The following is a 72,089-nucleotide window of genomic DNA, read 5'->3' as shown; positions in this document are numbered from 1 at the left end:
ATACCTAAATATGCATGTGTACTCACTTAATATTCACACTATAACCTATACACTGTTTGGGTCCTCAAGTGCAGGACAATACTCCAGGCTTGCTTAGAGTTCGACCTGTCTCCCAAACTAATCAAAATATGTCTTGTGCACGATAAGAAGACTAGCACTATCCCTTAGGGAGAGACCACATGAGAGCTTTTTCAATTGCACATATTGAAGACTCCAACAAAGGTGTCCTTCACTCTTCATCAACACTCAACTCTAAATTCCTATCCTTATCACCCTGTAAGCCTGCCAAGAATCATCATGTACACAATCCCCAACAAACCGCCACTTGTACTCCATCAGTGCAATCCCCCCAAAAGAACAGCCCTACCACCAACTCCCATTGCCCTACCACCTACCACTTAACCCATCGACATGCCCCCAATGACCTTCCTCCCCACCACTACCAACACTCCGCCATGGCAACCACAAACGCCCTTGCCACCCACGTCTTCGGTGCATGCTAACGCCTGCTACCTACGACGGTGGGTGCTCTCCATCTTCTCCTCTCGTCTAGGAGGGGGGTAATGTTAACCCCAACACGAAGAAGCAAAAGGAAATAAGAAAGACGTAGGGTAAAGGCAGAAAAAAGGTAGCCCGATTGAAGAAAGAATAGGAGAAAAGGCCAAAAGCGCAAGGGCAACCTTAAAAGTCCAAGGCAAATGCAAAAGGGGAAAGGCGCATTTTAAAATAAAAAGGCACACCCTGAAATCTTGTAAAAGAGCGCCGGGCTCTCACCCGTGCAATTTGTAAATGTAGATGGGCGGTGGAAAGGAAGCTAGGAAGATAGAAGGACAATGGGAAAAAGGGCCTAGGCTACGGCCGGCCATGTTAAAAGGGAAAAAGGGGATGACCGCCCAAAAGGGATTTAGGGTTTTGTATATAAAGTTGAAAAGTGAATGAGAAGCTCATTCTTGTGTGTGGCCAAAAGTAGGTCTCCTCTTCTTCTTCTTCTTCTTGATCTTGCTTGCTTGAGCTTGTGCTCGAGAGAGGGAGTGTGAGAGTGTGAGGGAGTGAGTGTGTGAGGGTGAGGGACCGTGGGGTGGAGAAGCTCTCCATCTTCTCCTCTCTTCTTCTCTTCTCTTCTCTTCTCTTCTCTTGCTCGCGGCAATGGAGCTTGGAGCTTGGAGCAGGAGGATCGAGCTTGCTTGAAGCTTGCACTTGGATCGTGGAGCTACTGGAGTGCGAGGGAGAGGAGGTAACTCGAACGGCACAGAGGTAAGCTCACTACACCTGTGGATATAGATGGCGCGTCGGTTATGTGAGAGGTAGCCATTAGTGCTTGGCTTGGAACGCTTGAAACAATAAGCGGTCCGTGGGTCTTGGCGGTTGAGTGAAAGCTCTCACAGAAGAGTTCCCATACCTTTTAGAAGCAGATTTGGCTGAAATCTAGCAAACCATGGCCCTGTTTTTCCCCAGACAGACTGCAAACAGCACTCTGTTTTAAAGCAAATTTTATTTTGCACTACAGATAGCAATGCACACCATACATGTCTGAAAGTAATTCTCAAGAGCTGTGTTTTGATGTATAGCACACCCTGTTCGGAGTCTCCCACAGAAAGTTATGACAAATTTACTATAGCAGGGTCCTGTAGTAAACAACATGCTATCCACTGCCTGTAGCTTGCATTTACTCCATATATTTGGGTCTAAAACTCATGTTTATAACTCCCCAATAAGGCCCATGTATCATACATATCCCATGGCCCATCATACACAATAATACCTCTTCATTCATTAGTATACCCTTGTAATAATGCCACAGAGTAGTACTCTAATCGGCCCCTCCCAGTTACCACACGTGCCCAAATTGTTTTTGGGGGCAAAAACATTCGGGTGGGGATGGAATGTAAGAGAGGGGGATTTAATAATGGGGAAATACTAGCTACACTGGGGCTGGTATATAAGGTGAGAGAGACTTAATTTTTCACTATCAAATAAATATACAAGTCTTCTTTCTCCTTCACCTTGCTCTCCAAGCTTCCATGTCTTCCTTCCCTCTCTTCTAGTCTTTCTCTCTCTATTTCTAGTATTTCTCTCTCCTCGTAACTGTCTTTCTCTCTCTTTTGCTCTTCTTCTTCTTCTTCTCTGCAGTCTTCTCTCTCCTCTTTCTCTCTCCCAGTTCCTCTCTTTGACAGCTTGCAAAGATGCTAATCTCAGGCACTTAATATGCACACCTATTTGTTTCTCAACCAAACTTTTAAAATCTTAAAAGTGAGAGAATGCCTCACTTTTCTCCTTCATGAAGCACATCCATACCTTCTTGTATTGATGCCAGGAGGCATATTCCACGGTGGATTCCGTGAGGTTTTACGGTGGATTCCGTAAACTTAGATGACCGGGGCTCATACGCAAAGAGGATTCTTTGTGCGAGAAGTTGATGGGGACGCCTGTCCTTTTCGGGCGTTTCATTAATTTAGTGTGTACATGGGTGATTCCATAGCGGGTGATTCCGCAAAATGCACACTAAATTAATGAAACGCCCGAAAAGGACAGGCGTCCCCATCAACTTCTCGCACAAAGAATCCTCTTTGCGTATGAGCCCCGGTCATCTAAGTTTACGGAATCCACCGTAAAACCTGCTATCCCACCCCGGGGGTATGATGCCAGGAGGCATATTCCACGGTGGATTCCGTGAGGTTTTACGGTGGATTCGTAAACTTAGATGACCGGGGCTCATACGCAAAGAGGATTCTTTGTGCGAGAAGTTGATGGGGACGCCTGTCCTTTTCGGGCATTTCATTAATTTAGTGTGTACATGGGTGATTCCATAGCGGGTGATTCCGCAAAATGCATATTAAATTAATAAACGTTTATGAGTTTAGAGTGCGCACTCGTAATAAATTAAGGTTAGGATTTATTTCTAACCAGTTGATTTATTTATGTAGCTGAAGACTGCTAGGTATTCACTTTTGTCGGTTTAATTGTGTTATTTTACTAACGATTGTGAATGCTTCAGTTGATGTGTAGAGATAGCAGCAGTGGCGGAGGAAAGCATTGGAGTCTAGCGGGGTTTTCGACCTTTGCACTATATTTTGATAGGCGCCACGCCTATATTTTGTTATGTCTATAGAGACATCGATTATTTATTTATTATTATTTTGTATGCGCTTATGCGCCTGGATATGTTATTTCTATTTGGACATTGAGATTAGGCGTGCCAGACACTATGGGCACCGTCCATTAGCTTTATTTTCCTATTTTTGGTAGAAAGCAAACTCAAAAGCTAAAAGCTTGTCATATTTTTGTAATTGGGCTATTTTTGAGCATAAAGATTAGAAATATACATTAAATACATGCTTTGTGAAGCGCTCACACAAGGCATGGGGGAGGTTGAACCCAATTTGTCTCTTGTCTCATGTCGTGCTTGCTTTTACATGGGTTTTTGTGCTAAAAAGTAGAGTACTTTGTTCTTGGGGACCTTCCGGGATTCACCACGTGAGCTATCTGCGTCCGATCTGCGCACCATGTATGATCATTAATAGAGGTTACATAATACTTAAATCCAGCTATTGATGTTGTATTTATAGGACCCCATACATCTTAATATACAACATCAAGTAAATGACTACTTGCATGTTTATCATGAGGGAATGCATGCCTTGCCTATTTTTCAAATTAGCATGCTTCACACACTTTTTGCATATCAGCCACTTTGAACTTAGGTAAGCTCATCACAATTTCAGGTGACTGTGTATTTTTTAAATGTTGCAAATTTATGTAGCTAATAAGTTTATGCCAAATGTCAATATCAACCACCACAAAAGTCCTTTGTAGCCTCCTAGATATAGTCAAGAGTTATTCTTGTCCATCTAGAACTATTGAGATAATGCTTATATCAGAGATCTTCCTACAAATTTTCTAAACAAGAAGCTTTGGAATTGCATTGCTGAGAGCCCTCATTGCCTTTCAATCTCTCTCGACTATCTCACACTTCATGAAAACATGCTTCCTTGCAATAGCCTTTATTATTACCATATTTATTCAAACTTATGCTTCCTTGCAATTGCTTGATCTTTCGATGTATTTTTCTAAGATCAAACTTACGCTTCTTTGCAATTTCCTTTATTCTTGCCATATTGATGATAATTTTCACCTCTACAATCATTAAAATTTCCATCTATAAACATCAAATGAGGAAAAAAAGCATCCAAAGCCACCAAAATTTATCACCTCAAGGCTTCTAGACTATCTTATGAGACACGAAATAACAAGGCCTAGCTTGTACACAAAAAGAAAATATCACATTTCATAATACAAAAAGTTCAAATGCAAAAAGACATTGAATGACTTTACTGTATTGCATGAAACATGAAATGAGCAAGAGGGAATGTTGATACAACATCGTCCTCATGTTTCACAAGATATATATTTTGGTGAATTACAATTATCAAAGTAAGAAAGGAATAAACACAAACTACTGCTCAATAACTAGTCTACTTATTAAATGCAAGGTACAAAGGTTGAGATAATGGAAAACAACTTAAATCACATTGCTTAAGACACAAACCTTATGGAAGATGAGTAAAATCATAGAAAATGGCTAATATTAGACTTGGCAACAAAAATATCATTTAGCAAGCTTTGTGGTAGGGGTTCAATGACATATCTTTCTCCTATTGACAACCAAGTTAGAGGATGGATATAAAGCTTGCGTTAGCAATCCTCAAGCATTGTGTGCTCTTGTGCATGAGTTGTAGTCGATCCAATGGATCTCGAAAGAGGAGACAACAAAGCTTGAATGGATCTTTAGAGTGACATTGCAGAGGGAGATAAATTTGTATTAAAAAATCCCTATGGACTTATCAAAATAATGTAAACTTAAAAATTTGTTGTAAATTTTCAGGTATTCATTATGTGGTAAGGCATTTACAATAAAGGATAAGACACTTACTTTTAAATGATAATTACATGCACGATTTTTGTGGTTGTTAATTGGTTGCATAACTTAAAAGAAAGGAATTTCAAAAAAGAAAAAAGAAAAAGAGAGGCCCTTTTTTAGCATGATTTTCTTTAATTATGGAAAGGGGCATAGGTCCCACAGACAATGGTCACTTTTAGGGTTTGTTTTCTAAACCTCTCTTTTCTCTTTTGTAGTCATTTCTTCTAGCTATCTTCACTATTTTCATAGATCATAAGACTTGACTCCATCATCTCAACACGTTATCATGCCGCTACGTGGAAACATTGTTAAAAAAATCTAGAATACAATGTCATTCGGCTTTCTTATTGATCTAGAGAGCCAATGCCATGTTAGTCATTAATGTCAGTGCCCGTAGTGTGGATGGTTCAAAAATACTAGATTTTTGGACAAGTTTACCCAATTTTTGATATTTTAGATATTATCTCTTGTAAAAATCCAAAAATTATAGACAAATTCTAGAATAGGATGACATGTAAAAGCAAGCAAGTAGCTTTTAGCCATTTTGGGAGGATTTTATGTAAAAAGAAGGATTGGAAAAATTGTGCGATGCACGATCGCAGTTTTCAGGCAATGAACATCACTCCAAATTGGGAGATAAAGGAGTGATCTAGCAGAATTCTGGTCAGGTACCCTGATATTTAACCCCCCTTTGGAGTGAATGGAGGCATCAAATTGGCAGTCTAAGGCAGCATAGATGAAGTTATTGTTTTATGCACATTTTTGTCTATAAGAGATTTATCTTCTCATAATGCATAAATAAATTGACAAGCTTCATCTCTGTGAGTATTCTTTTATATCTTCTATTTCTTTGAACCCCTTCTCTTTCGTCTACTTCTCTCCCTGAATCTCCCTTCACCCTATTGTCTCTTACCCCCCTAGTTGACTTTCAACCCCAAACGTTCCAACAGTGGTTGGAGCCCCAAGAGAGACACCAAGGAAAAGGGGATTCTACTACAATAAAATCTATCTTGTAACATCAACAAGCTTTTATTTTATTCTTTTGATGACCAAAACAAGGAAAACAACAAATCTTTACACAACATCATAGTAGATATCTCCCACGGATTTGATAGAATCAACCATAATCTTCAATATCTTCATAGAATCCATCATAACAAGCAATAATACAAAGGAATAAACCAATTTTGAATGGAAATAAATCACATAGTATTCATCTTCAATTTCTTCATAGTTCTCTCTCTATCTCTCATAATAGAAACATTGTTTTCATAGATTTAACTATCTCTTGCATATGATCTCTCACACACTCATACACTCTCAATAATACATTATATTCTCACTACAATAATCAATAATGGCACTTGATAATCCCTCTTAGTTCATGGATGCACCTCCCAAGAGGTATGGGAGGTATGAAAGGGCACCAGAGCCACTACAGTGTCTCTTCATAGCTCACTACTGTCACTGTCACTTCAGTCTTCTCTTCAGTCTTCAACAGCTGCTTCTTCCATTTGTTTTAGCTCTTTTGAACTTAGATTCATCATTTCCAAAAGTTAGAAAACTTTCCCAAAGTCACACATACATTCTACAGAACACTTACAGAAGATCTACAAAATAGAACAGAACAGAAACAGAGTAGAGACAACAGAGGCTCTATAGAAGGTCTACAGAGGGTCATCAAAGAACATCAGAACCTCATAACTCATACTAAAACCATTCTAAACTATCAAAAACTATTCAATAAACCTTCAAAATATTTCAACCTTCATCAATCATCAATTCATGCTTCATACAGAAGAAATTTAGAACAAAACAGAAGTTATACAAAAAGTATCAGAACCAATCAGAACCTCAACAGAACCTATCAGAACATCATAGAGCCTCATATTTCTACTGAGAATCATCATGAGCTTCCAAAAAATAATCAATATTATCCAAAACACTCTTAAATACTTCCAAAAATAACTAAACATCACTCAAAATCCATCAAAAATCAACCATTCAGACCTCAAAAACAACAAAAATCGGTCGAAAATTCAGTCTTTTTCCACTCTCAACATATCCCCACACTTAGAAAGGAAGTGTCCTCGCAACCTGAGGAAAAGAAGAATATAAGTTCAGTAAAGAACTCAATTTGATCTTCTTTAGTATCTTCAATAATCACCCTAAACCACGACCCTAACTTATCGCTTGTATCTAGGAAAGAATACTACTAAAGGAAAACTTCGTTATTCATTAACACATCTGATAAACAATAAAAAGTCATAACAAATTTGTAAAGGATATAAGAGGTTCTTCAACTTTGCATCATAGGCTTGACATCCACCATCACCATCAGTGTCAATAGCTGAAAAGAGAGCTCTCGAACAAATTATTCAACCAGCACGAACTCATCACATACAAATTAATACATCACAAACTCAAACACAACCATCTGAATGGCACCTCCAAATATATATATATATATATATATCATTAAGAAGCATAGAAGATACATTCAGGGGTATCAGTGAAGATGATCCCTCTTGAGGGCTTGATAATTACGAAAGTGATCTAGGGATAAAGACTCATCTACAAAAGATTTTGGAGGATTTTGAAAGAATTGAAGACAGCACATCCGTTCTAGCAAAACAAGGTATCTGCTAGATAGACAAAGGGCATGAAAATATAGGACATCCAACTGTTGGGAATCAATGTTCACATTGACATTCATACAAAGCTTTGGAATGGCCTTTTGATCATTATGGGAATGCCTATGCATATATGCTAGGTACCAAGCAAAATGGGCAGTCAATCTCACTGAAGGATCTAGAGATTGTGAATATTGTTGAGAAAAATGGAGGTAATTTTGGTACACTTGACTAGCAATTGTCTAGTCCCTTGGAATTAATGGCCAATTAATCTGTGGTCCCATGAGAGAATCAATTGAGCTCCATCCTCTTCTTCTCAGAATCTGCTGATCAAATCTTTCGTACCCACTAACCAACTAAGGGGGTTGAGAAATAGAAGTGGTAGGAGATGGAAGAGGAATGAGTAAAAGAGAATGAAGAGATGGGTAGGCAAAAGCATAAAATGAGGAATGAGCTAAAGGAGTAGCTGAAAATTTAGGCGAATCAGTTAGGAAATGTGTTAATTGATAAGCAGGAAAAGTAGAAGATATATGGATAGATGGGGAAGGACAAGGCGGAGCAGGGGAAAAGACTCGATCTTCAATGAAAGAACAATAGGTAAAGATTGGAATTTGAGGAAAACCTGAGGTTGGAAAAGGAGAGGTAAGATAGCTGCTGAGTTGGATTGATAAAGGGAAAAATAAGCATCATAGCGATGGGCCATTTGTTGATAATACAATAAGCTAGGAATAGAGTGACCTAAAATATATCGTCGATGGTAGGCATCAAAGAAGGATGAATCAAATGGATGGTTCTTGGAAAGATAAGCTAGGAGATCCACCCCCAGTTGGTTAGTGCTCCGCACATGAGTAGAAGTTGTATTATGTTGTTGGTTCAGGACTACAGAATCAATTATTGAATGCCATAAAGTGTCAGAGCAAGTAGCCACTTTAGAAAAATAGCACTGGAACATTTCATCTATCCTCAACTCCAAATGGTTTGTCAAGAATCGCGTGGTGGAGGGGGTTGCTCAAGATGCTGCGCCGAACACACACAGAATGCACAAGGAGAAGCTCACTCAAGAGACAAGAAGAGAGATGGAGGCCAAAACGTTTTCTTGCTGTTTTCTTCTTCTTCTTCCACACACTTTACAATGTACACAAAGTATAGATAAGATACAACATCAAAGGAAAGTGGCCTACTAAGTCAAACAATGCATAACCGACTACACTAGTCGACTGGCGCTATAACTATGCCAGCTATAAATAGGTGTAACAACCTGAATATAATAAGTAATGAGTCAGTGGCCATGTGAGAGTCATAATGACCACCGACGTGCTAAGTGTAGACGTGTGGACCCATCTAACCAGGCGGTCCATCATCCATGTCCACATGTGTTGAGCTTGCCATCTCAACACTCCCCCTCAAGCTCAACTGCATCTCTGCAACTCCAAGTAAGCTTCGAAACTTTTGAAGCTTCTCTGTACCCAATGCCTTCGTGAAGATATCAGCTATCTGATCCTGTGTGCTGACATACACCAAGTCAATCTCACCTGCTAGTACCTTCTCTCTCACAAAGTGGTAGTGTACCTCAATATGTTTTGTCCTGGCATGGAACACAGGGTTCCTAGCCAACTGTATACTGCTCATGTTGTCACAATAAATGACAACTGGACCTTCCACCTGGACATCCAAATCAGCCAATAGCTTTTGCAGCCATACTACCTCACATGCTGCAACAGCAGCACCTCTATACTCAGCCTCTGTACTCGACAAAGCAACTGTAGATTGCTTTTTGCTGCTCCATGCAACTGCTGCACTACCAAGAGAGAACATGTATCCGCTGGTAGATCTTCTATCAGACATACTACCAGTCCAATCTGCATCTGTGTATCCAAACACCTGTACATCTGTACCTGCCTCATAGAAAAGTCCATAATGTAATGTGGACTTCACATATCTCAATATGCGTCTGACTGCATCCAAATGTGGCTTTCTAGGTACTTGCATAAACTGACTCACAAGACCAACAGCATAGCTCAAGTCTGGCCTTGTAATGGTCATGTAGATCAAACTCCCCACTATCCTCCTGAACATAGTAGGGTCTTCTATCTCATCCCCAACATCAGCACTCAGCTTTACATTCTGCTCCAACGGGACTGAAAGTGGTTTGCATGCAGTCATACCATACTTGGACAACATATCCAAGCCATACTGTCTTTGGAACAGCCATATACCATCATCACATCTGATCACCTCAATGCCAAGGAAGTACCTTAGCTCACCTAAATCCTTCATCTCAAACTTCATCTTCAAATAGCCCTTGACTTCAGCAATCCCACTATCACTATCACCTGTAATAATCAAGTCATCCACATAGATGACTATGATGACCAAACCTGCATCTCCCTTTCTCACATAAAGTGAGTGATCAGCATCAGAAACATAAAAGCCAATATTGACAAGATACTCTTTGATCTTGTCAGACCATGCTCTTGGTGCTTGCTTGAGCCCATAGAGTGCCTTCTTCAACCTGCACACATACGTGGGATGCTCTAAATCTTCATAACCTGCTGGCTGATCCATATACACTTCTTCCTGCAAATCACCATGCAAGAAGGCATTCTTTACATCCATTTGCTGCAACCTCCAACCTTTGGCTGCTGCCAAAGCAATCACACATCTGACAGTTGCCATCCTAGCAACTGGACTGAAGGTTTCATCATAATCTATGCCATATGTTTGGGCATAGCCTTTTGCAACCAGCCTAGCTTTGTACCTGCTAATAGAACCATCTGCATTGTGCTTAATCTTATAAACCCACTTACATCCAATAGCTTTCTTTCCCTTTGGCAATGATACTAGATCCCAAGTCTTATTGGCCTCTAATGCAGCCATCTCCTCATCCATTGCTGCATCCCAATGAGCATGACCAACAGCCTCCTCAAAACATGTGGGCTCAACATCCTCAACTAGTTTCACCATATAAGCATAATGGTGAGCTGCATAACCTTCAAAACCAAATCTTTTAACAGGGTATCTCACCCTGCTAGACCTGCGTACCACTGGATCACTCAATGGAGTCTTTGCATTAACGCGTGCTCTCTGCACACCTGGAGTCCTCACTGAAGGAATGCCAAGCTCATCATCCAAGCTCTCTGAGCCACTGGAGTCTCCATCAAGAACTGCATCAATGCCTTCTGACACTTTACTCTTTCCTTTGTCTTTACCTGTAGTGCTACTAGATGCACCTGAAGATGTAGAGCTACTCCTTAGTCTCCCAGACCAAGGACTACCAGATGATGTCTCTGGTCCGCTAAGAGTTCGTGATTCTTGCTTTTCAGCCTGCACATGAGTGTCATGATCATCATCATCATCCAATGCATCACCACTAGATGCATACCAACTGCTCATTTCATCAAAAATGACATCTCTGCTCACTCTGAACTTACATGTGACAGGGTTGTAACAGCGATACCCTTTCTGCTCTAAAGAGTATCCAATAAAGACACACTTTTCAGCCTTTGGATCCAGTTTCTTCCGCAACTCATCAGGCACATGAACATACGCAATGCAGCCAAACACTTTCAAGTGTGAAACATCAGGCTTCTTACCTGTAAAACATTCTTCGGGGGTCATACCATGAACTGCAGCTGTGGGAGTTCTGTTCATAATATAAACAGCAGTATGAACAGCCTCAGACCAAAAATGTTTAGGCATATTCTTTTCAGCCATCAAGGCGCGTGCAACTTCTGCAATATGCCTGTTTTTCCTTTCTGCAACCCCATTTTGCTGTGGGGTATACCTGCAGGTGAACTGTCTCTTTATCCCATGAGACCTCAGAAAATCACTGAACTCATTTGAGAGGTACTCTCCCCCTCCATCTGACCTCAGGCACTTTACTTTCAAGCCTGTTTCTCTTTCAACTGCAGCCTTGAAAGTTCTAAAGTGCTCAAAAGCTTCACTCTTTTCCTTCATAAAATATACCCACAGCTTTCTAGAACAATCATCAATGAATGTGACAAAGTATGAACTGCCTCCAAGAGATACATTTTGTGTAGGCCCCCAAATGTCTGTATGCACAACATCAAGGATATTTCTGCTTACATCTCTGTCATGTGAAAAGGGTTGTCTTGCCTGCTTACCAAACTGACATGCTTCACATACCTTCTGAAATTCTGCAACTTTAAATGTAGGCAAACCTGTAACCAACCCTTTGGACTGCATTAATTTCAGCCTTTGTACATTTGCATGTCCAATGCGTTTGTGCCAAATTTCAATGTCTGCAACAACACCTTTTCCTTTGGCATACATAGCAGCATTCATAGTAGGAATTCCAGCATCTAGAGTGAACATACGTCCAACTCTACTTCCCTTTGCTACCAACCTGCACTTGTCATTGAAGTCTTCTACAAAGCAGCCCTTTGCATTAAATCTGACTTGCAGCCCTTGCTCTACCATTTGACCGACTGACACCAAGTTCTTTGTAATAGATGGCACATGCAATACATCTGAAAGACTCTTTGTCTTACCATCATGCAAGGACAAGGGAACTTTTCCAATGTGTGAAATTGGGTGGCATGAGTCATCACCCGTCTGCACATAGCCTGCATTCTGCAAATCCTGCATCTCCCCAAACCATTCTGCATGGCTGGTCATATGATTGGATGCACCTGAATCAACATACCAAACATCTTCATGTGTTCCCTTTCCTGTAACAGCATTCAGCATATGCTGCATAACGAACAAACGTTCATTTTTATCTTCATTCTGTCGTGAAGACGATGCATAGTTTCCTTGCTGCAACTTACCACTGCGGATATCATCTCTCTTAGCATAACATTGGGCTGCAATATGACCTGTTTTGCCACAGTAGTGGCACACAATACCAGAGTTGTTAGAACCTCTGTTCTGCCATCCACCTCTTCCTCTAAAGCTCCCCCTGCCTCTAAAGTTACCACGACCTCCTGAAACCTGCATATCGCCAAATTGCTGATTCAATCTGTTTTGCTGGTTGTCACTACCACGTCCTGTACCACGGCCTCTTGAAGAGAACCTGCCACGTCCCCTTCCTGAACTGGAGTAGAAAGCTTGGACCTGTTCACCACTTCTTTCAGGTGTCTCACTCTGCATGTTGATCTCTTCAATGATCATAAGGGAGACCAACTCATCGAAATCTGGAAATGGCTTTCTGACATATACAGAAGTTACAAAAGACTTCCAAGCCTTTTCATTGTTAAGTCCACCCAAGGTAGACGACACCAAATCATCATCATCGGGCATTGCATCAATCGCTGCCAATGCATCTGCAATGCTTCTTACCTTCAGTGCATACTCATTGATAGACATCTTCCCTTTCTTCAACGTATTCAACTCTTGCTTGAGTTGAATCTTTCGTGCCTTTGTATTTACAGAAAACATACTTTCAAGTATGGTCCAAGCTGCATATGAATTCTCTGCATTTCTAATGTGTCCCAGCATATTATTGTCAATTACTGCAGACAACCAATACATGACCTTTTTATCCTTTGCATTCCATTCCTTCCGTGCCTTTGTCTCTTCTGCAGTTGGAGGATCACTCATCTCCGGTTCCTTTTCTTCACCTGAAACAAACTCGTAGAGGCCTTTTCCAATAAGGAAGTTCGTGACACGGAACTTCCATGAAGGGTAGTTGTTCTTGTCGAGCTTCTCAATGATAGGGCTTCCACTGTTCTCTGCCATTATCACAAAATTAATACCAACAGCAAGTAAATCTTCTGCAACCCTGGACCTGTAGTGCACAGCAATACACCAGACAGCCTTTTTAACTGTCTGCTCAACAATACATGCAATCTGCAACTTTTTTGCAGATAAACCTTGTGTTTACTCACTGGTAAACACCTTTGAACTTACAGATCTGAAATCTGTAACCTGCGCACCCACGTTCGGTCAATACAGTCGAAGTCACAGTGTACCCTGAAATTGCTGTCCGCAACCTTGCGGCTCTAAAACGGGCCCTGAAACGGCCTCAAATGGCCAAAATCACTGCGGGTAAGCCCTAAAGGGTTTATCTGCAGAATATACAGCGCTCTTCGCGCACACCAAATCTCACTGCAATCAGAGATTTTTGCTCTGCCCTGCTTCCGGTGCCTCCACAGGCACTATCCAAGAGAAGGAGTGGAAGAATGGGAGAGATTCTTACCCGTAGCTTGCTTGCTCGAACCTTGCTTCTTCTCCTTTGCTTCAACCTTCAAAATCAGCCTCTCTCAATGGCGCGGCTCTGATACCATGTCAAGAATCGCGTGGTGGAGGGGGTTGCTCAAGATGCTGCGCCGAACACACACAGAATGCACAAGGAGAAGCTCACTCAAGAGACAAGAAGAGAGATGGAGGCCAAAACGTTTTCTTGCTGTTTTCTTCTTCTTCTTCCACACACTTTACAATGTACACAAAGTATAGATAAGATACAACATCAAAGGAAAGTGGCCTACTAAGTCAAACAATGCATAACCGACTACACTAGTCGACTGGCGCTATAACTATGCCAGCTATAAATAGGTGTAACAACCTGAATATAATAAGTAATGAGTCAGTGGCCATGTGAGAGTCATAATGACCACCGACGTGCTAAGTGTAGACGTGTGGACCCATCTAACCAGGCGGTCCATCATCCATGTCCACATGTGTTGAGCTTGCCATCTCAACATGGTTGACATATAAGGAAGCTCGTAAGACCACATCCCTCGCATACCAAGCCAGATCGACATCATCTGAAATTAACAGATCACCTTGTAAATACATATAAGATAGCAGCATGGCATCCGTCGTCATAGAATCTTCAAAGACCATACAGACAACTTCTGTCAGCAAATCAAACCAAGTTCCACTCCAACCATCCTCTAGAAGAGGAAGATCCATCGTTGAGAGCTTAATATAGAAGGCCAACTTCTGTAGGTGATAGTGGACAAAAAAGGAATGAAGGAATGGTCGGGAGGAACATACTCCTGAAATTGCTCAAATGTAGACCATAATAAATCCATCCCGGACTGCAATCTTTCCACTTTATCTTGAAACAACAGACATAATGTGGCCTGTCTCTGGAGAATTGCCAAGTCTTGTTGAGATATAGAAGGAATCATGGGCGCTAGTTGGTCCTTCAACTGTTTAATCTGGGAAGCTTGGGATTCCAATGTATTGTGAGCAGTCTGCAAAGCGGACAATTTCGTATCCAAAGGAGTTTTAAACACTTGAGCTTCTTTAGACATTTTCTCTTTCTCTTCTGAAACTCTAGTGACCTCTGACTGAGCTTCTACTAATTGAGATTTCAAAGAATATATTTCTTCTCTCTGGGTCTCAATCATTTTTGTCTGCTGCTCCATCTACTTAAACACGTCGGCAAGAGTGTCTTTAGCAGAGGCTAGCTTTTGGTTGCCTTATGCATCTAGTCTTTGGATTGCATCAATTCTTCATAGAAAGAAGCATATAACAATTGAACACAACTTGTCTCACTGAGAGTTCAATAGAACTCTAGATGTCGTTACAAAGGAAAGGAATGGCATCCCCTAACACTAAGCTGTTCAGCGAAGGAACTGATATTTCCAAAGAACCCTCTTGATATGCCCTGAATAAGTTGTTGCATGTGAGGTAGGCAGGGAGGCCACTTTCAAAGGTGGCAGGAACTGACACTGAGGGAATGTCTGGTGGAATTTTCTCTGCTACATACTTCAAGCACTTTTGCTTAATGACCAATGGAGGAGGGGAGTCAATACCCTCTATGTCAATGGGTTCTGAAACTTCTGAAGGGCAAGGGATTGGACCAGATGGAGGAGGAGGTAGCACACCCTTCTTAAGGCCTGAATATGTCAAGAAAGCATATAAATATGAACCATAGGTTACATTGGTAACATTTCCTCTAGTCACTTTGACAAAATGTTGGTCCATCTTCGTAAGAAGGTAAGTACTCCAATCAATGGCAACCCCTTTTAAAACCATCCTGGAAGCTATGAAGAGCTCCTTGGACAAATAGTGAGATGGTGTCTTGGCAGGCATGAACCTGCCCTGAAAAATTTGATAGACTAGCTTCCAGAGAGGATCACTAATCATTGAGAAAGACACTAAGCCTTCTCTACCCCTCTAGGTGTCAAGACCATGGAAGTACCACGAACCAAGCCCAATTTCTTACTGTATGACATAAGAAACTCATCACAAAGGCCAGGATCATTTGGAATCAGAGGGAGTGACAACCCCTTTGCCACGAGGACTGGCATTCGTCTGGACATCTCATTGCCAATTTGATAAGGATAAAAGTATTAGGGTCTTAGATATGAGATGTCCAATGAGAACTTCCTTTGTGAAGGGTTTGTGCGAAAACTCGTGTGGTGCATTTGGTCTTTGGGCCAGCGTGGTGGTAGGGGGCTGGTGGGAGCCAGTTCTGGGGGCGCTTTTGTAAAGGAATTCCCTAACAATTGTTTGGAAATGTGGTCAAGGTGAAAGAAAATCCGATCGCCCTACTCAATGGGTGAAACTAGGAGTTAGGAAAAGACAAGTCCACTTGGACTGAGCACTTGTTCATCTAGAAGATTCCCTCGCGATGTGTGAAAGAAGGAAATAAATCTTGCTCGCAGTTTGCAAAAGACAATGAGAAAGGGCAAAGGAATCCAATCCAGGGTGGCAGCACTTGCAAGCTTGAAAGAATCAACCACCACGTGGGACCAAGCTGCTGTGTCATGCCATCGTTGAGCCCAATAGAAGGGCAACTTATCCCAAGTGTGTCAATAAAAGAGCGTTCACATGGAAAACCGTCCAATGTGTGGGAAATGCTTCAAAAATTAATAACCCAAGAATTGGCGGTCGGAACAAGGGTTGGTAAAAAGAAAAAGTGTACCATTCGAAGGGACAAGCAGGGCTGGAAGTTTGGATGGGGGTTTCGGTGAACGTAGGGGTTGTTCACATGGAAAAACATCACAATAAGGAAAAAGGGAAAAAAGAGAGGGAACAGCCCCAAGGGTGGGGTGAACATGGACGGGTGGGTGGGAAAGGGACCCCATCAGGGTAAAATCAGGTCATGGCATACATGCAAGATTAAAGTGAGGCATATGAGGGGGTATGTATCATAGATGCGCATGGACTCGTCCCCACACTAAAAACCTTAACGGACAGGGTTAGATGCAGCAACACAATCTAGGACTCATCAACTGACTGGACTCTAGCGTTCCCACACTTAAAACATAACGTACACTTGCAATCATAAGGATAAGGTTAGAAAGACTTGGCCAGTTTCGCGTATGATCGAAGGAACCGTCACTGCTACAGAAGGGTTGGAGCTAGCTGCAGGAGGTACCACGGCTCACTCTAGCGTTCAACTAGCATGGCAAGGACCATGCAGCAGCACCCACGGAGGTAGCTGGTTGATAAAGCCCGTCGGGGTAGGTGTCGTTGATGAAGGAGAGTCACTCAACTCACGGGCACTCAAATGGGATGAGAGAATAGTCACTCGCCCCATAACTTACATCATGTGAGCGAATATTAATGGAAACCCATATCTCACACTCGGTTTAGGAATCACAAGAGAATGGTGCAGAGGGAGTATGCTAGGGTACAGTTGATGGTGCATCAGTGTGTCCAACCCGTCTGGCATAGGTGCAAGGAGGAAGGCCAGGGAGCCTTGTAGTGCAGTGCACAGAACAGAGTGGCATGTCCTATGATGATGGCAAAGACCCATCTTGTGGGTGCATAGGAAAATAGAAACGTACCTGATGCCAATTGTAGTAACGTCGCTCAATCCTCACCTCTCAATAACTAATTGAAGAAACACCAGTCACACTCAACCCACCCTCTGTCTCACTCTCTGTTGAAAGATACAAGAGGACAACCTATTCCTGAAATCCGTTGATGTAATCTTCACTGTCACTTGTGCAGAGGTTGTATGCCTTGTGCGAATTTGATGTGCAATTGTGCATCCTGCCCCCTGTGCCAACATACAGTACAACAAGGAAGGCCAGGGAGCCTTATGGTGCAATGCACAGGAATAGATCGTGCATTGTGCATTGAGAGGCCTATCTCGTGCGTGCAACCCTCCAGTCACACATGTCACCTCTCATTTGATTTGAAGGGAAGATTGGTCACTCAGCCCACCCTCTGTCGCACGCTCACTGATAGACACAGAGGGCAGCCCATACTCACATCCCCATCCTGTTAGGATAAAAGCTCGCATCACTCAAGGGGTTGGTGATGAAGATCGTGTCGACTGTTGTTGTCATCAGGATATTGAAGACGAGGCGTACCCAGGGAGGCAACCAACAAGTCTGGTACTTCAATGATTTGTAAGAAAGGTCGTCTGTTAAGAAGGGCAGACGGACTGATATTGCAGAGATAACACACCAAGGGAGGTGGCTTCAAATTACTTACTAGAAAGGTTTTGCTAGTGAGTTAGCTATCCTGAACTACGAGGTGTTACCACCTTTTCCATAGTCAGCGTCCTGCCCAAGGGTGTTTCCACCTTTTCTTGGAATGAGGCCTACTATGACAGGGAATTTCTTCCTTTTCTCCCATAACTGTTTTTGTTTTGCTTTTTATTTTATTTTTTCTCATTCTTTTTTATTTCATTTTTTTTCCTTTTTTTATTTTCGTTAATAAAAAGAATGGTAGAAATACCATGTGTCAGGACCAACCTCGCCACTGTTGCTGGATTTGACGAGAAGAGAACAAGGTAGGGCTGAGAGGTATTTGTGAGGGACTAGCAGAATGAGATCGCCTCATGAGAAAGATCATAAGGGCTATCAGAAGCATGAAGAGAATGACAGTGTGACACCCAAAAGGGAAAGGGTGAGTCGACTGTGATTGTCAAGATCCCCAGGGAGGGAAGTACTTCTTTAGACAACAGCCATTGATAAAAAAAGGATCATCAGAGACATCAACGGTTTGCACATGAACAGAGCCATTAGGATTGACAGCAAGTACCTTGTAAGGGCCCATCCACCGTTGTTGAAGCTTTCCAAGAAACTTGCCAAATCTCGAATCATAGGCCAGGACAAGGCCACCTTCTTTCAACTCCTTGTGCTTGATGAAAATGTCATGATAGGTCTTGCATCGTGCTTGAGTGGTTTCCATACATTGTAGAGCCATCCGCCGAATCTCATCCAAGCATTCCAAGTGCAGGAGACAGCATTGCAGTGACTCATCATCTCCCAAGAGTTCTTTAACTACCACTCACAAAGAGGGCAATTCCAATTCAACATGGAAAATGGCTTCAGTACCATATACCAGCTGAAAAGGGGTATGTCCTGTAGTTGCCTTATGGGAGGTTCTGTATGCCCAGAGGGTCTCTATAAGTTGATTGTCCCAATTGCGACAATGTGTAGCAATCGTTCTTGTCAGGATCGAGCAAAAGATGTGATTGGTGACTTCAACTTGGCCATTGGCTCTGGGATAGTAAGGAGTGGACTTGTGATGGCAAATCTTACATAGCTCTGTCAGCTCCTCCATGATTTTGTTAAGGAAATGAGTACCTCTATCACTTACCAACTCGAGGGGACTGCCAAAACGAGTGATAATATTCTCGTACATGAACAGGGCTACGCTGGTACTATCATTCCACTTCAGAGCTTTAGCTTCACACCACTTTGTGACATAATCCGTACATACTAAGATGTATCTATTCTGCTTCCGTCTAATAGGTGGATCAATGGGACCCACAAAATCAATCCCCCACTTCTCGAACAGCTTTAGGGGAAGAATAGGTTGCAGTGGCATGGCACTTGTTTTGGTGGGTTTTCCCATTCGTCACGCTGACAAGCATCACATCTCTTGCAGCAGCCATATGCATCCTTGTGGAGGGTCGGCCACCAGTATCCTGCTAACAGAGCCTTCTTGGCTATTGCTTCTCCTGCAAAGTATCCACCACATGGTTCATCATGGCATGCTTTCAATACAATGCCAGTTTCGTCCCCTATGACACATCTTCTCACCACTTCATCTTTGCCTTTCTTGTACAGTGCACCACCTAGCAAGGTGTAGGGGGCTGATTCTAACAAAAGCTTCTCCTTCTCACAGCTTGAGATGCCAGGAGGATATTGTTGAGTTGCCAGGAGGTTGGCTATGTCTATATACCAGGGAGTAACTGTTTCAACTAGAAACAAGGAAGCATCAGGAAGGTCTGGATCATCCTGTTTCTCTCTTGCAGTTTGAGGGATCCGTGATAGATGATCGGCTGGGACATGAGAACGGCCATGCTTAGTGACCACTTCAAAATCAAACTCCTGGAATAGGAGAAACCATCTCATCAGTCATTCTTTGACATCTACTTTGTTCATTAGGAAGGACAGGGCTTCATGATCCACGTAGAACTTGAAATGCGTTGACAATAGATAGTGTCGAAACTTCTCTAGTGCAAGCACCATTGCCAAGCACTCAAGCTCTGTCACGGTGTAGTTTCGTGCTCTATCAATGACCTTTTGGATTGCATAATATATTAGTTGATCTAATTTAGAAGGGCCCTTTTGACATAAGACAGCACCTAACCCTTCAACTAATGCATCTGTGTGCACATGGAACTCCTTCGTCCACTCAGGAGGCTGCAAAATAGGTGCTTGGATAAGCCATTTTTTAAGGGTATTAAAGGCTTCTTTGCAATCATTAGTCCAAAGGAAATCCATATCTGTCCTTAGGAGCTTGTGCAGAGAGGTTGCCTTGATTACAAAATGTGCAATAAATCTTCTGTAGTAGCCCACATGATGGCCAAGAAATCCTCTCATTTACTTGAGGTTTGTTGGCACTGTCAAGGCGGCAATCTTCTCAATCTTCACCAAGCCTATTGCAATCCCTTGTGCAGAGACAATATGGCCCAAAAGAACTCCCGATGAGATGCCAAAGACACATTTTTCAGGGTTGAGAGAAATCCCATACTCTCGGCATCAGTCAAAACATTGCTCTAGGTGTCCACAGTGCTCACAGATTAAGCTATAGACACAGAAGTCATTAAGATACACCTCAATGAAATCATGCAAATGATTCTGGAAAGCACCCATCATTACTCATTGGAAGGTGGGAGGAGCATTACAGAGCCCAAATGGCATCACTCTATAGGCATAGGTTCCCCATTCTATGGTGAAGGTTGATTTGGATTGATCCTCTTCTGCGATTTGGACTTGGTTATATCCGCTGAATCCATCCAAGAGGGAATACAGCTCATGGCTTGCCACTATGTCCAACAGTTGGTCTGTAAAAGGGATAGGGAAATGATCCTTCTTCGTCTTCGAGTTCATCTTTCGAAAGTCTACACACATTCGAAGTTTTCCGTTCTTCTTAAGTACAACCACAATGGGCGAAACCCATTCACTGTTAGCCACGTGATAAATGAACTCGGCCTCAAGAAGCTTCAATGATTTAGCCTTCACTAAAGCAAAATAGTTAGGATTCATGCATCATTGTCTTTGTCTCACACTGGTTTGGCATCAGGCTCTAGGTCAATGTGATGCTGGCATACTGTGGGATCAATTCCCTTTAAATCTTTATACGACCAAGTAAACACGTCTAAGTTCTCCTTTAGTAAGTCTCGTAGGACCACTAGTTCTTCTTGCGAAAGATTGAGACCCACTTTCAGGTGACGTTCAGTATCTTCATTATCCAAGAACGTCATTGCCTTTCACCTTCCACTGCGCAGATAAATGTCTCACGGATTGCTTCTAGATAGAGGTCTAACTCTTTCAAGAGAGTAGTGTCATCGTCTGATGTTCCACTAGAACCAGTGTCCTCCTTCTAAACATATGACTCATTTTTCTGTTGAGATTGCTAGAAGGGTATCAGAGCTTTGTTTGCTTCTGTGTGAGTGGTGATTTCTTCTGGACTTAGGGATTCATCTTCAGAGGATGCGTCCAGCAATGTCACATAACATGGACCTTCTAGAAGCCATGGCTCTAATGGCTCTAGCTTCTGTTGACAAGGAGCATCATCATTATCTTTTCTCCAAAATGAATGGTCAAGGCGACACGAGCCACTGGTGAACTTAATTTTTATTCCCTTGATCCATTGCTTATGCAGATTCTGCATACTTTGTGGTCCATTGGTCAACCCAAATGGAACCATGGTCATTCCATCGAACACCCCGAGATCTTTGGCCTCTGAGGTCTCTATAGGGATATTAACACGATCATCCGCTATCAGAGGATCTTCTTCAATGGAACTTTCATAACCTGCTTTGTTTTCTTTCTCATCATTTTCATCCTCTTCCTTTGGAGGCTCTGTCTCTGCTTCTGTAGAGGCTCTGTAGGAGAAGAACATATCCTCCACCTCTGTGTCTATTTATGCTTCTGCTTCTGTCTCTGGCTCTGTCTCTGCTACTACTGTCTCTGCGACTGCCATGTAACAGGGAGAACAATATATCCATGCTTCTATCTCACTGTCAGAGGTGATTCCAGAATTCAATTAGAGTTGAGGCAGGAGGTATTCTCCCATGGACAAAGACTTAGATTCCTTTGGTAGTTGGCTTATAGTGCCCATTGTTAGGGACTGTGCCTCTATTTTCTTGGAAAATATTTGTTTATTAACCTCTTCGTCTCCTGATGTACCATCTATTACTTCGTTGGAGGAGTCAATTATGACTTCAATGGATGTGGATCCATTTTCTTTTTGCAATCCATACAATTTCAACACCACTTTGTTGGGTCCTCTGCCTAGGGTTAGAGTTCCTTTGAACTAGTCTGTCCTGGCTCTTGCTTCAAAAAGCCAAGGTCTTCCCAACAGCAAAGAGTATGAGGTCCCGTAAGAATTTGGTTTGACCACCAAATATGTCAATAAATAGTCTCTTCCTGTAAGGGTTTTTTTAAACGTATGGGAGGATGCCCAACGGTTTAATTCTGCTTTGGTCTGCCAATCTAATAAGCCACTGCGTAGGTTGAATTCCTTGCAAACCTAAGTCCTTCATTGTCACATCCATCATTATGTTTACTAATGAGCCTCCATCAATCAATGCATCTGAAATAAAGCATACTTCTATCCATACACTAATCTCTGGGGTTCTAGGATCTAGGAAGGGGTTAGCCACATCCACTTCATGTACAGATTCTGAGGCTCTGTTAGACTTTATTGTTATTGGGGGAGAAATCCTTAGTTTGCATCTTCTTGTCAAGATGCTTTTGAATTTCATTCGGCAGCTGGGAGACAGCATCAGCACTGTCGGAATGTTAGGTTGGGTTTAAAGGTGTCTAGGTCTTTGACCAAGTCATAATCTTTGATAGGATCCATAGGCTTCTCCAACCTGATGGGGAATGGGGCTACACCCATTTTCATATTTCCTTTTTCTTCTAGCAATGGCAGCATCGGCACTTCTTCTATTTTTCTGCATCATCTATCTCCTCGACCTCTGGTCCTATTTTTGGGACTATCTCTATGACTCTCTGTGGCACTGCAATGCTCTATACTGCATTGTTCTATCCTGTACTGCTCTGTCCCTCTGTTGGCAAGTTGAACTTCACAGTCTTGGTAGGGGAGTTATTCTCTTTCTGGGCAACTGGTTCCTTCTTCTTGGCACGCTTGATAATGGCAACTTCCAACTCCACCAAATTGAAGGCAGGCTCTTGTGCCTTCCGTTGGCTATTAGTGGCATTGGCCTTGACAGGGGCTGGACTTGGACAGTCCTTTGCAGTGTGGCCTTCTCCTTTGCATCGATGCATAAGGGCTTGTAATCCACAGATCTTCTAGGGTTTGAACAATTTGATGAGATATGATCCTTTTCTCTACATCTGTAACATTCCACCTCGGATCTCTGACCACCACCGACTGTCGTCCTCTGTAACTTTAAGAGGGAAACCTCCTTGGACCAAAAGTAGGACCAAACTCCCTAGGCTTTGGTCCAATGTCCTATGTTGTCATTTTGGATTCCAACAAGTTGAATCTTGCATTTTCATCTTTCTGTCTTCGTTCGTGCATCTCTTTCAGAGAGCAAATATCCTCTGTATGGTTCTTTTGCAAACATTAGGAACAAAAGGCTCCAGGAATGGTTGGTTTTCAGGTACATTCAATGGCTAAATGTCCCGCTTGATGATAATTTCTGCACCATGTATTAGAATGCATCACATCTCTCCCAGCTCCCGCAGAGGTGGATATATTGGCAGTATTCACCATCAGTGTCTGTAGCTGCTCTGTAATCACATCCATAAGCTCTTTCTTGATACTTGCAACAGAGTTGGATAAGTAGTCCTTCAGATTTTCACCTCCTGAAGTACTTGCAGTAGAATTTTGGGAAGCTTCTGTAATTACTACATACACTAGTTGTGTTGATCCAGAGGGTCCTCTATTCTGGTTGTGATTCAGAGCTCCTATTGAGACTTGGGGTTGTTGATTCCAGTTGATAGGGTTCCACTGTTGTTGAGTCACCATTGGAGGAACTGTTTGAGGCCACTGTTGATGTAGTTAAACCATCATTTGAGGCACTGTCATTTGTGGCGACCACAATGGATTAGGTGCAATATACTAGGCATTGTTTGCATCTGGGGATAGGGGTAGGGAACTGTCCCTGGGATTGCATTTTGTGGGTATATCATTCCTGGCATGGGAGGAGGTAAGACTCCTCTTCCTGGAGTCATTGACAACCTTGCTTCAACTTTGTCATACAATCTTGCACCTTCCAGTGCAACTTGCAGATTGACTAGTCTTCTCAATTCCATGAACTTGCGAACTTCTGGTTGTAGGCCTTTGAGAAACACTCCTTTCTGGATACCTTTGTCCAAATGATAGTTAGTCCATCTCTTCAGGATGGATTCCATTCGTGAGTCATAAGCTTCTAATCTTTCTCCAGAGGATTGACTTAGGTTCATGAACTCCTCTCGCATCCTGTCTTCAAAACCTTCACGCCTAAATTTAGTGAGGAAGGCCAATTTAAGTCATCCCATGTGCCAAAAGTTCCTGCTGCTTGTCTCTCATACCACTAAAATGCCATGCCTTTGAAAGTGGCGGGGAAGATTGCTAATCAATGCTCAGGGGTTCTGGCATTGTTAGCCACACATGCTACCATAAACTCTGCTACATGAAGATCAGGGTCTTCATTGTACTCTCCCTTAAAAATTGGCAATGGGACTACATTTGCTGGCCTATCATCAATATTTCCAAGACGAATCTGACTAGGAAGGGGACCTTGAGTCGCCATGGGGATTTCTGTAAAGAGTGCTTTTAGGGCGTCAAAGGAGGCTTCTATTGCGAGCTCATTCTCAGCCTTGATTCTTGCCTTCTCTCTTCTCATGTACCTCTAGACTCGTTATAACGCTTGCCTCTTGATTGCATCATTCATCAGGGGGTTGGCTCCAACTAGTTGGTCTATACTCAATAGAATAGAATCAGAGAGGGCTTCAGTCTCTGGAGGATTCTTTGACCAATATCTCTTCTACTTCCTTCTTTTCAACATCTCTGAATTCGGCTTTCAAACCACTACGGAGGGGGAGATATTCTGTTCTGAAAGTATCAAAACTCATTCTTCTTAGGATTGTTGTTGTGACATCATTATAATAATGCCGGCTTCTAATGGTTTCAATAGTGTATGTTGTGAAAAACACTCAGTCTACCAACTTCCAGTGGGTTGCTAATTGGACAAACAAAAGGCTATCAATACACCAAGCATCCCACATATCTTGCTGTTGAGCATCCATAAACAAATTTCAAACTCTTTTCCTTCTTGTTTTTGTGAACCTCCACAGACCACGACTCCTGAAGCTTCTTCATGATCTCCCACTTAATGATGTCTAGAAACTTCTCAATAAATGCCAAATCTTCCATGAATGGTCATTCTCTCTATTTCTACCCTTCAATTTGTTCCCAAACAATTTGCCACCAAGATGCAAGTTGTTGTTGCTTCAACAGGAAGAGAAAATAGTCCACCACATAGAGCTTGCATCATGATGGTAATATTTTTCCGCCATTGTGGGATGAACTTCTTGTTGAAAGTGGCTTTGGCAATAAGAATCTCCAACTCTTCAATGGAAGAAGGAACTTTGCAAGCATCCATTAAACTCTTCTCTTCTTGGCAATGCCACTTCCTTCATTTTCAGCCTCTTCTGATGCTTTTTTTGATGGCAAGTTTCCCCGGTTGTGCACCAAAAACATAGAGCCCCAAGAGAGATACCAAGGAAAAGGGGATTCTACTGCAATAAAATCTATCTTGTAACATCAACAAGCTTTTATTTCATTCTTTTGATGACCAAAACAAGGAAAATAGCAAATCTTCACACAACATCATAGTAGATATCTCCCACGGATTTGATAGAATCAACCATAATCTTGAATATCTTCACAGAATCCATCATAAAAAGAAAGAATACAAAGGAATAAACCACTTTTGAATGGAAATAAATCACATAGTATTCATCTTCAATTTCTTCATAGTTCTCTCTCTATCTCTCATAATAGATACATTGTTTTCATAGATTTGACTATCTCTTGCATATGATCTCTCACACACTTATACACTCTCAATAATACATCATATTCTCACTACAATACTAAATAATGGAACTTCATAATCCATCTTAGGTCGTGGATGCACCTCCCAAGAGGTATGGGAGGTATGAAAGGGCACCAGAGCCACTACAGTGTCTCTTCATAGCTCACTACTGTCACTGTCACTTCAGTCTTCTCTTCAGTATTCAACTGCTTCTTCCATTTGTTTTAGCTCTTTTGAACTTAGATTCATTCTTTCTAAAAGTTAAAAAATTTTCCCAAAGTCACACATACATTCTACAGAACACTTACAAAAGATCTACAGAACAAAACAGAACAGAGACAAAGCAGAGACAAAGGCTCTATAGAAGGTCTACAAAGGGTTATCAGAGAACATCAGAACCTCATAACTCATACTAAAACCATTCCAAACTATCAAAAACTATTCAATAAACCTTCAAAATATTTCAACCTTCATCAATCATCAATCCATGCTTCATACAGAAGAAAGTCAAAACAAAACAAAAGTTATATAGAAGGTATCAGAACAAATCAGAACCTCAACACAACCTATCAGAACATCATAGAGCCTCATATTTCTATTGAGAATCATCATGAGCTTCCAAAAAATAATCAATATTATCCAAAACACTCTCAAACACTTCCAAAAATAACTAAATATCACTCAAAATCCATAAAAAATCAACCATTTAGACCTCAAAAACAACAAAAATCAGTCAAAAATTTAGTCTTTTTTCACTCTCAACAGTGGTGAACCTGATATCATGTGTGATTTGAGAGACTAAATTTGATAGAAATCTATGCAAAGGTCAAAATTTTGGATGCTAAGCTAGAAGATAAGGCTCGGCCAACAGCCCAAACACCTTATAAAGAAGGATACAATAAGAGATGCATCAAGTGTGACAGTTTATAGCATGAAAAGCGAGACTGTATAGCCTACCATGAAACGGAAGCAAAAAGGTTAGTCTTTTGAAAATATGGCAAAATTCATGCAACAGAAATGGTCTTCCAATAGAGTCAAATTTTGGAAATGGTGGCATGTAGAAGATGTTGGACGATATGGATGCAAGGACATCATTTATTGCCATAGATGCAACCACATATGGGTTGAGAATTGAAAGGATTGATGAAGCTCGTAAAGGAGGCATGGCTGAAGTAAAATGTTGGATGCAAGCATTAGATTGCATGGAAAAAGGAAAAACAACAAAGTATGAATTGGCTGATGCAAGTCAATGTATATGACGGAGAACATGATGGAGTGCACCAATGGATTCATTTTCAGCCTATGCTTATTTGGCTGAGGTTCATAATCAAGAAGCTCTTGTGGAAGAAAAGAGAAGAAGAGATGAGGACACTGCTAGTCCTTCCTCTTCAAGCCCATTTAAACATAGAACACAAAGTAAAATGAAGCGGCAGAAAGAGGTTGAAAAAGCCATACATGAGCATGTTATGGAGGATGCATCTCAGGAGAAGAAACAAGAAGGGAAGAAAAGGGGCAAGCATCCCGGTTACAGGTTACAATCAGATCTTGAGACTACCACAAACCTTAAAAAGTCTTGGAAGATCGCATACTTGACAATAGAGTGGAATTCACACTTGGCAAAGTTCTTGGAATCGCAAAGCGTGAATTTCATGATGCAATATTGATATGTTGAAACAAAAAAGACAATTTGATGGTGAAGTTTTGCAAGCATTGATGCAGGTTGACAAAGACATAGAGAAACAACTTTAGAGGGAATATCATGATGCATGTAATGCTGATTTGGAGCAGGTTGATGTTGAAAATGGGTTAAATGGGAGTATAGACAGCAAGCTTGTGGCTGAAATTGGTCTTATGGGCAACAATAAGCATAGAGAGAAGGCTATGTATAATGGGGATGTCCATCAACAAGTACATGAAGAAAAAGATGCTCATTTTATTCCAAGCAGTCATTATTCACAAACGCATTAGGCTCGTGCTACACAGCTTGTATGAGAATGCAGGTTGACTGATTGATGTAGATCCGAGATGGCGCATGCAGGTAGGAAACAATTTATCATGGGATCTTTATGCGGCTTGTCCGAATGTACCTATGACTATTGGAGATATTAGGGATGAATATCATTTTTTTGTCCAAGATTCATGTAGCTATCTGGTGATTTTGGGGAACCCTATGTTTCAGAATCAAGGCTAGAAACAAAAGCCTTGGATGAGGGTTCTTCATATGCTCAGGTTCGGAGTAAAGAAAATACAATGGCAGTACAATTTCTCATTGTTTATGTGAATCATTCTCGCAATCGGGATAGGTTGCGGGATAATCCTATGCCATCTAATATATGAGAGTTTAAGATTTTTAGACAGCACTACTGTAAGTGGAGGCTATGGTAGTGCCTCTAGGAAGATAATTATGTCTCCAAGAAAGGGGGAAAATGTGTTTGTGTCCAGATTGCAGGAATGGACATCATGTAGTCTTGGCAAATTTAAGAATATTTGAGCCATGTACATGGCTGAAAAGAAATATGTAGGATGGGCTAAAAAAGAGCTAAAGATGTATGGTTTGATGGCTACAAATGAATGTATTTCAGGGTTGTTTTCAAGGCTCGTTGATGTTGATACAATGGCTGAAATTTCTACAACAATTAAAGGTAAAAATAAGGCAAAAAAAGAGGTTATTTATATTGACACTTTAGAGATGTATGAAGTCATTCAAGAGTTTGTTGAGGATGAACATGAGAATATAGAAGAAGAAGAGGTAGAAGATGAAGACATTGACATGGTAGAGGATACTTCTTCTAACACTGCAAATCCATAAGACTTTGGCACATGCCATAGGATGTGCAAGTTAAGAGGGGGTGGATGTCGTGCTGCTATTATTGATCTAGAGAACCAATGACATATTAGTCATTAATGTTAGTGCCCGCAATGTGGATGGTTCAAAAATACTAGATTTTTTAACAAGTTTAGCCAAATTTTGATACTTTAGATATTATCTATTGTAAAAATCCAAAAATTGTAGATAACTTCTAGAATAGGATGACATGTAAAAGAAAACATGTAGCTTTCAGTCATTTTGGAAGGATTTTATGTAAAAATAAGGATTGGAAAAATCGCGCAATGCACGATTGCAGTTTTCAGGCAGTGAGCATCACTCCAACTAGGAGATGAAGAAGTGACTTGGCAGAATTCTGGCTAGGTGTCCTAGTATTTTACTCCCCTTTCGGAGTCAATGAAGGCATCAGATTGGTGGTCTGAGCAACATAGAGGAAGTTGTTGTTTTATGCACATTTTTTTCTACAAGAGATTCATCTTCTCATAATGCAAAAATAAATTGACAGCCTTCACCTCTGTGAGTATTCTTCTACATCTTCTTTTTCTTTGAACCCCTTCTCTTCTGTCTACTCCTCTCCCTGAATCTCCCTTCACTCTGTTGTCTCTTATCCCCGCGGTAGACTTTCGACCCCAAACGCTCCGATAACGTCCCAATACTCGAGCCTTTAGATTGACGTACAAAATTATTGAAACTCTTCCCAAAAAATGTTTATTAGTTCACAACCAATGAGAATTCATCCTCAATATAGATTATATAGAAAACATTTTGTCTAAATTTATAAAGATCAATTCTTAGGATATATTTATGAGCCCTATCAAGTGAGTTGTTTTGTCAAGTTTATCCAAACCTTTTATTTCTAAAACATTTCGACATATGTTTATCAAAGAAAACAATAGATATAATCCCTTTGATGATATTTCATGTTATGGATAGTTTGGTTTTTCTAAATTTTTAATGCTTTGTCTCATGAAATGTGAGATTAGTGCAAAGGAAGGAGAGTTTGCTGCCATGTATTCGCGTTTCCTAAAGAAATCCTCTTCTTGGTCATTGTTATTCTTAATTGCGCCTATTTCTTTGTAATCTAAAAAGGAAGCCTTATGGGAGCTTATGATACATGTCTCACAAGGCGTGGAGCAAGAGTTTGTTGAGAAAAGTGATGAATAGAATCCTTGATTTTCTCCACAAAATAGGAAACTCTAGGCTATTTTAAATGTTCCTTTTAGCCAAAAAGAGATTATGGATGATCTTTCTAAGAAGCTTCAAATCCACATGGAATATTATTCTAACCTTGTAAAGAGTCTTGTAGTTGATAGCTATGTGCATTGTAGTGGTATAATTGAAGCAACCAATGCTCTTATCACAATTCTTATTATTAGTAAGTGGAACTTTATTTGTTGATGAGGAGTTCCTGAAGCATGAAGTGAATTGTCCTCATCATAAAGATCAATAATAATATCAACTTATTGACAAAGACATTGGATTTCTTGTCTCCCTCCAATATATAGAAGATTCTTCTTTAGATACACTGCAAAAGCAGAGAGAAAGGGAGAAGCTATTGCAAGTGCAACTAAAGAAGTTGAAGAGAGGGTCAAGAGAAGATTGAGAGCCAGTCAGTACAAGCTTTTGATCCTACTATGTTCAAGAATAAGAACACCACAAAAATAGAGAAGAAGAATATAGATTTGAATGCAAACATTGAAGAAGACCCTCTTCTTTGTGTGCCAACAATCTGAAGTTACCTCATTAATAAGACAAGATGTGTATTGCTCAATGATATTCAACATATTTTCAATCTTAGGGAAGATTGTTCCTTAGCTAACCTTGCAAGGTGGGCCCAAAATGATGACAACTTCATTCATTATTAATCTTACCTAAATCATGAGCATCATAGCATCCACCTAGATCATAAACCCAAATTCGTATTGCCCATATAAGCATGAATTCAAGCTAATTTTTGCTTGTTCGATCATATATAGCAAAAGGTCAAAGCCAAATAGTATGTAGCCATATGTATCTTATTGTAAGAAATCCTTAGTCCATCCAAAATCAAATGGCATAGTGAATCCATCATACCTTTGAAGCATATCATGATTTGTAAAACTCCTTGTGGATCATAAGGTAACATCGAGTATTTCCACATCCCTTGTGCAATTTGTTCACATGGTTTTGGCCCATAAAACATACTCACATCTACTTCTTCATCATAGGCATAAAAGTATGCTTTCCCACCATCTAGCATCTAATTTAACTTACCTTGTAACATAAGTAGAAACACATGTGAAGTAACTTCATCTCCTCTAGCTTGGGAACCCTCATTATGTATCCACAAATAAGTCAAATCTTACACAAGTTCTTCTATAGCCACATGCAATAGCTGCATAGACATAAGCTCAACATCATTCTCCTTTGGCTATATTAAGTCCAAGAAGATACCCTTATAATCTGTATCACAAAACCATTCTACAATTTCATACATAAAAGTTCTTCACATGTACGATGCATATCTACCATTTGTTCTATAATATTTTCATCATCCTTCTCAACTTCTTGCAAGCACTTCAACACCACCTTCATAACTCCAATGAGCAGAAGTAGTGATGCTTTCTCAATGTCTTCTATGCATTCCAGTTGTAGATTATATTGGATGGCATTGGCAACCATCACATCAACATCGTCAATCAACTGGTTTGTATCATCTATATCCTCAATCAATAAATTATTTGTGTGCACTCTCTTTATCTTATCTACATTCATTGTCAATATATCATCTGCATTCTCAAACAATACATTTGTATCATCAACTCCAAGCAACATATCATATAACACAAACATTTCGAATCAAGATATTTGCATCTTCAGTATCCTATGACAATGTATCTATAATAACCTCAATGTTATGGATTTTAGCATGATATGCATAAATAGAGAAGGAATCAATAGGAGCATCCCAACTTGCCATTTTTCAAATACAATTTTTCGCCATATTTAGCTTGTCATCAGTATAAGCCGTAGGTTGCAAGCCCAATTACATCATATGTATTTCTTATAGGCCATTTCATCTATCGGCTTCTTCATTCCACCCTTTCCAAAAACTAGATTAAGTGGCAATCCTATCTCATGTAGATGAGCTTTTTTATCTTTAAAGAAGATCAAGATTTTTTCCAAAGCATCCTTATATGTTGTGCAATCTCTGTATTCATGCTTCGTGCTATAACACCAAATACATCTACATACAAAGCCTTCATGAGTTTGAATTCCTGGTCTTGTAGACTACCCTTTTTCTTTAAGTTTTGTGAGTTTTATTTGTAAGCCTTGCAAGTCCCACATGCCTTTTATCAACTCATCCATCACATCATCTTTCACTAGAGTTGTAGTAGAAGCTAGTTGCTTACTTACTTGTGTAGTTGCCTTGCTTAAGAATGATGAAATAATATTGGCATATGCATCCTTGCTCGTCTTCTTTGTTTCTTAACAAGTATAGACAAATCATCTTTTACATCCTCCCAATCTATCTTTAGTCCTTGCTTTCTACTTTCATCCTCTAAGTGCTACTCAAGGCTCAACTGTAGTGCAAGATTTGTCAACTAAAGAAAAGCTCAATCTTTTTTGATTTCAAAGATTTCTTCTCCTATCATCCAATTGATCATATCTACATTCAAACTTGTGCAACAACTCTATAGTAGCTAGAGGGGATTTTGCAACCCATGTTCTTTAAGTGCTCTCTTAAAAGCATCCCATGTAGGCTCTTTTGTATATATTTTATTTATACATAGTTTCAATTCATAAATCGCAAAACATACAAAATATTGACTCATTTGGCTTCTAGGTATCCCAAAGAAATCTAATATCTTTGCATATACCTTCAAATAATTGATATATTTCATCCATCAAATAGCTTTAACTAGCTTTCAACTACTTATAGGTGTTTTGTCACAACTAACTCATGTTTGGCATAAGGTTATTGTAGTTGTTTTGTTACTACAAATACTTGGTAAAAGTTTGAAGCAATTACCTCATATCATGAGTTGGAAGACAGGTGCCATGCATCCAGGAGGTTTTTCTGATACCTTTTAATTATTATGCTTAATGCAAATCGTGTATGGCTATGTGCTCAGACAAAAGAAGAAATCAGCATCGTGCATGGTGCATAAAACATTCTTTCCATGAATTTCACTAACGCGTGCTACGTTGAAAGGAGGCACCGAGCCATGTGCTCATACTACCATCCCCTTTATTTAAACTAGTTCCTATATGCCAAGTGCAATGCATAAATCAAATCTTTTCTTATCTTTTAGTGTTTCAGCCCCTCTTCATCCAACTCTTAGCATTTTGCATCATTGATCAGTTAGATAGGGTTTCTATGCATTTTTCCCTTTTAAAAGAATGATAAATACGCACAAAACATAGAAACGCGGACAAACCGAGGCCAACCTCGTGCTTTGCCATCGTTATACATTGCACAAACATAGATATAAATTTTCCTCATTTTCCTTAGCCCATTTTCCATTTTTTCCTAATTTTAAACCCATTTTTTCCATTTTTTAGGCATTTTTCCTATTTTTCTTTAATAAATAATGATTGAAAATGAAAACTGATTGTGGGTTGTGGCCCTTAGGTTCATTGACAGCAAAAACTCAGATTTAGTTGGTGTGACATATCATATTTCTCATTTATATAGCAAAAAACCCAATTTTAGCCTTAAAGTGCGTGTTTTCATGTATTTTAATACTAATTCTGCCATGTAGCCTTATATTTTCTGATTTTTAGAGCATAAACTGATCAAACTCATGGCAAACAATGTCGTAAAGAAGTTTCATCCCACATGAACAAGATTTCATAAAGCAAACAGCATAAAGAGATCATTTTTCTTTATAAAAATAGCATTACCGCTTATTTTCAGATCTCGGTTTCTTGGTCTTGATTACGGGACTGATTTCCAGCATGAATTTAATGCTCAGCATGACCCCACATTGCCATCTCCAGCCCCTCTTCATCCACGGAGCATGAGCATCTGCCATTCCTTCTTCTTCTTTCTTCTTCCTACGTGCACCACCCCTTAGAGGAGAGAGAGGGAGGAGAGAGAAAGACTGATTTTCTCTCTCTCCAACCAAGCCATCATTGTCTGCGCGAAGACCGGCAAAACGAGGCCGAGAGAATAAGGATTTCAGCCCTGGCTTCAGATGGTATGGGTGTATTTCAGTGCCATTCATGGCATAAGGCCCTCCACCCCTCCATCTTGACCTACGCCGTCCCCCTCCATCTTTTTTTTTCAGCCAAAAAAAAAAAACGGTCCCCCCCTGTTCGCATTGAATTTGGGGCCCAAAGGGGCCCCCCAAAGGGTTGCACCCTTTAATCTCTCTCTTGACCGGCCGGTTTTTGGCCTAACTCTAGTGTCCGGCCGGTTTTTGGCCTAACTCTAGTGTCTTGAGGTCCCGCACTGGCTGCCAATTTCTCTGACTCGTACTAGCACATAGAAAAATTACTAAAAATCCAAAAGTGTCACACGGGCGCCTTTAAAGCACTTGACGCTTAAAATCGTCCTAGGTCGAACCGCCGCCTTCGACGTTGAATATTTTTCCCTTGATATTCGTAATTTTTAGCTATTTTTAAGCACTTCTCGGCATCAAAACTCCGCTATCATTGGCGACCACAGGATAGGGTGACTCAACCCGTCGAATCCCACAGTAGATCTGCACAAAACAACCAAATGAAGCATCAAGCTGACACAAAATAGATACTAAAAACACAGCACATTGCTCACCCTACAAGAAACCATTAACCGTACCTGCACTAAACAGACAACTGGCCCTCTTGGCCTAATGAAATACAGTATTTCACTACAAAACTTAATCGGCCCTCGTGGCCTAGCAAAATAAAGCAATAAAACCTCACAAAATTGGCCCTCTTGGCCTAACGAAATCAAACAGAATAGCACCTACACATCCCTCCCTGAAAGAGCACAGATATACAATAATAAGCTCCTTCCCAAGGAGGAAACACAGGCTTGCAGCCCTAAACTAAATGCATAAGGTTATGACCCATCCCTCCTGCATATATAGCAAGAGGCGTACGCACAATATGCTGTCTAATCAACCTATGGGTCCAAGATAACAACGGTAGATTGGTCTCAGCTACTCTTTGCATCACCCATATCAACCATCATCTGCCATATATTGCACGCTCTGATAACAGACCCCACAAGCGACCGGGTCCTGTGTCATCATTGATCACAATATCCAAACTAGGACCACAATTGAAGAAAAGGTCTTCTTCATAAGCAAGATTTGCCAATGAATCCGCAAACTAATTCCAGTAACGGGGAATCAGCTGAAAAGACACTCTCTCAAACTCCTCAAGTAGGGTCATAGCAGTTCGATGATACATATAGAGAATGGGATTCCGCACTGTGTATGTCCCATCTAGCTGATTCGGGATCAATTGGGAATCCCCTTTTACTAACAACCGACGAATACCACCTTGTTTGGCAATATGCAGTCCCATAATCAAAGCTTTATACTCCGCCATATTGTTAGTGAATCCTACCCCGAGATAAGCAGCTAACTTCATCGTAACTCTTCGTCGGGGATCTCGGATTACTACTCCAACACTCCCTTTTTTATTAGGGGCCCCTGGACGCTTCGTCAAAATATAATGTATACATCCACAATGGGTTTACACAGCCGGCCATCACGAACTCCTCTATTCGTAATTATGGTAATCAAAGTTTAGCATGTTGAGAGGATGAACTGACGGCTCCATCCCACCTTCTTCAATAAACTCCACAGGGATACTTGTCAACAGTCGTAAGCAGTGATGGCAGAAGACTTTGATCTCCCACACAAAGGTTCCGTCGTCTTGCTCAATCACTTTGTATCCTTTGCTCCACCAGATGAGTTTCCCCTGATGGTATCTCTGCTCCAGATATGGGTGCTCCAAATAAGGAATTAACTGCCCCATCAACCAGCTTTTAAGCTCTTTTGCAGGTCTCAAATCATCCCCAGTATGGACCTGCAATGTATTTTCTTTGTATTAGCATACTTAGAAATAATAAGGTTTAATCTTATTAAGATTAACCTTATTTTTAAACTCCACTCCCTGTAGATCAATTAATAGAGCCGTAGACCTATTTTTCCCAAGCCTCACAATCTTGTAGGGACCATCCCATTTAGGTTCCAGCTTCCCTAGAAACAGCTCCCTACGCGCATCGTAATAGAGGACTAATTGCCCTTTTTTAAAGGTATATTTCTTTGCTCTAACGTCATGCAACTGCTTCATCCGATGCTTGGCTACCTCCTGGTGTAATAAGCTCTGCAACTTCAGCTCATCCAGGTGGGCTATGGTCGTGAAACATTCAAAAAGGGAATCCTCATCTCCCAAAGAGTGGTTAATTGCAAACCGTATGGTTGGCAACTCGATTTCAAGGGGTAACACACACTCTTCCCCATAAACCAATTTAAATGGAGTATGGCCGGTAGCTCGCTTGAACATTGTATTGTAAGCCCATACTGCCACATACAACTTCTTGTCCCAGTCTCGTTTCTTCTCAGAGACTATCTTAGACAAGATACCCACAAGCTGCTTATTAGTACTTTCGACTTGTCCGTTTGCTTGCGGATTATAAGGAGTCATTTTAATATGCTTGATTTGCCAATCTTCTATCAGGCTTTTGATCACTTTGTTCAAAAAATGGGTTCCACAGTCCGACACTAATTCTTTTGGTGGACCGAAACGGCAGATAATCTACTGTAAAAGGAAACTTGCAATCTCTTTTGCATTGTCATGCCTCGTCGCCTGCGCTTCTGACCATTTTGTAAAATAATCAATGGTGGCTACTATAATGTACCTCTTCTGAGTAGTAGATGACGGGGTAGTAGGACCCACAAAATCAATGCCCCACTTCTCAAATGGAAGGATAGCCATGATAGGCATAAGTGGACGTTTCCTATTCTCTCTACTGTCATGTCTTTGACAGGTATCATATCTCTTAATATACTCAAAGGAATCTTGGAAGATGGACGGCCACCAATACCCAGCTCTTAAAGCTTTTTGTGCCGTCAACCATCCTGCGAAGGTGCCCTCCACATGCAGAGTCATGACACTCCTCCAAGATGAAAGGAACCTCGTCAGGCATCACACATCGGCGATAGATATCATCAACACCCTGCCGATATAGTGTCCCTGCGATCAAGGAAAACTTCAATGCCTGTTGTTTGATTTTCCTCTTTTCAGACTTTGATAAACCAGCTCTCGTCTCTCCTGTTGATAGATAATGAGTAATAGCAGCATACCAAGATGGGATAGAAGCTATATCAATTTTAAACATTTCCTCAATATCACTTCCTTTAGCCAAAGTCTCTTTCGGCTCCCCGAAATCCACAAGGCATTCCACAATACCTTGCAACCTCGGTGGCTTACTCTTAATCTCATAATCGAACTCCTACAAAGTGATTAACCACTTTGCCAAACGATCAGGCGGCTGCAGCTTGTTCATAAGCAATCTAAGTCCTTCCGCCTTCGTATAGAACACTACCTTTTCATAGAGGATGTAGTGCCTGAATTTCTTAGTCCCAAAGACCATCGCAAGACACAACTTCTCCATGTAGGTATAATTGATCTCTGAAATGCCCAATTTCCGACTAGCAAAAGCTATCGGATGATACCACTTTTTCTCCCAGATTTGGGCTAAACAGCAAAGCTGATACTATGCATGGTGGCTGCTGAAAATATGTAGAACACCTCGCCTCTTTTAGGTGCTTTTAAAACGGGTGCTTTTACTAGCTCCTATTTCACATCCTCAAAAGCTACCTTACAAGGGTCGCTCCACTCAAATGAATAGTTAAAGGATAATAAGTTCGTTAATGGCAACGTTCTATCTGCCAAGGCATTTATAAACCTCCGATAGTACCCTATCGATACAGAAAGCTATGCACCTCTTTCGGAGTGCGTGGTGGACTCATAGCGACTACAACCTTGATCTTTTCAGGGTCAGTTGCTATCCCTACTAAACTGACCACATGGCCCAGCAATAGCCCATAAGGTACTCCAAAGACACACTTCCGTGGGTTAAGAGCGATACAAAATTGTCTGCAGTGCTCAAAGCACTTTCTCAAAATAATCAACATCCTTTCCCTTACAGTGGCTGCCCCCAGGTCATCAATAAATACTTTCAACTCATCTGGGGAGATGTCACCAAAGGTCCTGTCTGCTGTTCGTTGCCACGATCCAGGTGCATTGCATAAACCAAAGGCCATCACATGGTACGCAAAAGTACTAAAGATCGTAATAAAAGTTGTTTTCAACTTGTCCTCTTCTGCAATTGCCACTTGGTTGTATCTTGCAAAGCAATCCATGAACGAATATATTTCCCTACCCACTAATTTATCCAAAATCTGGTCAATAAACGACAATGGGTAGTAATCTTTAACCGTCTGCTTATTCAACTCTCTAAAATCAACACATAATCGGATCTGGTTGTTTTTCTTCTTCCTGATAACAACTGGTAAACACCATTCTGTGTGTTGTACAGGGAAGATTAACCTAGCTTTCCTTAACTTCTGCAACTCCTCAAACAACCCGTCCCTCAATTCAAAAGTCATATGTCTTATCTTCTGACGCACAGAACAACTACCTTCTTTTACAGGAATAGTATGAACAACCAGGCTAGGAGGGATGCCTCTCAACTCATCATAACTCCAAGCAAAGATATCGCGGAATTGTTGAATCAAGGACACATAGTCCTCCCTTTCTGCTGATCTAAGCATGGAACCTAATTTAATTGGCCGCGAATCATTCGGCGTACCAAGGTCTAACTCAATCACATCCGCATCTCTTATCCTATCTTGCGGCTCTATCGGCTCGTTTAGAGTTATCTGATAGATATCCTCTGTAGTGGACCCCTCTTTAGATTCATCACTAGATGATGTCTCACTACCAGATGGATCGTCTGCTGTCTCTAATTCAGTAGAAGATAAAAGGAGCTCTCTCACTTTGAGGGGACTCAGGATAAGCATCGACTATTACTCGATTAGCACCTCTACCTAGAACCACTCGACCGGCGGGTATATCAACTTGACAGTCTGTTCGTAAGATCCAAGGCCTACCTAGCAAAACTCGATAGCTAGGACGACTTGCAAATCTGATCACCCTAAAGTCCAAGAAACATTCTACACTCGCAACTGTAACATGAACCTTAGTAACGCAACCTTCTGGTTGTCTTAGACTATCATGAGCCATTCTAAGAAGGGTGGAGCTATCTTTTTGGATACCTAGACCCAGCCTCTCCATCAACTCTGAACTCATGATATTGACGAAGGATCCAGTGTCTACAATGGCATGTTCCACTAATATTCCATCCACATAAGCTGAAACCCTAGGGCAGTTCTTTTTAGCATGATCAAACCAATCTTCCCCTACTCGTGCTATGCCCAAAGGTTCTACAATATACCCAATACATTTCACATTTGGACAGTTTTTGGGGAAGTGCTGTCCACCACACCACTTACAACTGAATCTAGAGGGTCCACCCTCTTCAGGGCATTGACTCCCTATCAAATTTTGTTGCTTCTTCAAGAAATTAACGTCGACGACTATTTGTCAATATTGTTCGGAAATCATGTCGGTATAATGCTTCATCATGTCCTTAACTTCGCCAAGGACATTAGATGCACTCGACTCATAGCCTTGATCGTCGACCCGTCGTTCCATTGGCCTAACAATCTGATTTGGCATTGGCTGTTGACCCACAGGAACAACATTAGAATTTGAAACTTGGCCTCCAACATTTGATGGAGCCAACTGACTTGCCATATGCATAGTCACACTGGGAGGAGCCGGTAGTAAAGGTACATTCGAAACCATACTCCCTCTCCCAATAGGGTTAGTCATAGGCATCCCTTGACTTACATTTGTCAATGATGGATTGCCACTAGGTACTAAACCCCCATTAACATTCACTCGAGAGGAGTAGGCCGTTTGTAATCGTGCTTCTACTCCCTCTGCCCGCATAATAGCGGTGTCTATGTCTGCCAAGGCCACACTGCTCAATTGTACTTGGATATTAAAATCCAACCCATGCAAAAAGTATTGCAATTGGGCAGCCGGCGGAATGGGAATGTAAGTTTGCAACTTACGAAATACTTCAACTTCTTGGCATATGCTTTCACATTCTCGTGAGGATCTTGGTGCATTACATTCAAGACCCGCAACCAATATTGGCCACCTCTTTCAGGGGCATATTCCGCTTGGAAAGCTGCATAGAATTGATCAATGGTGGTTATGGTTCTAGACTCTATGCTGTGATACCATACCGCAACCCTTCCTTTTAACATCATATTGAAGAACATCATGAGATGTCCCTCGTCTTGGATGCGATAATTGAACATCAATCTTTGAAATTCACAAATGTGAAATTTTGCATCCTCTTCCACTAACCCATTAAAAATGGGCAAGGAAACTCCTAAGGCTAGTAAATTCGGCGTCCCTGTAGGAATTGCAATAGGTTGTGCCATGGTGACAATCGGATTAGTAGTAGAAGCTTGAACTGACGGATTCACACCCCCACTTGAAGTGGGTAGACTTGGTGGAGGAGAGGAAGAACTCACGCTTCCTCCTGCACCTAACGGAATATGTGGAGCAGATGGGTGACTAAGACCACTGCTTCGCATACGTACTGGGCTACTCCTTTGAGGAGAATAACGGCTTACGATCTCTAACCGCCGTCTAGCCCTCTCAGCACGTTCGGCTTTTTGGATTTTGGCTTGACGGTCCTTGTCAAAGGACATAAACAAACTTCCTTTTGGTCCCTAGAAACCCTAGATCCGAAAACCACCACTTATAGGCGGCTTCTGGCAGACGCACCACTGATGGGACCTAAAATGGGCTGGCACTGGCTATAGTACTAGCCGGACCTCATGCTCATGACACACAAACACCCTCATGGCCTCGCGGACCAGGAGCGTCAATCTAATGCTGAAGGATAAACTGCCCTAAAGCTTAATTCATATGTTTATAGTTTATAGTCCAATGTTTCCCTTAAACTCCTCAAAGGGAGAACCCAAAGTGCGTAGGCATAACGCCTCGTCACACACATATAAGAGGCACTCCACCGACTAATAGTCGGAGCCCCACTGCAGCTCTCCTACATCTCAGGGATTGGTCCTTTGATGCGCTGCTAGACATATAACACATACGAGCACCAACTCCTCTCAAGCTACCAATATTTTACGTTCCAGGATGTACCATTCCTCACTACAATTTCCCTTTAGAACCCAGTGACTAACCTAAAACTTAGGATATCCTCTCATACTCATCGTTGGTCACAACCTAAGGAAGACAGGTGCCATGCATCCAGGAGGTTTTTCTGATACCTTTTAATTATTATGCTTAATGCAAATCGTGTATGGCTATGTGCTCAGACAAAAGAAGAAATCAGCATCGTGCATGGTGCATAAAACATTCTTTCCATGAATTTCACTAACGCGTGCTACGTTGAAAGGAGGCACCGAGCCATGTGCTCATACTACCATCCCCTTTATTTAAACTGGTTCCTATATGCCAAGTGCAATGCATAAATCAAATCTTTTCTTATCTTTTAGTGTTTCAGCCCCTCTTCATCCAACTCTTAGCATTTTGCATCATTGATCAGTTAGATAGGGTTTCTATGCATTTTTCCCTTTTAAAAGAATGATAAATACGCACAAAACATAGAAACGCGGACAAACCGAGGCCAACCTCGTGCTTTGCCATCGTTATACATTGCACAAACATAGATATAATTTTTCCTAATTTTTCTCATCCCATTTTCCATTTTTTCCCAATTTTAAACCCATTTTCCCCATTTTTTAGAAAATTTTCCCTATTTTTCTTTAATAAATAATGATTGAAAATGAAAATTGATTGTGGGTTGTGGCCCTTAGGTTCATTGACAGCAAAAACTCAGATTTAGTTGGTGTGACATATCATTTTTCTCATTTATATAGCAAAAAACCCAATTTTACCCTTAAAGCACGTGTTTTCATGTATTTTAATACTAATTCCGGCCATGTAGCCTTATATTTTCTGATTTTCAGAGCATAAACTGATAAAACTCGTGGCAAACAATGTCATAAAGAACTTTCATCCCACATGAACAAGATTTCATAAAGCAAACAGCATAAAAAGATCATTTTTCTTTATAAAAATAGCATTACCGCTTATTTTCATATCTCGGTTTCTTGGTCTTGATTACGGGACTGATTTCCAGCATGCATTTAATGCTCATCATGACCCCGCATTGCCGTCTCCATCCCCTCTTCATCCACGGAGCAATCCGATCTTTGCCGGACGAGCATTGAGAGCGGAATTTTGGTGCCGGAAAGTGCTTAAAAATAGCTAAAAATTATGAATATCAAGGGAAAAATATTCACCGTCAAAGGCGGCGGCTCGATCTAGGACGATTTTAAGCGTCAAAGTGCTTTAAAGGTGCCCGAGCGACACTTGTAGATTTTTCATAATTTTTCAGACAGTCGTGTGGGTTGGCACAAGCTACTGGCCAATGCGTGATGCCAAGCCGGACGCCCAGGATTTTTCAGAGCTCAATTCCGAGTCCGGACGGGGAAATGGCCAAGAAGTTGGGCAAGATGCGAAGAGGTGGACATTAGAGTGGCCAAAGTGGGCATGACTTTTGGGAGCCCAAGAAATTTAAATGTCACATGAAAAGTTTGATGCAAGAGAAGCAACAAATCGTGGAGAGAGGAGGCGCCAGGATGCGCCCGAAAAATGCGCCTCCTCCTCCATCATGGCATGGAGGTTGTATACAACCTATCAAGCAAATCATGGGCCCTCATTCCCCTCTGTATGCTGATCTTATCGCCGCCCTTCGCTCCTCAATTGATGGCCTGAATGCTGAGATGGAAATCTAGTCTTTCTCTCTCCTCCCTCTCTCTCCTCTAAGAGGGAATTCATGTGGGAAGAAGAAAGAATGGTGGAGGCTTGTCCGGCATGGATCGGATTGCTCCATGGGCTAGAAATGGTGATTTGTGATTGTGCTGAACATGAAGTGCTGCTGATTTTCAGATTTGCAGCCATGGACATGAAACCCGAAACACGCAAATAAGCGGTAAGTCAATTTTTTTTCAAAGGAAATTTGAGATTTCATGGCTTTTGATTGATAAAATGTTGTTCATATGGGCTAAAAATTGTTTACATTGCTATTTTCCATGAGTACTTGTTGATCATAATCAGAAAATCAGAAAAATATGCATCTTGTGGCTTAAAACAATACACTAAAACACGTAAAATATGGAAAATCAAGGGAAAATGATGTTTTTGGGCATAAAAATGGAAAAATGAATAGGAACACCAACTAAATTTTCATTTTTTGTTGCAAGAAGGAACTAAGGGCCACAGTCCATAACCTATTTTGAATTTTTAGTAATTAAATAATGCAAAAAATAAGGAAAAATACAAGAAAAATAGAGAAAAATCACTAAAAATAGGGAAAAAATGCACCTTTGGGTGCGAAAAATTAATGAAAATTAAGAATAATGTTTGTGAATGTTTTTGGGGACTGAAGCATGAGGATTTGCCTCAGTTCAACCCCACCTTCTTGTTCTAGTGTGTTTTTCCCGCTCTTTACACATAAAATGATGGCAAAATGCCCTATACATCCATACCACAATGCAACATTTGATCGATGGGAGGGTAGAGTGGCTAGAATGTGTCTAAATGTGGAGTAAAATGATGAAAAGATTGCTGTTTTTGTTTGCATGCCATATAGGTCGGTGAATAATTATAAAATAAGGGCCTAGTAGCACGAGGGTTTCCTCGATGCTATGTTTGTGCAACGCCGCATAAGAACGGTAGTTGAAAATCATTGAAAGGATGTTTTCCGCATGTGCACAATATTGATTTTATAATTGTTTGAGCACTTGGCATCCACAATATGCATAAATCATGGAAATATTTAAAGGTATCAGAAATCCTGGATGCACAGCAATTGCTTTCATTAGGACCTTGACCCACGTTGAGTGAGAGACAGGACACCCTAAGCCATAGGCTAGTCGTGGGGTCTAAGGGAAAGAGAAGTAAGGACAATGGTACATTCCTGTATACAATTAAATGGTACATTGAGTGGATTTTGTGCGACATGTTTATATATTGAGCGACGCATCGAGGGGCCAATCCCCAAGGTGTAGGAGAGTCGCAGAGGGGTGGTGGCATTAAGCCGTTGGAGGACCCCCTATGTCTGTGCTTCGTGCCATTAGGCAATGTGTAAGGGACTCCCTCTGAGGAGTAGTGGGTGAGAGAAGAATGGACTACAAACAACGTAATAGAAACGCAAGACATTTAATAAGGCAATGTATGTGTCATTAACGCTCTTGGCCACGAGGCCGTGGGGTTGTTGAGTGCGTGTGATAGAGGTCCGGCTAGTGCACGAGCCAATGCCGGCCCGTTCTAGGTTCCATCAAGCATCCGCCATTCCTTCTTCTTCTTTCTTCTTCCCGCGTGCACCACCCCTTAGAGGAGAGAGAGGGAGGAGAGAGAAAGACTGATTTTCTCTCTCTCCAACCAGGCCATCATTGTCTGTGTGAATATTGCCAATACGAGGCCGAGAGAACAAGGATTTCAGCCCTGGCTTCAAATGGTATGGGTGTATTTCAGTGCCATTCATGGCATAAGGCCCTCCACCCCTCCATCTCGACCTGTGCCGTCCCCCTCCATCTTTTTTTTTCAGCCGAAAAAAAAACGCCCCCCCCCCCCCCCCGCGGTTCGCGTTGAATTTGGGTTGCACCCTTTCATCTCTTTCTTGACCGGCCGGTTTTTGGCCTCTAACTCCAGTGTCCGGCGTCCGTTTCGCATTCCGAAAATTTCTATGAGCTCGTCTTGAGGTCCCACATTGGCTGCCAATTTCTCTGACTAGTACTGATGCACAGAAAAATTACTAAAAATCCAAAAGTTTCGCACGGGTGCCTTTAAAGCACTTGACGCTTAAAATCGTCTTAGATCGAGCCGTCGCCTTCGACGTTGAATGTTTTTCCCTTGATATTCGTAATTTTTAGCTATTTTTAAGCACTTCTCGGCATCAAAACTCCGCTCTCACAAAGCATCCATCTCTATTAAATCTCACCTGCTGCAGATTCTATTCTGCCATCTATCATCCAACTGACAAAAGATTATTGGTTATTGTAGGTACATGTAGTACATCATGCAGGCTCTTTTTCTTTCTATCAAGCATCAACAAAGGTACAACTCCTTTATGCTAAATAGTATGCTGGTGTCGTCCAAAGTACAAACATGTCCATGCGAACCTGCAACCATCTCATCAAACCATTCTCCATGGGGTGTCATATGATTTGAAGCCCCTGAATCAATGTACCATTTCTCATCTCTGTTCTGCCTAGATGCATTCTTAGACACATGCTTGAGGGGGACCTACAGAGCTCTACCCCGAGACCTACGAACCGCTTATTGATCAAGCGTTTCAAGCTGAGCGGCCATGACTACCTCTGACATAGCCGACGCGCAATGCCTACCTTATGGGTGTAGTGAGCTTACCTTGATGCTCGATCGAGTTCCCTCCTCTCTCTTGCACTCCGGTAGTTCCACGATCCTTGTGGCAAGCTCAAGCAACCTCAAGCCCTCTCCATCAAGCTCCATCCTCGATAGCCGCGCAAGAGAAGAGAAGAGAAGAGAAGAAGAGAAGATGAAGAGAGAAGATGGGGAGCTTCTTCTCCACGATCCCTCACTCTCACACACTCACTCCCTCACTCTCACACACTCACTCCCTCACACTCCCTCAATCCCTCACTCAAGCACAAGCAAGAAGGCAAGAAACAAGAGAAGAAGAAGAAGAAGCTTTGGCCACACACAAGAATGAGCTTCTCATTCACTTTTGAACTTTATATACATGCCCTACTTTTTGGGCGGTCATCCCCACTTTTTACGTGGCCAGCCATTAGCCTAGGCCCTCTTTTCCTATTTTTCACCGTTTTAACTTATCCCATTCCCAACTAATGCATACAATTTGCACAGGAGTGAGCCTAGCACTCTTTTGCAAGGATTCGGGAGCGCTTTCACAATTAATGGTGCGATTTTACTCTTTTCTTTTCTCGAGGCAACATTGAGGCCTTTCGGAAAGATAGTCATTCAAATTTTTCAGGGTCTGACCTCCATCCGAGGCGCCTTTTCCTTCCTTTTTCCTATGCCCTTTTGGTTATCTCCTTCTTCCATTTTCTTGCTCCTCTGCTCCATTTTCCGATCCTCTGTGCTGCAGTAAACATTACCCCCCTCCTAGCTAAATGCCAGTCCCATGGCACTATGGTGGGGAGTAGTGGGGTAGTTGGGGTTGTTGCTAAGTGGAACTGGTGGATAGATGACCACAATCAAAAGGTGCTGTTGTGAATGAGAGGTGATAGATTTTGATTAATGATGATCGGGAGAGATTTTGGCGTGCTTTAGACTTCATGAAGATGCTCGGCATTTGTCACACAGTTGTAGCTCCCACTCTGCGCGACTGCTGTTAAACCTGGGGATCTCTAATCATTTGGAGAATATGAGGTTCCAAGATCTATGCCAATGGTAGGTCCATCACTGAGTTTTCCTTCTGCTTGATTTAGTTCAGTCATGGTAGCCATCAGCAGAGGCAGATGGTCGGCTACATCAAGCATATTGGTCCATCCAACCATCGGAATATGCAAAAAATTTTCGTGAAGCTGTTGTAGTGGTGTTCTGTCCGACTCAAAGAAAAATTATTGGGCATTAGCAGATGTTGTGGATGATCTTCTTTAGCTGGTAGCCATTCACTGAGTCACAATCATAGCCTGCAAGAGAAAGTTGTGCACTCCCTAAGGGGTATGTCTGTCTCACGGTGTGGTGTAAGTGCATGTGTAGTGGAACTGGGAGATGGGTCTAACCTTGGGTAAGCCCTTGGTAATGTCCCACACTTGAGGACCCAGTTCGTGTGTTGTTGAAGGTGCAGTGCAAAACTTAGGGTGACAGGTCTGGAAGTCCTGCCCTTGATATGCCCTAAGTGTGAAGTGGGGGAGGGGCTAGGTGTGAACCCTAGGTGTAGTGAGTGAAGTGATCCCTCTTGCTCTTTTTTTTTATTTTTTCTCTTTTTTTTTTGAAATAATTGCATACAGGGATGTCTTGGCTAATGCCTATCACCTTCAGCCGGATTACGAGGTGGTCGCAAGCATTGGGATAGGAATGCACGACTTTGTAGATATTCCTTAATAGCGGCCCGAGCCTTCAAAGGAGTGGATGACAAGAAAGGATGATTGCACCTTGTGAAGCGGGTATCACTCATATCCTCTAAGATTTCTAGGCAAAAGGAGGGAAGCAGGGTTGCCCTCATCATTAATCTAGCCATGGCTCTACTATCTATCCCTAGGTTGATATCAAAAAAGAGTGGAGGGAGGTGGGCTTCCTCGGCTGTGGGCCTCTGCATTAGTAGGAACTTGATAAGCCTAAGATAATTACAGGTGGTTAAGAAGGCTGGATTCGGGCAAGAAGAAAAATCCACGAGGAAGCGATTGATAGATGGGAGGAGATCCTCTAACCTAAAGACTAGGCATTCCTCGAGGCTCCGGGAATTAACATTATATATCTTACGAAAGTCAAAATCCCCATGAATGTTTCGATCATAGTCAACTCCATGCCTATGGGGGTAGAGCATGGAGATGGGGTCGTTGTGGTCTTCAGGGAGCGAGCTACAAAAGGTGGTCCAAGCATCAAAATTGGTATCCCAAATCCTCCTCTGCCACTTCGGCTGCGCCTCGTAGCCTTGGACGATTTTGGGAACCCTGTTTACCTTGTCCTGCCAGTAGTCTGCAGGCTCTTGCCTCCACGTGGTTATTATGAGGCTTCTTTCCTCTATCCACCTGTTTGCAGGATCATTAACCAAGTCCTTAATCTTGCCTAGAACACCTAGAGGCAACGCACGGTCCAGAGAGCGTGGATAAGCAAATGAAAGTTCAAATGGCCTCGTCTAAAACTCCCGTTCATGCCATATGACCAATTCCTAAGGCCAATCGATAGGATCAGGATCCCCTTGTAGTGGCACCGGCTCTTCAGGGAATTGTCTTGGCAGTGATCGTGCTCTGCGTTGGGCTTCCTCTGCTAGTCCCTGCCTTCTTCTTCTGGCTGCCACATTGCACTCAGGCATGTGGGCATCTTTGGGCTCTTCAGGCCAGAGGTCTGGTAGAGGCGGACTGGGCATTCTTTGTTTCTCTTCTTCAGCATCTTGCTCAAAGTTCGGACCCTCTTCGACATTCTGTTTGGCAACTCCTGGTGCCGCTTGTGGTGGTGGTTGCTGCTCATGCTCTTCAAACCCAAGTTCCTTGAGCTCAATAGTGGAGAGGCCGGCATGGAGTAGGTAGTGAAATTGCTACTCTTTTATGATTCCTATGCCTATTGGAAGCTCCCGTTCTTGAAGGCCATACCTTAGTGCTCGGGTAGTCAGTTCTAGCTTCCTTCTTAGCTTCTCCACTGAATCATTGCCCTCTGCTTGGGTGACATGTAGTACTGTGCTCAGGAAGGCTTGTCTTTGTGCGTTGGCGCATATATCAGTAGCCTCTGCCCTAGACTTGGCAAGCACTCTCTCACACTTAGCCGCCACCAAGCGTTCTGTTAAATGCCTAACTCTTTCAAAATTGTTCTTTTCCCACTTGTTGGCTCTCTTGTCCATCTTCTTTCTTCCCTCCTCCAGCTCACTTTCCAGGGTTGTCACAACTTGTTGTTGCTTATTTGTTAAGACCAGAGTTGGTCCCTTTCCCCAGATTTCTGAGCCAGCTGTTCTTCAGCAATTTCTTTTGCTTGATTTGCAATGCTAAATCTCTATTTTGCCTTAGCAATTAGTTCTGACTTTTCTTGCACAAGCTACTCATGACTTTGGATCTCTGCAAGGTGCAATCTTCTTTGGGTGAAGGCCATGGCCATGAGGGCCTCTATGTCTCCTTTGGCAATCTCCAATTGTAACGTCTCCTCTTAGTATCATCCAGGACACGTCTTAGCAGTCCATCAAAAAGGATGTCTAGAAAGTTCAGCCGGGCACTCCCATGGAATGATACGGGACTTGCGATCTAGGTCTTCCCGCGTCTGCCACGTAGCGGAAGTATCCTGGCCGTTCCCACTTAGGATCGACCGGAATTGGGGTTTTCTTGATTGGTCATTACCTAATAGCATCTAGCATCGGACCCAAGCGAACTACTTTACGCAGAAACGCCAGGTCCGAAGTGGATTCACGCTGCACTTGGTTCAAGGAGAATGGGAAACAAGAGGGATGCAAAGCTCAACCTCTCTGCCATAAGGCATAGTCCCATTTCGTTCCCCTAAAACAACGTAAATCGGTTAAGACATAACTCTAGGTCATCGCTTTCGTTATTCGTTTTCTTTGACTATCATCCCCTATGGCCCATCCTCCACACTTTCCTCGGTTTGTTTTAGTTATATAATTATCTAACATATTAATTTGACATGTAACAACTAGCTTCTTTAATTAATCCGTTAAACACTGGTTCCTTCACGTAATCTTATCACGTGACATAGAAAAACAATATCAAACAAGTTCTTTATTAACATATCATCATTTTTATCTTTGAAATACAAGGAGTTCTGCCCGTAGGCTTGTCCATAATGTGCCCGAAGGCTATCCAGTAATCCACAGTGATCACTATTCCAAGCTTCTGCCCGTAAAATAGTATGCGGGCCTCAAGATCCAATCCCGAGTCACGTTAGCCTCTTGCGTAGGACTCGGAAGGCGAGGGATTTACGGCCAGAGCCCCCCCTGGCACCCAAGCGTCCTCCTGCTCCAAGTAGAACTCACGGAAAGACCTCTCGCGGCGGGTTCGGTCCACGTTCTCGACGCGGTCAACAACCCCCTTGGTTAGGGTTAGGCAGGCAGTCAGGGGTAACTGAACTACCTCTCCCTTCAGGCTTTCAACCTGAAGTATAGGTATTCATTTAATTTGTAATTCATAATTCAAACAGTGCTCAAAAATCTCTAGCAAGCACAAACATTTCCATTACATCGACCGCGTTGTTTGGCAAACTGCTAAGGAATTATTCTTTCCTTTTGAGTGTATCAGCACTCGTTTCCAAGGTGTCTTGTAACTTGGCAAGATCCTTTATATTCCGGGTTAGGGCGTACCTTATTAACCCAACTTGGTCAACCTAAAGTTCATTAGATACTTTAGTTTCCGGTTTATAACTTTCCTTATTTAGAAGGATATCCAAGAATACATCCATTTGCAAGATAACTTGAGTAAGGATCTGCCATCCTTGTTGAGGTTATTTACCCTTTCGTCTTGTGAATCAGTCACAAGACTACATGACTTCGTACTTACTGTGCAAGTCCTGCGTTGAAATAATCCGTTTTAGTTTCTTTAAGCTGACGTATGTCAAACCTAGGGTTTCTTTTTAAGAACCTCAGGAACAAACCCTAGCTCTTTTATCTTTATGAATTTATTGACCCTACAATCACGGAAAGTAGTCAAGTGCTTAAGGTATAAACGTTTCTTTGGTCTTTAGATCATTCCCGAGGCGTATTTTTCTCTTCAGCATGGTATTTCTAAGTTTAGATTGGTTTAGTTATCTTTTGGAAGGTAATATTGATCACCTTGTCACGATTTGTTATCCTTGTGACAATTGATTTTTCAGTTGGTGAATTCAATTTAATCTTCCTTTTTCCTTGCAAACGAAACTCATGCCAAATAACAATCTTTTCCTTCCTAAGATACGCAATTAGCAATGATAACTTCCTAGTAATTTGAGTAACGAAAAAAAACCTTTCATGAATTTCATGATGAATCGTTGCTAAAGGAATAGGGTTAATGGTGCAAGATACAATTTTTATACCTTCAGGATTTAACTGAAATATACTACTATAGTAAGTAGATAATCTTGCTCGTAATTCGTTATAATGCAAGATGCGATTCGAAGGAACTATGTTCTATACATGATCATTTGTTCAATTAAACTAAACTCCTTCATTGTAAATAACTCGAAAAAATATATCCTATCCCTAACAATTTCTCTTTGCCTGATTGACTTAAAATCGAGAAGAAAAAAAAAACCTGGTTTTGCGATGAGATATCCACATGGATACCAGGAGATGATCCTCCCGCAGCTACTCCTTGGACTTTCTTAGGCGGCATCGTAGTTCGATCGTGAAGGCAGCTTTTACTCTTTCTTCTGGATTTCCACCGTCTTTCTTTCGAGGCAAGGAGCCGTTTAAATGGTTGATCACGAGAAGGAATAATAAGACCTTTAGGTTCCTAGCTTCTTCAGAGAGAGGAAAGATTTATAAAACCTAAGAAGGACCTATAGGGTATATACTTGGCAAAAAGGTTATGGGTGAGTGTGGCTTTGCAACCACATGAACCTTTGGAGACATTGGGTTTGGGCCAAAAGGTATAGAAAGGGAATTATTCTCTTTTCTTGCACTTTCTCTACCTTTTTCCTTCTTTTTCCCTACTCTTCCTCCTTCACCCCTCTTCTTCTCTCCTTTTTACTCTTCTACCTCCTTCTATTCCTTCTCTCTTACCTCCTTTATCTTCTCCCACCCTATTCCTTCTTTCTCTCTACTCTTCCTCCTTCACTCCTCTCTTTCTCTTCTTTATCTTTTTTTATCTTCTCCCACCCTATTCCTTCTTACTCTTCCTCCTTCACTCCTCTCTTTCTCTTCTTTATCTTCTCCCACCCTATTCCTTATTACTCTTCACGGAACAACATCCTGGGTCCATAATGATGGTTTGAATTTGGGGTCTAGCGGGGGTTGGGGGGGGGGGGGGGGGGGAGGAGGGAAAGAAAGAAATAATGGGGACACGGGGGATTTTTCTTAAAAAAAAGCTTATGGGGGTTGTGTAAAAAAGAGTTATGAGGGGGAGGGGGGGGGGGGGGGAAGGTTAAAAGGGATATAAGGGGGGGTGAAAGGAGGCTTAATTAGCCCCCCCTTAGGAAGCTTCCTAGAGAAGATTCACTGACATGGGGGGGGGGGGGGGGGGGGGGGGGTAGCCAGCCATCCGTCGATTACGAGGGTGGCAACAGTGGCGGTGCCTCGACGGATCTTCTACGGCCTTCGGCAGCGACACGAGGCCTCCTCCTCTCCAGTGGCTCCTTGCTTTGAAACTTCTAGCCTTAAGGCTACTGAAATTTCCTTTTCTTTCTCTAGCTCCACCAGGGCCACCTTCTTTTCTTCTTTCGCCTTGTCCAAATGTGCTAGAAGCTCAGCCACATAAGCATCGTAGTCGGCACCAGGCGGCATGGAAGTAGGGGCTGTAGTGGTTGATGCCTCTAGCTTTTATCGTTTTGAATCTTTCCTGGGGACTCGACATCTGCGCAGTGGGCCTTTTTGCTCTGGCTTCTGGTACAATCTTAGCCACTTTATTGACAAGTATCTACATCATGCTCATTAGTTGGGCTGTGTCTAGAGAGGGCGTGGGTTGCGGGGCGGTTGTGGTGTCGGTTGGCACTGGCACGAAGGAGGAAGGTAGGGGGTGCAACAAGGACTTGCCCTTGCCTACAGCCACTAGGGCCGCTTCCACACTGCCACTTGCTTCAGCCTCATGATGGGGACTCAAAGGGTCAATTTCTTCTCCCCCATGGGTTTCTTCAACCGATCTACGAGTGGCCTCTGCCAACTCGGCAAGTTCTTTCATCCTTAGCTCGTCAGCTTCCTCCTCCGCCCTTCTTTGCCTCTCTTCTTCTGCCCTCCTTGATTCTTCTCTAATTCTTTCGAGTTCTTCCTCTTCCTTTTTCCTTCGTTCCTCCTCCACCCTCCTTGACTCTCCTTGAGCCCTCTTCATCTTTGCTCGCTCTTGTTTGCTTACTCTTTCTTCCTTCTTCTTTTGGCTCTTGTTAGTCTTCTTTTGCTTCCCTAGTTTAGCTGCTTGAGTGGGTGGTACCTCCGGCTGTCCTTTGTCGCTTATTGTGTTTTCACTCAAGCCTTCTTTCTCGCGGTGAGGTGAGCTTCGGTGCACAGCTTGCTCTTCATCTACACGGGCATCCTTGATAGCCTCATCAATGATTGCTATCAGGACACCTCCGTATCTGATTGTAGAGGCTTTCAAGGCTGGTTTTTTTCTTGCGGATCGTGCAGTAGAGGCAGGAGACTCCCACCAGCGGTGCTGCGACTAGAACCTCCTTTGGAACTCCTGCAACGATGCTTTCTAGCAATGGCACCCCAATTCTGTTCATTAGAGCGTTGTATTTGTGTCCTGAGAAAAGGGCGTGGACCATTTTAGCTTGCATCCTTGTCACGGGGTCTGGAATATCAACCAAAATGATTCCATCCACCGTGTGCACATCCTCTTTTTTTACTCCCATCATGGCATACACATCTCTTTTTGGGTGCCTCTCCTTCTTAGACACAAGCCCATGGCTTTCTCGACAATAGCTACATTAAGGGGCACTTGCACCCTTCTTTCCTGGTCACCAGTCCTTACTATGACCGTGCCATAGCTCCTACCTTCATCAAAGCTCCTTAAGAAGTCAGTGCACATGCTGTAGTCTACAGCCTATCTGACCTTTTCCACGTACTTTCGGAGGTTGCATTTGTCCACCAACTCCTTCACTGCCGGCTCTTCCAGGATGGCTTTATCTAAATTCATGGTATGCTTGAACATGAACTGACTAAATCCACATGTCTCAACACTGATTCCATACTTTGTCAGCTCCTCTTCAGTGAATTGGAGTTTACCATGTCCTACCATGGTAGGTGCCTGTCATCACACCATGCCAACATTAGTGTTATGAATTGACTCATCACTAACAAAAACCCAAGAAAGAATGCGTGTGACGATTTGCCGTGCTGATTGAGAGGCATGAAACTTGGAAATAATTCAAAAGAAACATCTATTTCCTCCTTGCATTCTTTCCTATTTGAATTCAGTTGATCATTTTCATCCATTATACATCTTGCTACATCACTTGGCTCTCACTTTGCTCCCCCCTTTCCTTAAGTTTTAAGGGAATCCTTCCTAGGATTAGCAAGGGGAGAAGGAAGGATCGCATGGACTTTGTGGGGCGAGTTACTTGGCCAACACCCAAGTACAAAGGTTAGGGTTATATTCAAGCTGGGCATGACGATCAAGTTTGCATGGTCTTATGGAAGCTTGGGTGATATAGGCCAAGACATCATGAAATATGTCCTCGGAGTTGAGGCGACTAGCAACGTGCAACTCCTCTTCCGTGAGGAATTAGTCAATGTAAGGGTGGGCCAACACCTGGTCATCTAAGTGTATGTTGCGTGGAATGGCCAAAACCCTAAGCGAAAGAGGTGCCACATAAGTAGGGTCGTGCTCAATTGTTTTGATCGCCCTTCTTTTCTCAGCATTGGTCATGATACAGCAACCTTTTTTCTCCCATTGGAGTCGCAAGGCATACCACAGTTGTAAGAATAAAGAAGCTAAGCTGGCAAGCTGCGTGAGCTCCTCCAGTTCTTGTTTAGGTGTAGAGCGAGCAGGCTTGCGGTACGAGGTAATTAGTCTTCTGAGAATGGCTTGCTCCTTTGAGATTTCTCCATTAGCGATTAATTCGGCGGCAATTTTGGAAAATTTGATGGTCATAAAATCATAGTCTTCCCAAGTGCATGGCAACGCACGAACATCAGAAGCAAGGGGTTCATCAAGAAGTCCTAAGTCAAGCCTCTCATAGCTCCTAGTGAATGTGGTGAAAGTGTTATCTGACTCCTTGATGCATGTCACTATGTCATCTCCCGAGGTCTCAGCAAGATCCTTGGCCACTGAAAGGAAAGATTGTCTTTCATACGAAGGCCTAAGACCTCCTGGTGGTGATGGTGCAATTGGGCTGGACAATGGTGAATCCATTGATAGCGTCACAGATGGGACTTTGCACTCAGGAGCACTTTGAGATGCTGCAAGGGGCTCCAGTGGCATAGGAGGTATGTTGCATTCTATCTGAGCTGGCATGGGGGTGCTCAACTCCTCTGACTTGGATAATGCAGGGGCATCTAGTTTAGGACGATAAATGTGTTGCAATTCATTAATCACAACTGGTACTGGTCCACCTTGCTTTGCAGCCTGGACTCTGTATGTGCAAGCCTCTCTAGCTGGAGTGAGGTTGCCTAGAGTTGAGCCTCTTGAATGTCCACTTTTAGGCACCCATATCCAAGGGTTGCCCTCATAGTATCCTTGTGATCACAAGATATCTTTGGGGATCCAGCGTGGCGTGGTAGTGCGCCTATGTTGATAGTGTTTGAACTGCCTCTTAGGCTGTGACTGATAGTTTTTGCATTTAGAAGCACATTTCTGCGGTTTACAAGGAGGTGGCCCTTGTCGTTTGGGCACCCATATGAGCGTGGAATCTTTGGCCTTGTGAATGGCCTTGGTCTGCTTGGTTCTAGCCGTTTGAGAATGGGGTGAGATATCACAACCCTTCTCCCTAGGCTTGGTCATGGGCTGGTTGCAGGGGTCTCTATCGGTGGCTTTGCAATTGTAGAAGGATCAAGATAACCCTTGCTGAAAGTAGTCATTATGCACACATTGCCTATAGCAAGATGGATGTGATCTAGGTTATAGTCCACATTGTAGTTCGTCTGCTTTTTAAAAGTGCGACCTAGTAGTGGCTTATTACCGGCCCCTTTAGTGTTTGGCAATACATAATACATAAAAGAAGATTGGTATACTTTCAGACTCGATAGAGACGGCCAATTTGCATTTTCCTAAGAAGAGTGAGTAAGTGTTGCCCCCAAATGGGCTGAGTTTAGCATTTGTAGGCTGTAATTTAGATTGACCAATGCGTGTCCAATGGTCATGCGTCAAGATATTATAGTCAGTACCTTCATCAATCAAGGCATCAAAAGAATACGTCCGTTCTACAGTGACCATGATTCGTAGGTAGGCGGGTGCTACTGCTTCTTCATCTTGATTTGTCAATTCGGTAATTGTGGCCACGTAGAGTTGACATGGGCTTGAAGCACAGGTGGCTCGTGCAACGGATGGGAAGGAGGATAGTACTTTTTCATGCAACTTCCATTGAAGAAGCCTATTCCTTCAACTTTGAGCATCTCCAACTCAACATTGCATGTTCTACTAATTGTATGTACTCGAAAAGGTCCTAGTCCTCAAAATTTCATTTTTTGTTTGTGACCCTTCACAGAGTATAGTAGAACGAGGTCCCCCTGATCAAAGTTGCACTATTTGACATGCTTGTCAAACCACATCTTTCGTCGTGCCTTCTCACAAATCAGAGCATGTGTGGCTAAGAGTCGAGTCTCCATGAGATGCTCTAACTCCACTAAAGCGGTTGGTCCAAGCCTCTCTTCCCTCCCAATGCTCCTGGGCTGCTATCCTTAAGCTAGGAACAAAGAACTCTAAGGGTAGAATGGCATCCGTTCCATAAGTTAGCCTAAAGGGTGTCTGTCCTACAGCCATTTTATAAGCTGTACGATAGGCCCACAAGGCCGCCATTAATTTGTTATCCCAGTCACTTCGTGATGTGGATACTATTTTCGTAAGCACGTTGACTAGGATATTATTCGTGGATTCTGCTTGGCCATTTGCTTGAGGATAGTAGGGTGAGGACCTTCTATGAATGATTAGGAAGGTCGAGAGCAGGTGGGATATCACTTCATTAATGAAGTGTGTGCCCTGATCACTTACTAGTTCAATTGGACAACCAAAACGTGAAAGGACCTGCTCCCACAAAAACTTCACAGTGGTTCTAGCATCGTTCTTCCTAGTGGCTCTTGCCTCTGCCCACTTTGTCAGGTAATCAATTGCCACAATGATGTAGCGCGCCTGGGAGTACTGTGTCCTAGGACTGATAGGTCCAATGAAGTCAATGCCCCATTTTTCGAAGGGCTATCGTGCTATTACGGGGGTCAACTCCATCTTATCCTTGCGCACAGACACCATAGTCCTCTGGCACTCATCGCAGTGTTTTACAAATTTAGTAGCATCATGGAATAGGGTGGGCCACAATAGTTGGGATTGTAGCACCTTAGAGGCTGTTGTATTCCCGCTAAAGTGTCCTCCAGCTATTCCACCATGCACTTCTCTCAATACATCGTACATCTCGTGCTCACACACACATCTACGCAACAAACCGTCTTGTCCTAGCCTATAGAGTTGGCCAGCGATCAGTTGGTATGGCTGGATCTTTAAGATAAGTCACCGTAGCCTGGCTTTCTCAATAGGTCTCTCAGGCAGACCATTCTTTAGTACTTGAACTACATCATCGGCCCAATATGGCATCAGATCGGCCCTAAACAAGTCTCTTTCTCTAGACAGGCCAACGAGATGAGCGTTCGGTAGGTCGTCAGGTATGCCTTGTCCAGTAGCTTCTCCTGTGGGTATGTGGGACATGTGATCAGCCATGTAGTGCTGCTTTCCCTTACAAACAACCACAGAAAAATCAAATTCCAACAGGAGAAGTAACCATCTAGCTATGCAACCTATAACGCACGGCTTGTTCACAAGATAAAGCAAGGCTTGATGGTCAACGAAAAAGACGAAGGGGGTGGCCAGCAGATAATGCCTAAATTTCTTTACATCAAACACCATGGCTAACCCTTCCCTTTCTGTAGTGGAATAGTTCATCTCCGTTTCAATGAGCTGCCTGCTCGCAAAACTCACGGGGTAATCTAGGTTATGCTCACCAGGCTGGCATAGAACAACTCCAATAGCAAACGTAGAGGCATCTATGTATACATGGAATGTTATGCTCCAGTCTGGGGCTCGTAAGATTGGTGCAGTGGTGAGAGCCTTCTTCAACTCTTCATATGCACGCTGGCATTTCTCAGTCCACTCAAATATGATCAGTAGCTTGTACAATGGTCTAGCAATCAGTAGTAATTCAGTATAAAGCGTTGATAGTATCCTGTATGGCCTAAGAAACACTTAACTCCCTTATAGTTAATGGGTGGTGGTAGGTCAACAATGACCCTGACTTTTGAGAAGTTGGTGGCAATGCCATTCCTTGATACTATGTGCCCTAGGATACATCCGTGCTTCACCAAGAACTGGCACTTTAAGGGGTTCAACAAGAGGTTGTATAACCGACACCATTCAAAGACAGCTCTCAACTTTTCTAAGTGTTCAGCCCAACTAGAGTGTATACATAAGTCATCTACGAACACCTCTAACTCGCATCTAAGTATATCCTTGAAGATGGTGCACATTAATCGTTGGAAGGTTGCAAGTGCATTCATTAGCCCAAAGGGCATAACGATGTAGGCAAATACACCCCACTCCGTGGCGAAGGCAGTCTTGTGCCTGTCGTCAAGGTACACCTGCACTTGATTATAGCCAGACAAGCCATCCAAGAAGCTGTAGGCTTCTTTGCCTGCCACCCTCTCCAGCATGTGCTTGGTATACGGTAAGGGATAGTTGTCCCTCTTCGTAGCAGCATTAATTTTCTTGTAATTCACACACACTCGAATTTTACCATTCTTTTTCATAACGATCACTATAGGTGATACCCAATCCATGTGCTCAATCTCATATATAAATCCCACCTCCATGAGCTTATCGGTTTCCTCCTTCACTGCATGGGCATGTTTGGGATTCATAGGGTAAGGTCGTTGCTTTGTTGGCACCGCATCTGGAACCATTGGGATATTATGGGTCACAACCCTAGGATCGACTCCTTTAAGTTCCTCCAAGGACCAGGCAAACACATCGACATACTTTCATAGGAGAGCAACAAGTTTAGCCTCCTCATCCTTGGTCAAGTCGTCAGCAATGAACACAAGTCGAGGCTTCTCGCCTTCCCCTGCCAAGTTGAATTCCTTGACCTTCGTGGGTCCCTCAATTGGCTCATTGGTTTGCCCTTGTCTCTTTGCTCCTAGCAAAATCACCTTCTTAAACTTTGTGAAGCGTTTGGGGAGATCCTGTGGCTTCTTTTCCCTCTCTGATTCTGAGTCCTTAGTTCGCTTCTTGGCCTCCTCCTTTAGCCTTTTGCACCTTAGGTGGACTGGCAAGTCCCCTTTGGTGCATCTGACCTTAGAGGGTTGGGGTATTTTGGGATCACTCTCCATACTAACTTCTGACTCTGAGTTAAACTCACATCCCTCGCTTGAGGAAGGAGTTTCGCCAGGGGGTCGTAATTCAGTAGGTGTATCGGTCTTAAGCACTAGAACTACCAATGGTTGTGCCACTCTTGCTTGCTCGTAATCCATGGCTCCCATGTGCTCCAACCAGGATCTATCACACTCCATCTGCATCACTCCTCTTTCATTCCGGCTTGCCCTTTCCCTTCCAAGATAAGAGTCTACCTTGATTTGTTCGATCGCTCTCCCTTCAGTGTCATATTCTATCATGTCTAACTCTTCTTCACTCTCGTCTCCAATAGAGCGGCAGTCCTCGTACTCCTCGTCTCATGAGAGTCTTGCCCCTCTAACTGCTCATCATCCCCCATGTTTTCTTCTCCAATCTCCTTTCCATCAGTGACTAAAGCCCAATTGTATAATAGATTCAGATCATGAATTTTGGTCCACTTCCACTCAGGCTTAGCCAAAAGATTGCTTAGGGGTTTTAGATTGGCAGCCATGTTACCCTTCAGTTTATCAGTCAGGTACTCTATGATTTCCTAAAGCTCGAGCTTGTTGGTGGCGACATGGAATGAGACTATTTTCCTTGGGTTACGTGAGCTTCCTGCCATCATGCAGAGTGGCACGATGGGCTCCCTTGCTGGCATGCTAGGGGATTTAGCAGATTGCCTATATAACCCTTCCTCATCTGAGAACGGTAAGTCAACGGTTGCCAAGACATGCATCCAATCCTGCTCATCCTCAAGGCAAGGGATGTACTTGGTCAATGACCCATAGGGTTTGCTTTCCTGTGCATTACCTTTTAGCATGGTTGAGATAGCATCAAGGTGGGCTGGATAGTCTTCCAGGTATCCATCTTGACCCTTATTACTTCTATTCTATCCCCCAAGAAGATGAGATTGTTACCCTAATCTTCAATAACTCACGCGTTCCTCATCCAGGGTCGGCCTAGCAGTATGTCATAGTCCACTCCCTTCATGACAATGAAGTTCACAAAAAACTGCACCCCTGCGACCTTCACTGGCCAGTTCTTTAGGACCTCGAATGGTATGACCTTCATTTGGTTGGCCAATGTGACATTGAACCTAGCCGTTTCCACAGGTTGGTTTCCCCAGGCTTGTAGAATTACGTGGCTCAAGACACTGACACCAGTGCCTGTGTCTACGATTCCTTTTTGTGTTATATCCCCCATGGCTAAGATAGGTAAGACTGCATGCATCTCAGTGCCTTCCCAAAAAGCATTGACGTGCAGTGACCTTGGAACTGAGTGTAGTGTTAGGCTTGGAATCTGTGTGACTGCGTCGTGCTCTTGCAAGTCAATGGCATATGCTCCCTCCGGCTTTTCTTTCCCAACGAGGCTGCATCTAGGTTACTTGGCCTAGGTAATGAGATGCCTGTTTGTTTTGTCTGTGCTCACATCATGACATGTAGTGGGATGGGTGTATCCTCACTGCCAAAGGTCTCCACACCAAATAGCCCCAAGGGTACTGAGGGCACGTTCCCTTTCCGTGCAGCATGATGAAATATGGCCTAGATAACCGCAAGTCCAACACGAGATTGGATCTTGGCTTGGTCCTCCAAAGCCTCTGCCTCTGCCTCTGCCTCTACCTAGCGCCATTACCGGTACTGGTCAGTAGTCCATCAGGACTAGATTGCCTTCCTCATCATAGGATATGTATGGGTTCATGTAGGTCTCCTCTTCACTAGGTTCTTCCACATAGTGAACAGGAGCCTAGGAATGGCCAGTCTTGCGTCATTTGGTGCTGGAAGCGCCAACTGGGCTCCCTTTCCAAAGAGGTTAGGTGTCCTATTGCCTAAGTATGGAGGGTTGTATTGCTGCGCATATGGGAATCTCCTTGGCAATCTGCAATGTAATGCTTCATGACCGAACCTACCACAGTTCGAGCACGTCCTAGATCTAGGATCTTGGCACTTGGCTGGGAGGTGGTTACCGCCACAGTGTATACACTACACATGCGACCGCACAGGCTTCCTCATTTGTTCTTGCAATTGTGCAAGATCCATTCTTACCTCAGCCAACTCCTGGCCTTGGTCAACACTCTTTCCCTTCTCCCGTATGCTAGAGTTCTCTCTCTCTCCTGAAACTATTGACCGCTCTGGAGCTCGCTGGCTTGTATTGTCCTGACTAGTGGTGTTCCTCATGCTTCTCCCTAAGCTAATCGTCCACCCTTATTGCCTCTTCAAAGACTCTAGCTAACACATCTCGGTGTAGAGTGGAGTTACTAGCCAAAGCCTTGTAGAGCTCCTTGCTTCGAATTCCATTTATAAATACGGTAAACACAGTTTTCTCGTTAGGTCGCTCATTTGCAGGGATCCTCTTGAAGGGGCTACGCACATGAGTGACATAGTCCCTTACGTCTTCCTTTTCCCTCTGACTGACATTCATCAATCGGACGATGAGATTGTCGTAGTACCCTGCCTCAGAGAATCTCTTGATAAAGAGGTCCTTAAGACGGGTAAAGTTTGTGCGCTCAGCTGCATCTAGACTAGTGTACCAAATCCTCCCCTTATCACCTAAGCACAGACCGAAAGCTTGAGAGCATTGTGCAAGGTCCATGAGACCATTTGTTTCGCAAACTTGTTCAAATTGCTCCACAAAGCTTTATGGGTCATTGCTAGGTTCATACTTGTCTATCTAGCCTTTTGCTCATGGTTATAGGCAATTATGCTCTCTAGCACCTTTCTAATCACCTTTCTTTCCTCTTCTAGGTTTGCTACCACTTCCTCTACTGGTCTACCCTGAACTACAACCTAGTCAACAAGTCGTACTCATTGACTAACTCCTGCACCAAGAATGGGAATTCTCCCAAGTCCAGTCGGTCCTCTCCTTGTCAGCCTCGTGATCCTGCCATTGCTCCCACTTCCAGCTCCACAAGGTCGTCGATCAATTTGAGTAGCTCCGGCTGCATCCGATCCTCTAGGTTGTCGCCTTCTGGATCTTCGTGTCCTCTTAGGGTCCTACCGATGGGGCTCTCAGGCACCCAACTACGTTTTGGGATCTTCTCTTAATAGTGGGTTCCTTGATGTTATTACATCTCCTCATGAGTTCCTTGTTATTGAAAACAGTTGTCAATCTTATTCACAAGTTGTGCTTCGTGCTTTCCAGTGCTGAGTGCAAAAACAGGCTTTTTCTTTTCTTGTAGTGCACATTTGGTGATGAAATCAAAAGTGAGGTGCCGATGCAGGCAATGCTCAATGCAACCTCCACTCTTCCTCCCTCACGTTTGTAGCCTGATATGGCTCTAAGCGCAGGTTCTGGCTAATCTAAGGTCTTACTGAAAGTCCATGTTGCATTCTCTATTCTACTTCAGGGTTGGTTGGTTGGTCACCGAAAGTCAAGTCAAATTCTAAATTTGGTCTGCTCAGTGTCTAGCTATTCAGGGTGAATCCTCGATTATCCTGTCTAGTCTCTAGCTTCTAAGGGCTAAATTGGGTTTCCCGGGGGGTCAGAGATGTGAACAGGGTGGCCAAGACTGTAGGGTAGGTTTTAAAACCCTCTATTTTAAGTTCTGATGAAGTGGTCTGATTCTGAGAATCGTACGGGTTGGTCCGATTCTCACAATAGGAATAGTGGTTTGATTATCGTAGTTGATCCGATTTTGAGACTGGGACAAGGTGGTCAAATTTTACTTTGGTCCGATTTCCCTAGTCGGACAGGGGGGTCCGATTGTGGCGCTAGGACCAATGGTCCGATTTTGGCATTGGGTCCGATTCTCGCAGTGGTCCAATTTTGGGAATCGGATCGGACAAAGTGGTCCGATTCTCGGAGTCGGACGGTCCGACTCCCGAAATTGGGTGGTCCGATTCTGGGAATTAGATGGACTGGTCCGACAGTGCAGATGACGGCCCATGGGTTGCGCGCAATGTCTCAAGGTCAATACCTAATCCATGGAATCATCCCATGCCTTCCAAATAGGTGCAAAACAATACAAGGAACTGCCAAGCATACTTGGAATCAATGTGGCGCTTGAATCAATCAACGCTTCAAAGATCTGCCTGCAGCTCTCTCTCTCTCTCCCTGGCTCTCAAGCTCGCTCTTTTCTCACAAGGCAGAATGTCAAATGTGGTCTTTCCTGGTTCCTTGGGCCTCTTATTGCCCCATCCCAGCCTGCTGTAACCTCAAAAATTAATCCCTCACACTCTTCTAGCCAAAAATCTAAATCTGTGTCCCTATTTCCCTGTTTCCAACAGCAGACCAGAACCCTTCTATTTTCCTTCTTTTTCCTATCCTAATCTTAACCTAATGCAACAAAAATCAAAATCAGAGATGGAGATGGATGGTCCTACTCTAATATTCAATTACAAATCAAAATACTTACTTGCTCCAAGGATTAAAACCTCATAAATCTCTTAACTATCTCGAGCATCGGTTCAAGCTACAAACCCTACTTCTATGCTCGATTCGATACGCGCAATGCTCAAGGCTCGATTCTATTGGTCCCGGCAACGGAACCGAAATGAGGGGGAGCTATGGATCTCTACCCCAAGACCTACAAACCGCTTATTGATCAAGCGTTTCAAGCCGAGCGGCCATGGCTACCTCTCACATAGCCGATGCACAATGCCTACCTTAGAGTGTAGTGAGCTTATCTTGATGCTCAATCAAGTTCCCTCCTCTCTCTTGCACTCCCATAGTTCCATGATCCTTGTGGCAAGCTCAAGCAACCTCAAGCCCTCTCCATCAATCTCCATCCTCCATAGCCGCGCAAGAGAAGAGAAGAGAAGAGAAGAGAAGAGAAGAGAAGAGAAGAGAAGAGAAGAGGAGAGAAGATGAGAAGATGAAGAGAGAAGATGGGGAGCTTCTTCTCCACGATCCCTCACTCTCACACACTCACTTCCTCACTCCCTTGCACTCCCTCAATCCCTCACTCAAGCACAAGCAAGAAGGCAAGAAACAAGAGAAGAAGAAGAAGAAGCTTTGGCCACACACAAGAATGAGCTTCTCATTCACTTTTGAACTTTATATACATGCCCTACTTTTTGGGCGGTCATCCCCACTTTTTACATAGCCGGCCATTAGCTTAGGCCCTCTTTTCCTATTTCCCACCGTTCTAACTTATCCCATTCCCAACTAATGCATACAATTTGCACAAGAGTGAGCCTGGCACTCTTTTACGAGGATTCGGGAGCGCTTTCACAATTAATGGTGCGCTTTTACTATTTTCTTTTCTCGAGGCGGCATTGAGGCCTTCTAGAGAGGCCCTCATTCAAATTTTTCAAGGTATTACCTCCATCCGGGGCGCCTTTTCCTTCCTTTGTCTTGTGCCCTTTCGGTTATCTCCTTCTTCCATTTTTCCGCTCCTTTGCTCCATTTTCCGATCCTCTGTGTTGCGGTAAACAATGCTACATGGCAAACAACTTGTCACCCTGATCATCAAGAACTCCGCTAGATAAAGCATAATTTCCATGTTGTCTACCCTTGGCTTTCATGTCAGCCTGCATCTTATGACAATCTTTGGCTATATGCCCATATCTACTGCAATAATGACAATCCTTGTCCTTGTTGGACTGATCATTTGACTACTAGAATCCTTCTTTGCCTTTAGGGAATCTCCCCTGCCTCGAAAACCGCCAAATCCACCCTGGCCCTATATATTAGTGCCATGCCAGGCATTCTGCTGCTGCTATCCATAAGTGTTTCGAGTGTCTCCTTGACCTCAAAAAGAGCCACGACCTCTGCCACCTCTACCACGTTGGCTAGAGTAAAGAACAATGTCTCTGCTTTGAGACATACTTGAACCTGTATTCAGCCCACTAAGCTTAACTTCCTCATGCAGCAGCAAAGTAATTAGCTCATCCCAATCAAGGGATTCATCTCTCACAAAAATAGACGAATCAAATGCTTTATACTCTTTGCCAAGTCCATTCAATGTCACTGCAATAATATCATCCTCAGACACACTGAAGATCCAATGGTGGCAAGTTGATCAGCTATGTTCTTGATCTTTGTAGTGTAGGCCTGAATGCTTCTGCCATTCCTAGACATGTTATTGAATTGTTGATTCAGTTGAATCTTTCTTGCATGTGTTACATTTCCATAATTGTTCATGAGTATGTCCCATGCATCCTTTGGAGAAATGCATCCAGTAATTTGTATAACCATAGCATCTGATATACATAAGGAAAACCAATGTAACACCTTGCATGCTCTCTCGGTCCATATCTTACGAGCCCTTTTTTGATAATTTGTCTGATTCCTTTTAGGCATTTCAGGTTCAACCTCATCACTGTACATAAGTTCCAATAACCTTTGCCAACAAAAAAATTCTTCATACAAAACTTTCATAAAGTAAAATTTTTATTGTCCAGCTTTTCTCCCACAATTTGAGTGATATTGTCAGTGCCTTGAGCATTTGCCATAGTTGTTGCTTAAGTATTCAGTGATGCATACAACCTGTAAGTATCTGACTCCTTTTCCTACAGTTCAGGACCAATTTCCTGCTATTCATGATAGTTTTTTGCAGTTCAAGGTCGTTTCTTGCAATTCAAGGTAGTTTCCTGCAATAATTTTCTGTACCAAAGAAACATGGTATTTCAGCCCTTTACAACCTCAGAAACATCCACAAGAATGTGGGATAACTCGTAGGTATTTTAGTCAATACATATACTCGGCAAGCATTGTATCTCTGTCTCATGTATTCTTATTGCAATGAAGAGAATATGCAGTCTAACACCTGCAACCTGACATTCAAGAAATCAATTCCTTTGAGATCCTGAGTGATAAAGGTGTTAGATATGCTCAATCCCCCACCCTCATAAGGTGCGACCAATGATCCATGGTGGTCAAAGTTGTAAGGCCCCCATTATGAGGAGAAGCCAAATGTGAGCCCGGATATTGGTTGAGTCCTGACGTGTATATCAAATGAGGTCTATGTGATCGAATGGCAAAAAGGTAACCATTGTGGGTCTAATCTTTGGGTTGGACTGAGTAGTTAAGCTGGTAGCAACTCGAGGCACATTGCATCGAGTTGCAGGGTAAGGGAGTTAAAAGGGGCCCCTATTTTAGGGTCCAAGGGCCACGAAAAGTGGCCCTTGGCTGGGGGGGTCCCAGGCGGGCCAATGGCCCCCCTAGTAGGGATCCAAAGGCAGTGTCCCCGGCCCGACGGTAAAGGAAATATTCTCTAGAATATTCCCTCGCCGATTAGTGGAGGCTCATATGGTAGGCCGGTCATGTCGACCTAACCGTCTTCATAGGCTATAAAAGTTAAATCCCTTCATAGCCATCGATTATCTATCTTTCACCCAGTCAGACTTATTCTAGCTAGCCTTAAGCTCTTCACCTATCTTCTATCTAGATCGCCATCTAAGCTTCACTGTGAAAGCGCACAGATGGACAGAGCCATCTCTGTAACAAGTGTTTGGAGCTAAAGAAATTTTCTAAATCTCCTCTTATCTATTGTGTACTCTCTATCTCCATCTCTTTCTCAGATTCTGTTCGCTGCGCCGTGTAATTTTTACATGGTATCAGAGCCCAGGGGGCTCTAGGGATCGAAGAGTGCGCAAGAGGCAAAGGCTTCAGCAGCAAAGAGAAAAAATGTCGTCTTCCGAAAGTAGTTCTAGTGCATTAGGAAGTGGTGCAGGAGGTGGTGCTGCTATACCAGCTATTCAAACATTAAGGATTCGTTCAGCAACCTTCAGCGAAGGCAAGTTAGATGGTACAAACTATACCTTGTGGAAGTTCAAAATTACAACTATCCTTGATTCTTATGAGCTTTTGGAGACTGTGCTTGGGACTGATGTAGAACCATAGCCTACCCCCAACCCATCAAATCCTAGTGTGATGATTCCTCTAATGCATATCTTCTACGAGCTTGGAAACGAAGGAATGCAAATGCATTGTGTGCCTTAGTTACAAGCTGTTCTGACAGTGTTCTGACTTTGATTCAACATACAACCAAAGCATCAAAGGCTTGGAATGTACTGAGGAGTCAGTATGAAATGCGAAACCAAACAAGGATTCAAAACTTGGAGAATCAACTAGCAGCGGAGAATTTTACTGAAGGAGAGACAGCTAAAGCATTCATCACTCGGATTAAGAATCTGCACGACCAAATGGCTGGTGCTGGGATACAAAAGACTAGCGAGGAGCTAGCTTGGAGGTGTCTTCGGATCTGTTCCACAAAAGTTTGATGGACTAGTAACTGCCCTTAATACTTAGGTGAGACCTCAAGCTTTGAGTTTTGAGGAGTTTTGTGCATTATTGCTGGAGGAGGAGTTGAGGCTGAAAGCCTAAGAAGGAAGCAACAATGGAGATGCTGCATTCTCTGCCAATGCAAAAGGCAAAGGTGGTTCCTCCACCAAAAATGATGGTGACAAAAAGAAGAAGGGCGCTAAGATGAAGTTTCAAGGAGAGTGCTTCTACTGCAAGAAGAAAGGACATGCAATCGCAGATTGTCGTGTCAAGAAGGCAGATGAAAAGAATGGTACACTTAAAAGTAAAGGGAAAGAGACAGCCAATACAACTGAAACAGAGTTGAAGTTATTCATGGTGACCATTGAGGAGGTGTACTCCTCGGCGCAAGAAGAATCTACCACTGACTCATGGGTGTTGGATAGTGGGGCCTCCCATCACATGACCAACAAGAAAGATCTATACAGCTCTATGCAGCCTCTACAAGAATCCATCACTGTGAAGGTTGGAAATGATGCAAAATGCCTTGCTGCGGGCACAGGTACTATTTCATTTGTTGCTGCAAATGGTGATGTCAAAAATCTTTCAAATGTGTTATATGTTTCTGAAATTAGGAGAAATCTGTTATCAGTTTACTGACATAACTGATCTTGGTCATGAAGTGAGGTTCAAGAAGACAGGTGCAAAAATTCTTGACAGTGATGGCAAAGTTGTTGGCAAAGAAGAAAGAAGGAACAACCTATATGAGCTAAGTGCTCTTACAACCATCATTAGAGTTGGCACAAGTAAGCTTTGGCATGAAAGGTTTGGACATATCAACAGATTTGCAGTGTTGAAGGAGATACATAAGCAAGGTATGGTTGCTTACCTACCTGCAACGACTGAATTGAAGGAACCTTGTGAAGCTTGTATGATGGGCAAGCAACAAAGAAAGGCATTTCCACAAGAAAGCAAGAATAGAGCACATGCTTCTCTAGAGTTGGTGCATGTTGACTTGTGCGGAAAGATGCCTACACGGGCCTTAAGGGGATCTTCTTATTTTATGTTGATTGTCAACGACTACAGTAGGAAGATGTGGGTGTACTTCCTTCGTGATAAGGCTCAAGCTTTTGGTAAGTTTAAAGAATGGCTAACACTTTTTGAGAATGAAACAAGGAAAAGTGTGAAGAAATTTAGAGCAGATGGTGGTGGTGAGTTCAACTCAAAGGAGTTTGAAGACTTTTGCAAGAGCAAAGGGATCAAGCATCAATTGATGATGCCTCACACACCTCAGCAGAATGGTGTTGTGGAACGTAGGAATCTCACCATTGTGGAGATGGCAAGATGCATGTTAAAGGGCAAGGGATTGCCTAACCATTTTTGGGCTGAAGCTGTTAATACTGTAGTCTACATTTTAAATCAGATCTACACAAAGGCTCTCAAGGGAAAAACACCTCATGAGGCTTACACTGGTAAGAAACCATCTATCTTACACTTCAGAATTTTCGGATGTGAATGTTTTGCACATATTCCAGATGAGAAGAGAAACAAGTTACAACCAAAAAGTAGAAAATGTATCTTCTTGGGTTATAGTGATAAGCAGAAGGCTTACAAATTATATGACCAAGAGGCAAAGAAGATCATTGCAAGCCGTGATGTGGTGTTCAAGGAGCAACTACATATACAAGTTCTTCCACTTTATCATCAAGCAAAGAAGTAGTCCACTATGAACCTATCCCGAGAGTTGTCCCTATCCTTAAGGAGGAGGAAGCATCATCTTCAAATGCTGAGAAAAAAGTTCAACAACCTGACATCACCCCACCAGAAAAGCCATTTCCGCGTTGGGTCAAGCAGCTCTATGACCACAATAATCCTATGCCCACATCTATTGAGGAGAAGGCAGATGGACCAAGGAGGTCTGCCTTCTCCTCAATAGAGGAGCAAAGGAGGGCTTCTGCTCACATAGTCAATATGGCCTTGATGGATGAGATTATGAGAGAATAGAGGAGAAAATGAGGGCTTCTGCTCACATAGTCAATATGGCCTTGATGGATGAGATTATGAGAGAAGTAAAGGAGCCAACTGACTTAGAAGAAGCACTTGCAGATCCAGCATGGAAGGCAGCTATGCAAGCCAACTATGATAGCATAATGAAGAATGATACTTGGGAGCTAGTGGATCGGCCAGGAAAGCGGAAGGTTATTGGCACCAAGTGACTCTGGAAGGCAAAGTACAAGGTTGATGGTACCTTAGAAAAGTACAAAGCTACACTGGTTGCACAAGGATTTTCACATGTTGAAGGGTTTGATTTTCAAGAGTCATTTTCCCCAACTGCCAAAATGACCATTATTCTCATAGTACTTGCAATGGCCGCCCACAAGCAGTGGCTAGTTTACCAAATGGATGCTAAGTCAGGATTCTTAAATGGTGACCTCAAGGACGAGGTGTACATGGCTCAGCCACCAGGGTTTGACGCCCCCCATTCTAAGAACAAAGTGTGTAAGCTGAAGAAGGCATTGTATGGGCTGAAACAAGTCCCCCAGAGCATGGTACTAGGCAGATAGATAAGTTCTTTTTAAGGTTAAACTTCAAAAGATGTGCCTCAGATACTAACTTGTATGTTTACAAGGATGGTGAAAAGTCTGTAGTGATTGTCCTATATGTGAACGACCTTCTTATTACAAGTGACTATGAAGATATGATCAACCAAACTCGAAAGGCTTTGAGTTCTGAGTTTGAAATGACAGACTTAGTGCACTATTGTTTGGGAATTGAAGTCTGGCAAGAGCCAAGAAAGATCTTCATCTCTCAGAAGAAGTGTGCATGGGAGATCTTGAAGGCATTTGGCATGACCGAGTACAAGGAGATAGCTAGACCTATGGAGGTGAACGCAAAGTTATCCATTGAGGATACATCATCACTGGTAGACATTGGGAGGTACAGGAGGATGGTCGACAGTCTGATCTACTTGTGTAACACTAGACCAGAGATCAGTTTTGATGTTGGTGTTTTGAGCATGTCCTCAAAAAAACCTCATGAGAGTCATTGGAAGGCTGGGATACGGGTGCTTAGATACTTGAAGGGAACTCTTGACTATGGTATCACATATAATTCTGAAACTTCTCTTGTGGGGAATTGTGACTCAGATTGCAATGATTCTAGGAAGTCGGTTTCTAGTTATTATTTCTCTTTGGATTCAAGAATTTTCTCTTGGATTAGTAAGAAGCAGCCAACATTGGCGTTGTCTTCTACCGAAGTAGAGTACAAGGTAGCTTGTTTTGCTGCATGTGAAGCAATATGGTTGAGAAGGATCCTATGGCATATGGGAGTGAAGGATGAAGAACCAACTATGCTAAGATGTGACAATCAGAGTTGCATTGCCATTGCCAAAAATCTAGTGTTTCATGCACGCACCAAACATATAGAGATCCAGTATCACTATGTGCATGATTTGATGGAGGATGGGATAGTGGAACTGGTCTACTGTCCAACAGAGGAGAATGGAGCGGATATCTTCACCAAGGCACTTACGAAGGATCTACTTCAAGTTCATCTTCAAAGACTCGGCATTGGGCCGAGGAGATAGTTCACCTATGGGTGGATATTCAGGGGGGGTGTTAGATATGCTCAATACCCCACCCTCATAAGGTGCGACCAATGATCCATGGTGCTCAAAGTTGTAAGGCCCCCATTATGAGGAGAAGCCAAATGTGAGCCTGGATATTGGTTGAGTCTTGACTTGTATATCAGATGAGGTTTATGTGACCAGATGGCAAAAAGGTGACCATTGTGGGTCTAACCTTTGGGTTGGACTGAGTAGTTAAGATGGTAGCAACTCAAGGCACATTGCATCGAGTTGCGGGATAAGGGAGTTAAAAGGGGCCAATATTTTGGGGTCTAGGGACAGTGCTCCTGCCCGATGGTAAAGGGAATATTCCCTGGCCGACTAGTGGAGGCTCATATGGTAGGTCGGTCATGCCAACCTAACCGCCTTCACAAGCTATAAAAGCTAAACCCCTTCACAACCATCGATTATCTATCTTTCACCCAGTCAAAGTTGTTCCATCTAGCCTTAAGCTCTTCACCTATCTTCTGTCTAGATCGCCATCTAAGCTTCACTGTGAAAGCGCACAGGTGGACAGAGCCATCTCTATATCAATTTTTTGGAGCTAAAGAAATTTTCTAATTCTCCTCTTATCTGTTGTCTACTCTCTATCTCTATCTCTTTCTCAAATTCTGTTCATTGCACCGTGTAATTTTTACAAAATGATGCTATTTTCTTCAAGAGTGTAGAGAGGCAATGCCATACACTGCATTTACTGTAAATGACTAGCCAAGTAGATGTCAAGGCATTTGTTTCATCTCCAGATTTCAATCCTCAGTTGCATCCAATGCTCTCTTTAGTCTTCCAAGCATTCAACGTATATATGTCAGGTCATACAAATTACAAGAGCTCCAAAATGACATGTAATGCTTCAGTAAGAGACAATGCCTGTTGCCTACATTTACTGACAGTTTCCAGCCATTAAAATATTCCAAATTGAAATATTTTTCAACATAAAATCCCAGCTCCAATACATGACATCAAGTCCATATGACTTCCCAGATATACCTATGCTTCAATGGTACTCCTTAACAAGTTTGAGAGCTCCAAGCTCATGTGAGAGGTGCATACATGCTGTGGATTGTCTGTATACAATAGATCACTATTATTTCAAATCTATAATCAATTATTCAAGCTCCCAGATGAGCTCTCAATCAAGTAATGATTCTTTCAAGACTTCATATGCCTTCCAGAGGGTCCACCAATGCCCTAGAACCACCTGTTGTTTACTGCAATAAACAACCAGTTTGCACAGGTCTGTGCTGAATATCTCAAATTTGTGAGTTTGAAAAAAGTTTCTTCTACAAAGTTATAAACCATCCATTTCTGTAGCAAGATATAGCTTCTACAAAAAAACAGGCTACAGGCACAGTCTCCTTTGATGATGTTTTCTTCATATCTGATGTCTTGATGTCAAATGGACACTGCAAGCCTTCAAGCTTTAGGCATTCAGGCTCTGATACCATGTTGGAAGAGAGGCAGAGAGAAAGAGTGGAGCAGAAGATGAGCCTCATCTCATTTTTGTTCTTCTTCCATTATTCTTCCATCATACTCACTAAAAGAGACTTACACATATAGGTATGACTAACCAAGACTAACTGT

This window comes from Lygodium microphyllum, chromosome 22 (assembly GCF_053477565.2).
Source record: "Lygodium microphyllum isolate KBCC chromosome 22, Lygodium_microphyllum_v1.1.10, whole genome shotgun sequence".
Lineage (NCBI taxonomy): Eukaryota > Viridiplantae > Streptophyta > Polypodiopsida > Schizaeales > Lygodiaceae > Lygodium > Lygodium microphyllum.
This window is presented reverse-complemented; position numbering follows the sequence as displayed.